General features: G+C 35.6%; 5 protein-coding genes across 6 annotated transcripts in view; 3 read left to right on the top strand and 2 right to left on the bottom strand.

The window, feature by feature from the left end:
• Window positions 1-5,808, bottom strand: part of LOC133300253 (uncharacterized) — a 9,181-nt gene extending 3,373 nt beyond the window's left edge. Inside the window, exons 1-8 of one of the 2 annotated variants that reach the window (XM_061499769.1) lie at window positions 5,723-5,808; window positions 4,233-5,574; window positions 3,892-4,081; window positions 3,137-3,240; window positions 2,909-3,011; window positions 2,513-2,808; window positions 1,700-1,763; window positions 1,458-1,504 (exon numbers count right to left, since the gene is read on the bottom strand). In XM_061499769.1, the coding sequence (XP_061355753.1) occupies window positions 1,458-1,504; window positions 1,700-1,763; window positions 2,513-2,808; window positions 2,909-3,011; window positions 3,137-3,240; window positions 3,892-4,081; window positions 4,233-5,468 (2,040 nt within the window). In that variant the 5' untranslated portion in view covers window positions 5,469-5,574; window positions 5,723-5,808. Of the gene's footprint in view, window positions 1-1,457; window positions 1,764-2,512; window positions 2,809-2,908; window positions 3,012-3,136; window positions 3,241-3,891; window positions 4,082-4,232; window positions 5,575-5,722 lie in introns of both variants that reach the window. The other variant, XM_061499768.1, reaches the window with a different exon arrangement.
• Window positions 5,809-18,370: 12,562 nt separating this feature from the next.
• On the top strand, window positions 18,371-19,255 carry LOC133300251 (uncharacterized). The gene has a single exon (XM_061499767.1). The coding sequence runs from the start codon at window positions 18,371-18,373 to the stop codon at window positions 19,253-19,255; it is 885 nt and encodes a 294-aa protein (XP_061355751.1).
• A 1,995-nt stretch (window positions 19,256-21,250) lies between these two features.
• On the top strand, window positions 21,251-23,929 carry LOC133300254 (pentatricopeptide repeat-containing protein At3g49710). The gene has a single exon (XM_061499770.1). The coding sequence runs from the start codon at window positions 21,314-21,316 to the stop codon at window positions 23,483-23,485; it is 2,172 nt and encodes a 723-aa protein (XP_061355754.1). The 5' UTR covers window positions 21,251-21,313; the 3' UTR covers window positions 23,486-23,929.
• Window positions 23,930-27,507: 3,578 nt separating this feature from the next.
• LOC133300255 (uncharacterized) lies at window positions 27,508-37,676 on the bottom strand. Its single transcript, XM_061499772.1, has 3 exons — window positions 37,432-37,676; window positions 35,297-35,334; window positions 27,508-27,905 (listed from the first exon to the last, which is right to left on the bottom strand). Exons 1-3 carry the CDS (start codon window positions 37,502-37,504, stop codon window positions 27,792-27,794), a joined length of 225 nt encoding a protein of 74 aa, XP_061355756.1. The 5' UTR covers window positions 37,505-37,676; the 3' UTR covers window positions 27,508-27,791.
• Window positions 37,677-52,177: 14,501 nt separating this feature from the next.
• Window positions 52,178-54,780, top strand: LOC133300250 (putative pentatricopeptide repeat-containing protein At5g65820). Its single transcript, XM_061499766.1, has 3 exons — window positions 52,178-54,293; window positions 54,383-54,419; window positions 54,512-54,780. The coding sequence occupies exon 1, from the start codon at window positions 52,178-52,180 to the stop codon at window positions 54,134-54,136; it is 1,959 nt and encodes a 652-aa protein (XP_061355750.1). The 3' UTR covers window positions 54,137-54,293; window positions 54,383-54,419; window positions 54,512-54,780.
• Window positions 54,781-72,089: the final 17,309 nt, after the last annotated feature.

Genomic DNA, 72,089 nt, shown 5'->3' with positions numbered 1-72,089 from the left:
CCTTTTTTAGTGCTTAAGCAGATTGGATCTGTAGCATTCAAACTCCAACTACCAAGCCAAGCTCGTAAACATCCTGTCTTTCATGTTTCTCAATTGAAAAGAGCCATTGGCTATCACACGGTGGAAGACAAGCTCCCTGCAAATTTGGAATATAATGTTCCCATTTTTATTCCGGAAAAGGTGATGGCTACTTGTACAATTCGTGAACAAGGAGTCCCAAAAACAGGTTCTAATTCAGTGGCAAGATCATCCAGTCGAAGAGGCATTTTGGGAGGATTTGGCAGGGATTCATCACCAATTTCCTGAATTCAACCTTGGGGACAAGGTTATTTTCCCCCGGGTGGTATTGATACCCATATGGGTGATTGAGGACCCAAACCCCTCAAAGTTTACTCTAGAAAAATTAATTAAGTAGTTAATGACAGTTTATGTGTTAGTTAATAACAGTTATGTCAGAATTTATGACGGTTTTGTGTTGGTTAATAACAGTTATATCAGAAATTATGATTAATTTATGTTTATGCAGTTAAGGGAGGAAGATATTAGGTAGTTATTCTGTATTATTAGGAAGTTATTCTGTATTTTTAACAGTTATGGCTTATGGTGTTGGAGGGAAAGAACTTACTTAGGATAAGAAGATGGGGAGGACTGAGAAAGGCACAGTAGAAGGAGGAAACTCCTTGTGAAGAGGAATACCCTCTTGTATTGTGTTATTACTAAAGTAATTGAAGTTTGTTCAGTGTGGATTATATTACTCTTTCTTTTTTATTTTCATGTTGGATTCTAAAAGTTAATTCAAGGTCGTAAAAGAAAAGGCAAGGCTGCGTACAAGGACTGCCCTCGCCCCTACCCTCCCTTGCCGGGTTTAATAAGGAGTTGTGGTTACAAGTGTCCTATGTCCCTGGCCCAATGCTTGATTAGTTTTCATGGTAAGCAAAGGAAGCTAAATTTTTTTACCAATATGCAACCTTTACTATGCTGTGGTACTTCTGGTTGGAGCAGAACTCTTGTATTTTTAAGGAGGTTTCTTTACCACCACACTTGAGTTGGGATCAGGTTGGAGTCTTCATGGTGTAAAGCATATGGCCTTTAGACATGGTTTCACCAATAGAAATGCTGAGTATTTGGGAAGCTTTGTTCCATTGAATTTTTATTTTTTTTGAGGATTCGTTGTCCTCCCTTGTCTTCATAATTTTGTTTTTCATCTTAATGAATTTCTTCTGTTAACCAAGAAATAAAATAAAATTACATAGCATATACATTACAAAAAACAAGAGCTTGGTTGGATGCACATAATTTCCTTTTCAGATACAAAATTCCTTCAACCACCTTTTAAGCAATAAAGGCCCAAAAAATCTTTCTTGAGTATTTTTCTAAACCGGTAATGCAAACTTGTTGAAATAATAAGACAAACACATGGAGAAAAAAATAGAATATTTGAGTTTGATTCTAAGTACCTGGAAGAGAATCTTAATAAATATACGTGAAGAAGAAGTTGTGTCCTCTTCAGTCAAGCGTATATATGATAAAACATGCCAAGGTAGAGCATCTGTGCCAAGTAAATGAGCAAAAAACTTTGCCACATTTCGCAGTTTATTGGTTTCAAGTCGATGAATCATTGAGTACTGCTGCACAAAGCACTTTTCAAAATTTTCTTGATGTACTTTGTTGATCATGCAGAAACGCTGCCCCAGAAGACCATAATATCGAAGGTAAGTTCTCTCTTGGCTGCAACATTCCAAAAGCATAATGCACAATTCCATCTGCCACCAATCAGAAAGAATTATAATTATTTTAAGAAATTAACTTGTTTGAAAATAGCATAAAATAAATGGAAAATGATATAGCAAATGCTGGAAATGACTGTTCAATCTGAATAACTACTATGGATGCAGCTTATGCTTATAACAATCGGACATGAACTCAAGCCCTAGTTCTTTAAAAAAGCATCAAAATCAGATAATGAAAACACAAGAACCAAATAATCTTGCATCCAGGTGATATCCAGTTAAAACCTAATATAAAAGATCAATAAGTGACAACACACAATTGTTTAAGCTTTTTAAGAGAAAAAGAAAAGCCATTTTTCTAATTAAAAAACAGGTCCAAAATTCATAATAATTAGATAAATTTTCAAGAAAAAGAAAAAAAAAGGCATAAACATTTTTAAAAAAAATTGTTTTAGTACTTTCTTAGAAGCTAAGTAGCTTCTGAAAAAAAGCTACATCGTAAAATCATCCTTTTAAAGCTTAAACAAAGAGGTCCTTACTCTATGAGGCACATCAACGATTAAATACAAGGGAGGGATAAAGAGAGCATTCAGCTTTTTCAATAATATCATGCCCAAAAAGTAAAAGTAGATATTACTTTTCCTTTCAAAGAATTCAAAATTCTTCCATATTATTTAAATATTAATTTAAAGCATCCAGAAAATATTTAGAATAAGAAAAACGCAAAAAGCAGATAGTTTTGACAACAAAACAGTAACTGCCACCAGAGATTCCATGCTCACCTCTTGACCAGGCTCTAACTTAATTTTCAGAAGCTTATGACCCGCTTCCTCAAAATCTACACTAGACATTATTGTTAAGTAAATTGTTCTTCGAAGATTGACAAGATTTGTCTCTGTTTCATCTTTTATTTCCATACTTTCTTCTTCCTCTTCATCAGATTCATTGTCTTCATCATCTTCATCTGACTCTGCATCAGAGCCTTCCTCATCCTCAGATTCCTCACCCAGTATTGTTTTCTTCAACTCTTCATAACGCTTCTCATTCTCCAGGAAATTGGGGTTTGGCTTGAATATATCTGAGAAAAAATAAAATGGTAAATAAAGAAATCACAATGACATAAGACCACAAATCGATCAAATTAGATACAGATACAAACTTAACAATACAAAATGTACCAAGGGAGATCTCTTGATCTATATCCTCATCCAAGGAGACTTCATGTGTTAACTGATCTTCCTGCTCCACAAGGTCCAGCTCAGGACGAACAGCTGGATGGCCCTGTAAACGTAATGCAACCATCATAAAGCATTTCAATTTTCAAACTATTCATTCAACAAAAGAGTTGACATGGGGTGTTATCGCATTAATGTGCTATTACTGTCCCAAACAATAAAAATAAGTACCTGAAACTTGGCTTTTCTAATTGCAAATAAGCCTTCAATCAGAAACTGAACACGTTTGTCAATTTCTCCTTCATGAAGAATTCCACGAAACCGCTCAAAAATACCTGTAAAATTATAAATCTAACTTAACAAAAAAAAACCAAGACTGTAATTGATCTTAAGCATTATTTGCACATATAAGTGTCTTGCATTGGCATATTTGTGCAAGCATGCAGGAACCTATACAAGTATAAACCAGCAGAAGACCCAAAGCAAGTGGATGCATTTGGGTAGAGCAATAATTAAATATATAATCATTTTTTGTTTTTATAAAAGAAGAAATATTAAGATAAAAGGAAAAGATAACAGAGAGATTGGAGGATAAGATATACTCCCTAAAATAAGAAAACACAAACAAAAGAGATTTGAAAAAAAAAAAAATTACATGCATCACACCCAGGTAATAAGGGACTCGGGTTCCTAATTTTGCCACTCACAATTCCCTCAAACTAACACAATTTCATGCACCTGGAATCTCAAAACCCTTGATTCCACTCTCCCCCTTTATTGAAGAGGATGAGGTAATTTTAACCCAAATATCATTTGCATAGCCTTACCATGATTTCATGAAGTAGTTAATACCATGAAGCAGAGAAAAGAGATAACATGAAGGGCTATAGTAACTAGGAAAAAAGACAAATGAGCGAAGTCATAATCATAATTATAAATAAAAAATCTAAGCAAACTATTGACATATAATTCAAGGGAATACCCACCATGAAGGCCTTTAGGAGAGAGATCCTGCAGTATTGAACCACATTCTGTGACAAAACCAACAGCTACTTCAACACTGTCATCGGTAGGCTTTTCAAGTAAAACTGTAAGTAACTCTAGAGCAATGATCTCGTGAGCCACTTGCTGATTCACCAGATGTGCTATAAATTTAACAGCAGCTAGTAATTGGGGCTATAAATGATTAAAGCCAAATGAAAATTACAATTAGAAGTAAAATAAAAGTTTAACTAAAAATGAAACAAAAGTAAATTGGAATAACAATAATGATCTTTGAAAAAGACCACACCATTAAATTAGTAGAGAAAGAGGAGTCACTACATACCTTGTCATTCCGTTTATAAGCTCTCTTTAGCTGCAAAACAATCCTTCTTAACAAAAGTTCCCCCACCTCAGGAAACTTGGTATTCACAACAGCAACCAACGCAGCAAAGACATCCGTAAAACCCGGAGATGCCATCTGGGACTTCATACATGACCGACAAAAGAGGCCTCTTCCCCTAACCAAGTTTTCAGCAAATAATTCCGGGATTATGTTTTTTATATTAGTAGCATTTACTTTGTTCACAAGTCCATTAATGCTCTTTCTTAGAGCATCCCACGTTAACCGTTGATACTCAGCACTACTTTTATCCTGAACTTCTTTCATCATCCGAGCCAACTTAAAAGGGGGAATGTAAACACCTCCACTCTTGCCCAAATTAGATGCATCACCATTCAGGTTACCTTCTGGGATCTTGACCTCTCGTTGAGTTCTTGCACTGTCAACCATTCTTCCATGTCCATCCTCTTTCTTCCTACTTTCTTCCTGTCGCTTGCTCACATCCTTCTCCCTACGATCCCTCTCATTGTCACCATCCCTTTCAGCTCTATGCCTCCTATCCCTATTCTTATCCCTGTTCCTCTCCCTATCCCTATCCCTATCCCTTTCTGATTTCCTGACCCTATCATATTCTTCCTCCGATTCATGACGCACCCTGCGATCTTTAATTCTACGTCTGTCCTCCTCAGCTCCACGCCATCCATCGCCATTTTCATGCTCATAGGTCCTCTCTCGCGATCTGTATCTATCTTTCTCTGCTCGCTTGCCATCCTCATCATACCTCCCACAGGACTCCCTAACACCAAGACCATCCTCACCTTCTTTCTTTCCACGACGCTGATCATAATGCATACGCGATCTCTCCCCTTCTTCTTCTTCTTCTTCCCTAACCGTTCCTTTTATCTGGCCCTCTTCCTCAGAACTCTCAGATTCTTCCTTTATTTCCCTATGTTTACTCTTCCGGCCCTCATCTTTATCCCTATCCTCCTCGCCATTACGCGTATTGTCATCCCTCTTAGCTCTGTTTCTTTCTTCCAAGTCACTATCATCACTCTTATCCCTGCGATAGTGACGACCATCAGATCTAGAAGGACGGTCGGATTTGGAACTCTTCTTGCTGCTACTACTACGATGACGATACCTATCTCTCTCGCCATCCTTCACATCATCTCCACTGGATTCACTACTGTTTTTTATCACATCATCTTTACTTGATTCACTGCTACGTTTTCTTGCCATGCCAACTTAAGAACCAACCCTAATCTAAACGAACGAAAAACAGAGAAACACCAAAATGCAGAGAATGACTGGAGCGCCTATTGTTATCAAGTTAACAACACAAGAACTGTAGTCACCGAAAGAAAATTCAATTCTTAGATAAAATCAAGAAGAATAACTAATTAGAGGGGGGAAACGAAAATTTGGCATAAAAATAACTATTCAAAATATTAGGGTTTCTAGAAACTTCTGCGACAAAACCAAAAGTCACTTACACTGCGAAGAAAACGAGGACCGCCGAGGGGAGGAACCGGCGGCGGAAAAGGCTGTGTCACTTCCTCGAAAGGCGGGTGCAGTGTTTGGAGAAGAAGAATAACGAAGTTTTGATTGGGACAGTGTTTGGATTCAATAGAAGAAGGATTGGGGCACAAGTGGGAATTTATTCGGGATATATGGGCTTTTTTATCAATATAGCTTTTTTTATAATTAATTAACAAATTGAATTTATTTATAAACTATTTTAAAAATTATCTGAAAAATTACTTGAATTATTTATCCGGATAGTGAGGGGTGTACCCGGATAAATCTCGACCAGAAATTCAAAATCGTTCGAATATTATCTCAACTATTTCAAATATTTATGGCATCTCAATGTGTTGTTATGCACCATAATAATTGAACCCCTTGCGCCTCAATAAATACGTTTCATCATTGCTTAATTTTTGGAAATTATTCTGAAGTTATTTATTTTTGAATTAGTATTTATTTTCTTCCTAATCTGTTACAATTTTGTTTTCCTTTTTTAATATTGATTTCTTTTCTAATTAGTGTGTAGCTGATTTATAGGGATTATACCTTTCATCTTAGCAAAAAGAAATATGAATTATTCAGAAAAATTATTGTTCCCTTTTTTACCAAAATTCTTTATAATGCATTCTTTACCAAACTTCATGTGCGCATATCCTTCAACAAAATGAGGTTGAGCACAAAAATCATCTTATTGAAACCACTCAGATTCTCTTACTCCATGGCAATGTTCCTTCCGGTTTTGGGACGATGCCATTTTCACTACTTGCTACCTATTTAATTGGATGTCTTTCTCTCCGGTTTTGGGATTTCTGGTCGAGATTTACCCGGGTACACCCCTCCTTATCCGGGTAAATAATTCAAGCAATTTTTCAGATGTCAAGAACTATACCCAGGTACACCCTTCCCTACCCGGGTAGGTAAAAAATTTCAAAATATACCCGGGTAGGGAGGGGTGTACCCGGGTAGGCTTGGTGGTCAACAGTCAAACAGGGGCAGATTGGTGTTTTGTTTTTTTGGGAGGTTAAATTTTCGAAATAGTTTATAATTAAGGTCAATTTCATAATTAATTATTAATAAAGGGTTATAAGGGTCAAAAAGCCGGATATATAGGATTAAGATTTTAAAAGCTTTTTTAAGATAAAATTTTTTATAAATTTTAAAAGATTTTTGAGAATTGAAAAGATGTTAAAGATTTTTTTAAATTATATTTTTTACAATTAAAATTTCATAAAAATAAATTTTAAAGGATTTAATAAGATTTGAAAGGATAATAGGGATTTATAAGATTTTAAAAAATCATATGAACTTTTAACAAATATAGAAAATTATATGAGTTAATAAAAAAATAACAAAAAATGCAACGATATTAATAAAAAAAATAAAACCTAATATAATTTTCTAAATTAGTAAAACATAATATAATTTTTAGCAAACATTCAAAATTACTAAGCAACAACTTTCCACATATCTAAAGCTATATTAGTCTTCCATACTTTAGCATTTTTCGTTCCTACTCTTGTATTTGACCAATGGGTTGAAAATTATCTTTTCGTTTGGTATCAGAGCTTTGCATATATGATTATAAGACTCAAAATTTTTATTTATTAAAATAATTCTAAATTTGCATATAGAACCTAAGGTTCGTGATAAAATTTCGTTTGGAATTTTTTACAATTGATCTTGAAAATATTGGGAGTTTTTTCTGTGTAATGAGAGTTTTTTAACCATATATCATATGCATGTTTTCATTGAGTATTCTAAGAAAATTACGCATCTGAATTTCTTGGTTTTATTACATGAAAGTTTAAAAAATTTCTCAAATTATCTTCAATCGATACATTGAAACCTTAAATTGTTTTTGGGTTTTTGAAAAGCAAGTTTTTAGTTATCTATTGACACAAAAATTGTTTGAAATTATTTTCTATAGCGAATGAATTTCGTTCATGAATATATTGATACGAGATACAGGGTTCATATTATGAAAGTTTTAATCTTTCTTTAAATTGATATTATTTCATTGATGTAAAATGAAAATTGGTTTGATAGTTTTAGTTCCCATGTTGTTTTCCCACTATTTTATGTTATTTTTAATACAAAAATCACACATTTTTGTGCCAAGAAAAATCGCGACTCAACTTGAAAAATTATTTTTTAAACTTCGAAAAGCTCTCAAAAATCGCTCAAAAATCTGGTGTTTTGAGATGAATTACATTAGAATCTTGTTGGTTTGTTGTTTCTCGGTTGTTTTGTGATGTAAATCGCTCAAAAATCTGCTGATTTGGAGCTTTGACGAAACTCCCATGGCGGAACCCTATTTCGAGCGGGTCAACCTGCCAAAGGAAGAAGAAAATACTGCAATAGAGAAATCTCAAGAAATCTTAGGGGGTTAGGGTGAGATTGTGAGAGGCGTCCTATTTATATTTCTCACTAAAAAGTCTCACGAAATTCACACCAACAGAAAAACCATTAAAATCGTCAGATTATTGGATTAGTTTTTTAAGATAAAAAGTCTTATAAATTTTAAAATACTATTTAGAATTGGACGGTTAAAGTCGTTTTTAAAAGACATTTTTTACAATCAAGATTTCATAGTATTGTATTTTAAAATATTTTAATAGAATTTATAAGATTTGAAAGGACAATATGGATTTACAAAATTTCAAAAAATCATATGAATTTTTAACTAACATTTAAAATTACAAGAGTCAATAAAAAAATAACAAAAAATGCAATGATATTAATATTAATAATAAAAAACTTAATATAATTCTCTCAATCAGTAAAACATAATATAATTTTTAACAAACATTCAAAATTACTTAGCAACAACACTCTGTATATCTAAAGTTATACTAATCCTCCATGCATTAGCATTTTCTCGTTCATGCTCTTGGGTTTGACCAATGAGTTAAAAATTATCTTCTTAATTTGGTATCAGAGCTATTTATATATGATTACAGAAGTAGGATATTGTAACAATCAATTAATCAATGGGATCTTAAATTGCAAAATAAAGGCTAAACAGTTTAAATTAAATAAATATATAATTTACTCTAAAAATCGAATTAAAATAAATTAAAGTTTAAGTGAACCATTTGTTGGTGGCAGACAACTCATTTGATGTCTTACTGCTTTCTACATTGAAATTTTCAAATTAATAATAACTCATTATTTTCTGAAATATTTATTTTAAATTTTGAATTTCATTTAAATTTCAATTTTGAATTTGAATTTTGAATTTTAAACTTTGTAGTGGTGGGAAAACATTTGGACAATTATTGGTGGCAGCTCATTTATTATACCATTACTTTCTAGATGGATTTACGCCTAAGGTTTGGATGAGAATCTGACATTTACACTATATAGCGATTGTGATATTTCTGTAATTCTTTAGAATGCACTTTTAAGTTTGCACTTTTACGTTTAATAATGAGTTGCCAATTCAATGAATAAAAATGAAAAATTGTTAATGCATATATGAATGGAATCCGGCTTTTTCACCCTTTTGCCCCTTATTAATTAATTAATAACCATTTTGCCCCTGATTCGAAACTATCTACCAATCTGCCCCTCTTTAATCGACTACCTTGCATTTTTAATCGACTAAACGGTTGTTGGGAGATTTAATCGACTAAATCTCTCTACTTAATCGATTAAAATCATACTGACTTATTTTTTTTTTGTAAAATATGAAGATTTAGTCGACTAAATAGGGAGATTTAGTCGACTAAATCTCCCAGCAGCCATTTTTTGTCTGTTTTGGCCATTTAGTCGATTAAAAATGCAAGGTAGTCGACTAAAGAGGGGCAGATTGATAAATAGTTTCGAATCAGGGGCAAAATAGTTATTAATTAATTAATAAGGGGTAAAAGGGTGAAAAAGCCAATGGAATCCTCATAAATATAGGAGTTGCCAATGCTCATAATGATAAGATGGAAAATGAGAAATAGTTATACGAGATATAGAAGTTTAAAACAGATGAATGAAAAACAATCATACGATATAGAATTTTAAAACAGAAGAATGAAAAATAATTTATTTAATTCAAAATTCTAAAATAGATATTTAATTCTTTTTTAAAATATTTAAACTAAATAGTTAATGCGAAAAGAGTTCAGCATTAAATAGTGGCAGACAGGTGCATTAATATCCCATTTCTTTTTTAAAATTCGAAATTTGAAGTTGATATAGGTGAGAAAAGAATTTAACATCTTTAGTGGGAGACAACTGTATTAAATTCCCACTATTTTCTACATGGGAATTGTTAACCCTCATTTTGAAAAACATTGAATTTTTTTTTCCATATTTATCGAAAAACCAAAAGACCCAAAGAAAAGAGTTCAGCAATAGTTAGTGGCAGATAGGTGCATTAATATCCCACTCCTTTTTTAAATTTCGAAATTTGAAATTGATATTGGTGGAAAAAGAATTTAACATTTTTTAATGGGAGACAACTTAAATCTGATTTTAATTTTTGTACATACAAATTTGTAAAATTTCAAATACAAACGACGCAAATCCTTGCAAAAAATAATTATTTACATAAAATGCTGATAGTTAAAGGTTGCAAACTGGACTTGGCCCAGAGGGCCTGCCCGCTCCGCCTGCCAACACATTTTTATAATTAAATTAAAATTTCACTATTCTTCTTTTATAATTAAATCCCTAACAAGGTTACCAAAAAAAAATTCCTAATTCATATTTCAATGAGGATGTAAATACAAATTTATAAAATTTCAAATATTAACGACACAAATCCTTACAAAAAATGACTATTTAATATTTATTGTGAATAAGAGCCTTTTTTTGTGAATAAATATAAAAACCTATTACATGCTAATAGTTATATGTGGCAAACTGGGTTCGGCCCGGAGGGCCGACCTACCAAACATTTTTATAATTAAATTAAAATTTCATTTTTCTTTTTTATAATTAAATTATTAAATCTGATTTTAATTTTTGTAAATACAAATTTGTAAAGTTTCAAATACAAACGACGCAAATCCTTGCAAAAAATATTTATTTACATAAAATGCTGATGGTTAAAGGTTGCAAACTGGACTTGGCCCAAAGGGCCTGCCCGCCTTGCCTGCCAACACATTTTTATAATTAAATTAAAATTTCACTATTCTTCTTTTATAATTAAATTCTTAATTCATATTTCAATTTTTGTAAATACAAATTTATAAAATTCCAAATATTAACGACACAAATTCTTACAAAAAAATAACTATTTATTATTTTTTGTGAATAAGAGCCTTTTTAGTAATAAATATAAAAACCTATTATATGCTAATAGTTTAGGTGGCAAACTGGGCTCGACCCGGAGGGCCGGCCTACCAAACATTTTCATAATTAAATTTAAATTGTATCTTTCTTCTTTTATAATTAAATTCTTAAATGTGATTTTAATTTTTGTAAATATAAATTTGTAAAATTTCAAATACAAACGGCGCAAATCCTTGCAAAAAATAATTATTTATTATTTTTTTTAAAATCTGATTGTAATAAATGAAAGTCCTTCTCTGAAATAAAATATAAAAACTTAGATGCAAATATAAGAACTTTTACGTGTGGATAATATAAAAATTTATTATATGCTGGTATATAATGCTGACAATTAGAGGTTGCAAAGTGGAGTCGGTCTGGAGGACTGACCCGGCTATATTTTTTTGTAATTAAATTAAAATTTTGCTCTTCTTATTTTATATTAAACATAATAACTCAAAAATTTGCCAACTCTATATGTACAAAAAGTTGGAGTTAGGTAGCTAACAATATTGATTTAAATAAAATGCAGAGATATATTTTTATGATTTACATTAACTTTTACGAGACAGACAAACAAATTTCTTTTTTCCCGTGCATCGCACGAGTTATACTTAATTTTAAAGGAGTTTTTTTATGTATGGTTCTGATTTGGAACATTATCCAGGAAAACTCAACGTTCTTAATGAAAATTCCATGTTATTTAAGGTCAACGTAAAAAAAATATTTTGGAGTCATATAATGAGCCAAGATATTAAGATTCAAGTGTTTGAAGCAGCGAAGCTATTGTCACCTCATTCTTTAAGTCTTTGGTGGATCCAAATGTATGTTATTGTTTTTTAAAAATTTATCATTGTGGGTTCTTTATATTGTTACAAGTTTTTAGCATGTGTATTGATTTGATGCTATTTAGACACATTGGTTCCAATGTAAGCAAAAAATATGACTCATACATGATTATTTGGTTAATTTGCTTTCAAATCCCTTTCAGACAACGTTTTTTGGGTTCTAAAAAAAATAACTCATTTTTTTCCTGAGATTATTACTTCTAGGTGTTAACATATTAGCGTAATTTATTTAATAAGTATTTGCACTTTGTATCGTAGGCATAAATATGATGGTAGAAGAGGATGTCTCTAGTAATGCATAAACATAGAAAATCACATGTTTGATATGTGTTGAACTCATTCCTCCAATGATTGCTACAGAATGACACTGAATTAATAGTGTTTTCTTATTATAGGTACAAACTGATCTTTTAATTCCATATTTGCTTGGTCTGTTTGTTACCTTGATTTTATTAGTGCTGTTATAGTTAGCAATAAGTTGTATGCATTTTTCTTTTTTTACCCATCCTCATTTTAACATAGTCTACTGTGGCGTATTTATTTTTTACATAACTCATTGAGTAGATAACTGTATTTGATTTGCATAATATTGATCACTTTCAATAGCAGAATTTTGTTTATGATTGATATTTGCAAAGTTCTGTGGCAATGCTGTAATTTTTTCCACCTGAAATATAGAATAAGATAATAACACAGGTTTTTGTAAGTATAAGGTTTGCAGTGCGATTAACCAACCACGGCGGACAATAAATATTTTGTTCTTTTTCCCCTCGGCATCGCACGGGTAATTCACTAGTATAAATATAAAGGAGAGTTCACTGCTGGAAAGTTTTGCCAAGTGTCACTCCCTAGTTAATTCTACAATTTGGTTATATAAAAACTTTCTTTATTGGGTAAATTAGAAAAAAAAAACTCTTTTAAAAATTGAATTTTAAATTTTAAATCGAATAATAGTTGCAGACAAGATATTGAATGTCCCACTGCCCATCACATTGGTATCCAAAAAAAATCAGCTGTTTTAATTGCTTTTTATGTTGGAATTGGTCATCTCATCTGAAATTCGAAATTTTAAATGGTTAATCAATTAAATTTCGAAATTATGTATTTATTTTGCACAATCTGAAATTCGAAATTTTAAATTCAATAAAAAGAAAACTCTTTTCACGGACATGCATTCACGATCTTTATTCATGGAGATCAATAGAAACAAAAACAAATTTCACAATTGTTGAAGACTTGATCGTCATTCAATTCACAATTTCGTTATGGTTATTTTTAAAAAAAAAATATATACAATAATGATATAACAAAGACATTATCTTTGTTATATAGACATTATCTTTGTTATATATTTGATTGAAATATCATAACAATCAAGAATCAAGAGAGCTGACAGACAAAATAAATTAAATCCCAAAACCAAAACTATCATATCAGATAAACTATCATACCAATATTCTTTTAAAAATTAAATTTTCGAAATTTTAAATGGTTTATCAATTAAATTCAATAAAAAGAAAACTCTATCAGATAAACTATCATACCAATATTCTTTTAAAAATTGAATTTTCGAAATTTTTAAATGGTTTATCAATTAAATTTCGAAATTATGTATTTATTTTGCACAATCTGAAATTCGAAATTTTAAATTGAATAAAAATAAAACTCTTTTCACGGACATGCATTCACGATCTCTATTCATGGAGATCAATAGAAACAAAAATAAATTTCACAATTGTTGAAGACCTGATCGTCATGCAATTCACAATTTCGTTATGGTTATTTTTAAAAAAATATATACACAATAATGATATAACAAAGACATTATCTTTGTTATATAGACATTATTTTAATTATATATTTGATTCAAATATCATAACAATCAAGAGAACTGACAGACAAAATAAATTAAATCCCAAAACCAAAACTATCGTATCAGATAAACTATCATACCAATATTCTTTTAAAAATTGAATTTTCGAAATTTTAAATGGTTTATCAATTAAATTCAATAAAAAGAAAACTCTATCAGATAAACTATCATACCAATATTACTGTTGGTTTGCGGTCCATGTTTTTAAAATGTACTAATCTATGCATGTGTTTTGTAGGGTGGAAGGGTCCACGCTGCTATCAAGGGTTCTTTAAATATCCGTAACAAAATTCACGAAGGAGAAGTTTATTTCATAAAAAAATTTGGAGTTGGTTTGAATAGTGGAAGTTTCAGGCCAACTAAGCATGATTATCGTTTGTCCTTCAATTTGAGGACTGATGTAAAATCCACTATTGATTCTGCTATTCCCACCAATGGATTTGATTTTGTAGATTTTGACGTTATAGAGAAAGAGTCTTCTGATTCCCCTTATTTAGTAGGTTTGTAGATTTTGAACTGTCCACTAAGTCATGCTTTTGTTGTTTGTGTAACAATATCATCTGTCTAACCATCCTTAATGTGTAGATGTCATCGGTTTAGTTTCTGGAATAGGGGAATTTCGTGAGCATATTATCTCCGGTAGGAAGACAAAAATGGTTGTCGTGGAGCTTGATAACCTCAAGTATCTATTGGTTATTTGTTATGTGTTATGTTAATTTGATGTAAAATTCTATTTTGTGATTTGTTGCAAAAACTGTGCAAGTAGGGGTCACAAGATCGAGTGCACTCTCTGGGAGGACTACGTGGATCAGGTGCAACAAATTTTGGGGAGTAATCAATCTCCTCCAAACGTGATGATAGTTCAGCTTGCTAGAATAAAGGGTTTCAGGGGTGAGTTCACATAAATATTTGATTATGATTTCATAATGGAATGTTTTAGTTTATTTCCCTCCTTATGGTTTTGAAATTAATAATAAATTTTAAAGGAAAAATTGGAATAACAAATACAAAGTATACGACGAGGATAATTATCGGTCCCAGTGTACCAGAGATTGTCGACTTCAAAAAAAGGTGCGAGCTGTTGTTATTCCATTATTCTGCTCTTTTCTTTATTATTTAACGCTGATTATTTGTAATGTTGTTTTTTAGGCTTTCGTCTGATGTCATTGATAGCGGTTACACGTTGTCTCAGTTATCAAGTCAGTCCTCATATTCTTTTGAGAATGATTTCCTGAAAGAGACGAAAAGGAAGTGTATCAGTGATGTTAAGAATTGCAGTGAGGTTACTACTTGCATTACTTATGGAACCATAAAATCGATTGAGAGCAAATATAAATGGTGGTACAAGTCCTGTAATAAATGTCCATATTCTGTTTATGAAGATTTCGAGAGATGGTATTGTAAAAATTGCCAAAAACATTTTGATGATTATTATCCAAAGTAAGATTTTATATCTATTTTTGTTGTTGTTATTATTAGATCGTTCATTTTATTTATAAATAACACAATCGGTGATCATGTGTTGCAAATTTTGTGTGCAGTTGAGAGTTGTGGATCACACTGATTCTGCATCTTTCATTCTGTTTGATAGAGATTGTGTTGCTTTGTTGGGCATGAGTGCTGCGGATTTACGTGAGCAGCATTTCAAAAGGGTTTGTGTTCTTATTCCACTCATTTTTTTATTCATTTAAAGTTCTTATTAAAATTTCATTAATATTTTTTTTGCAGGGTGATGATTTCGAGCACTATCCTAAGGAACTTAATGTTCTTATTGATAAATCCATGTTGTTTAAAGTGAATGTGAAAAAAAATAATTTGGACTCATACAGTGAGCCTAGGTATCAGATTTCTAAAGTATGTATAAGCGAACCTGTAATCACATCCTTCCTTAAGATTGTTGTGGATACGGATGTGAGTTATTTTTTTATTAACATTATTATTTCTATTTAGGTTTTGCTGTTCTCATTCTGCGTTTCAATGGATTTGATTTTTTTCAAAATATTTGTTTTAAATGCAGGATGAAGGATTATTTGACAAGGCTTGCGACATTGTCGTTGCATCAGCAGAACCGGAAAGAGCTACGGTATCTCGAAATTATTGCTTATGAAATAATCAAAAAAATGTTGCATGCAGTTTTATTGCAAAACATAAGTTAATTTCAAACAATATTTGTTTCTGACAAGGATGTGGAAAGTCAAACGTGTGATAGTGCAGACGTTGGTGATATTTCGCTATCAATGCTGACGCCATTAATGAATCCTAATGATCCCCTTCAAGACGATTTTAATTCATCAGTTGTCCGTCCTCCTAAGAAGATTAAGCTAGAGAAAGAGTTGAGTACTTACCCCTTTTTTTTTCTTTGTGTAGCTTTTTTTTATTTATAATCGTGAGTGTGATGTGTCTGTTAATACGTCGTTATTTTTTTTGTTTCTGTTTAGATTTGATGTTGTTCTAAAAGACGCGTAGCTGGAACAATGTCACTTGGAAGCTGGAACAACGTCACTTGAAAGTTTTTTGTTTTTTGTTTTGGAGATTGTTTGGGATTGAACAATATAATTGTAGTTTTTTATTACTGTGTTTTGGTAATCACTTCCTCCGTGTTTAACTTCAAATATGAGCGTTCCTGTAGACAAATTAATGTTTATGCATATTCTGGAATACAAGTTTATCTGTTTGTCATTAGTTATTTTCCACAATATTTTCAATTGTGTTATTGGAATGATAAATATGTGGTTAATCCGGTAATTGGATAATCAGCTGTTTAATAAGTTTCAAAATTCGAAATTTTAATTGTATAATCAGCTGATTTAATTACTTTTTATGTTGGAATGCGTCATCTGATCTAAAATTCGAAATTTGAAATGGTTTAAAATTTTGAATTTAAATATGGATGGTGGAAAAAAAATTCTTTTAAAAATCGAATTTTTATTTTTTAAATCGAATAATTTAATGACCATTTGTGGTGGCAGACAAGGCATTGAATGTCCCACTGTCCATCACATTGGTATTCAAAAAGAAATCAACTGTTTTAATTGCTTTTTATGTTGAAATTGGTCATCTGATCTAAAATTTGAAATTTGAAATGTTTTAAAATTTTGAATTTAAATATGGATGGTTAGAAAAGAATTTCTTTTAAAAATCAAATTTTAATTTTTAAATCGAATAATTAAATGACCATTTGTGGTGGCAGACATAAAAGAATATGGTTTTGAAATTCGAAATTTTAATTGGATAATCAGGTGTTTTAATTACTTTTTATGTTGGAATTGGTGGTCTCATCTAAAATTCAAAATTTGAAATGGTTTAAAAATTTTAATTTAAATATGGATGGTGGGAAAATAATATCTTTTAAAAATCGAATAATTTAATGACCATTTGTGGTGGCAGTCAAGGCATTTAATGTCCCACTGCCCATCACATTGGTATCCAAAAAGAAAACAGCTGTTTTAATTGTTTTTTATGTTGGAATTGGTCATCTCATCTGAAATTCGAAATTTTAAATGGTTTATCAATTAAATTTCAAAATTATGTATTTATTTTGCACAATCTGAAATTTAAAATTTTAAATTCAATAAAAAGAAAACTATTTTCACGGACATGCATTCACGATCTCTATTCATGGAGATCAATAGAAACAAAAACAAATTTCACAATTGTTGAAGACCTGATTGTCATTCAATTCACAATTTCGTTATGGTTATTTTTTAAATAATATATACACAATAATGATATAACAAAGACATTATCTTTGTTATATATTTGATTCAAATATCATAACAATCAAGAATCAAGAGAGCTGACAGAAAAAATAAATTAGATAATCAGGTGTTTTAATTGCTTTTTATGTTGGAATTGGTTGTCAGATCCGAAATTCGAAATTTGAAATGGTTTAAAATTTTGAATTTAAATATGGATGGTGGGAAAAGAATTTCTTTTAAAAATCGAATTTAAATTTTTAAATTGAATAATTAAATGACCGTTTGTGGTGACAAATATAAAAGAATAATTAATTAATAAATATGACAGTTTCTTTTTGAAAGAAGAGCATGACAGACTACTGAATTCACTCACTGATGAGCAGAGGGTTGTTTATGACAAAATAATTTCAGCTGTCTCGGCAGGTAAAGGAGGAATTTTTTTTCCTGTACGGCTTTGGTGGGACTGGAAAAACATTTATTTGGAACACCCTATTAGCATTTGTTCGATCTCGAGCTGAAATAGTGTTTAATGTTGCTTCTAGCGGAATTGCTTCACTTCTTCCTGGAGGACGTACGACACATTCTAGATTTCGTATTCCTATACAAATCACCGAAGATTCAACATGTAATATAAAACAAAATTCTACTTTGGCAGAGTTGTTGTCAAAAACAAAGTTAATCATTTGGGATGGAGCACCGATGGTACACAAATTACACAAATTTTGCATTGAGGCTCTTGATAGAACACTTAGAGATGTTCTTAGCTGTGTTGATATGCCCTTTGGTGGAAAAGTTGTCGTTCTAGGAGGTGACTTTCGGTAAATATTACCTGTCATTTCAAATGGCAGTAGAGAAGATATAGTTCATGCAACCATCAATTCTTCTTATCTATAGTCCCATTGTCATCTGTTATCTTTGACCAAGAACATGCGTCTCAATTCTGGAAGTAGCACTAATAATTTGTTGGAAATAAAAGAATTTTCTGAGTGGCTGCTTAAAATAGGAGATGGTGATCTTGGGGATGATGTTGATGGAGAATCTATTATAACAATTCCAGATGAATTGTTGATCAAAGGTTCAGAAGACCCACTTTCAGATATTGTTGATTTTGTTTACCCGAATCTGATGGATAATATATTAGATCCTACTTTCTTTAAAGAACGTGCTCTTCTGACTCCTAAATTGTCCGATGTTGCCATGTTAAACGAGCACCTAATGGCTGTGATTCCGAGTAAAGAAAGGACATTATTGAGTTCAGATAAGGTTTTGAAACAAGACGGTAATTCATCTCTTGAGGGTGACGAAATCTCCCCTGATATCTTAAATACATTCTCATGTTCGGGAATTCCTGATCATATATTAACTTTGAAGGTTAAAGTACCAGTGATGCTATTGAGAAATATTGATCAATCAAGAGGTTTATGCAACGGTACGAGATTACTTATTACAAAGTTGGGGAATCATGTTGTTGAGGCAGTTGTTCTTACAGGAAACAATATAGGAGATACTGTGTTAATCCCTAGAATGACGATCAGCCCATCGGGTCATACATTTCCAGTAAACTTCCAAAGAAGACAATTCCCATTGGTAGTTTCGTTTGCGATGACTATCAACAAAAGTCAAGGACAATCGCTGTCTCATGTTGGCATTTATCTTCCTAGGTCTGTCTTCACTCATGGGCAATTATATGTGGCACTATCTAGAGTAAAGAGCAGACATGGATTGAAGATGCTGATACTTGATGAAAATGGTTGCGTTACAAATACTACCTTTAACATCGTCTACAAGGAAGTATTTCAAAGATTAGTGTAGTATACTTGGTTATTTCTACAAAGAGATAACATTGTTGTTTGGTATCAGGTAAGATCTCAATTTTTTATCAGAAAATATTTTTTAATCTTCTTTGTTGATTTCTTTTAGTTGTTATGCCTATTTTTCTGCTAATTTTTTATTGTTATGCAGATTCAGTATTCGAGGCACAATCAGTATATTATTCCCTTGTCATTTTTCAGAGTCAAAGATTTTTCATTGTAATTCTGAATTATTCATCTGCCTAAACTATATAATTCCCTTCAATAATTTTTTCTTTTCCAAATATTGTTTATGATTCATTTCGAACAGCAGCAAATACCAATAGTGCATGGCGGACGATTTTACAACTGTTGTGAGTATCGGTTGCGCATATTTCTTATTATATTGCTGTCAACATGACATTTATATTTTTTTAATGGAGATTTTGTTGTCAACCATGGAATTTACCGTGTTTAAACTATTATATTCTATTTTTTGTTCCTACCTTAAAAGTTACATGTTTATGTCATACGAACAAACCGATTTTTTTATTAATTCGTTTACGGACAAACAAACCATTTTTTTTTCATGCGTCGCACGGGTAATCAACTAGTTTCCATATATAATTATAAGTTTTAGAAATAACAACGGAGCAACGAAGGAGTCCGCTCCGGTTTGGAGCAACAAAATACACGTGCAATTCGCTTATGCTCATAAAGGTATTGGAACTCTTTCTTCACCCATTCCAAATGAAAAATGGAGTATTAAGCAAACAAGAAAAATCAAATTCCAGATAAATCAAGATGCAGAGTTAAGTAAAAAAACAATGAAATTCCTGAGAAATCGAGATGCAGCGCTGAAATCAAAACCCCTTAGGAAGATTGTTCATAGGGAGGATCGGAGCCTTGTGAATGTCGGCGGGAAGGCGGAGGGGCTTGAGGCTGAGAAACTGGCGGCATAACTCCGACGGAGTGAAATCAGAAAACTTGGTGCCATAGGCGTCAGAGGGAACGACTTTCTTGTGCAACTGTGCAGAGGTCTAACTTGGTGCCGTATGTGTCAGAGGGAACGACTTTCTTGTGCAAATGTGCAGAAGTCTATCAGATAATTAGAGTCTCGTGCTGAAATCGTGTTGTAAAATAAATATACATAATTTGAAGAAAAATATGGAGAAGGGAGAGACAAAGGGAATATATTCTTATTGTGTTATGGTACCATTTGATGCTTTGTACATGCCTCTATTTATTAGCTCCCAATTACTTCTTGAGTAGTCACAGAACATTCAACGACAACCAACAGTCATATAATTTATAACAATATTCACAATATTTTTTTCTTTATAATTTGTTATACTTATTTTCAATGTTATATTAAAATCAAATTAGCAGTGGTAAAATTTTGAATTTAATTTTTATTTAATCGTAATAAAATAAGGGGAGGTTATAGTTACTACATTTTCTTACTATCTCTTACTACTAAGTCTTAACCGTTGATTTTCGTCAATCTAACGATTGTAATGTATTGGGTCATTACTATCAAATCTTAACCGTTGATTTTCGCCAGTCTAATGGTTATAATTATTGAAAATTAATAATTAATTAATAAGTATGACCCAATAAATTACAACCATTAGATTGATGGAAATCAACGATTAAGATTTAATAGTAAGATATAGTAAAAAAAAGAGGTAATAAGTATAACCTCTCTCGTAAAATAATTATAAAATGAAGTAAATACATTGTAATTAAATTACCTTCATAAAATTAGAGAAATTTTTTTATCATCGTTTCAAATTTACTACTCTTATCATTTGCCTCTTTAGTTATTATTAGACGAATTTGGAATCAATAGTTTACAGATTGAAAAAATTAACCATTGGAAATTACCTGTTTGGTTACCTTTTAAAATGTTGAAGTTTGGAAAAAAGAAAGGAAAAAAAAAAAACTGAGGCACAACAGTACTCGGGTTTGATTGATCTCATAGTGTTGCAATGGTTGTGATTTGAAAGTTGGTGACTCACAGTTGTTGGTGATTGATTCTCATGATTGGCATTCAGTTCAACTCGTAGCTTTTCCTTAGATGACCCAATTCTCATGTTCATTTCCACTTCAACTTCAAACATTTCGCAACCTTCTCAAACTCTGCATATCCCAAAGAGACCTCTTAACTGGGAAATCCCTTCACGCCCTCTACATCAAGTCCATTCCTTCCTCAACTTACATTTCCAACCACTTCACCCTCCTTTACTCCAAATGTGGCACCCTCCGCCATGCCCATTCCGCATTCTACATCACCAAATACCCCAATGTGTTCTCTTACAACACCATCATCAACGCCTATGTGAAAAACTCCCTCACCAATGTTGCCCGCCAACTGTTCGATCAAATTCCCCAACCGGACCTTGTGTCCTATAACACCCTCATTGCTGCTTATGCTGACCGCGTTGAGTGTGAGCAGGCTTTGAGGTTGTTTGAGGAAGTGAGAGAGATTGGTTTGGGCCTTGATGGGTTCACACTGTCCGGTGTGATCACGGCCTGCTGCAATGACATTGGCTTGATCAGGCAGCTGCATTGTTTTGCTGTGTTTGGTGGGTTTGATTCTTATGCTTCCGTGAATAATGCGGTCCTCACGTGTTATAGTAAGAAGGGTTTTTTGGGTGAGGCTAGGAGGGTGTTTTGTGAAATGGGGGTTGATGGAAGGGATGAGGTTTCGTGGAACTCGATGATCGTGGCGTGCGGGCAGCACCGGGAGGGATTGGAGGCGCTGGAATTGTTTCAGGAGATGGTTAGGATGGGATTGAAGGTTGACATGTTCACTATGGCTAGTGTTTTGACTGCTTTTACTTGTCTCAAGGATTTGGCAGGGGGAATGCAGTTTCATGCTAAAATGATTAAGTGTGGATTCCATAGGAACTCCCATGTTGGAAGTGGGTTGATTGACTTGTACTCCAAGTGTGCTGGTGGCATGTTGGAATGCAGGAAAGTGTTTGAGGAGATTCCTGTGCCGGATTTGGTTCTTTGGAACACAATGATTTCTGGGTTTTCCCTGAATGAGGACTTGTCTGAAGATGCTCTTTGTTGTTTCCGGGAGATGCAGCATGTTGGTTTTTGTCCGGATGATTGTAGTTTCGTGTGTGTAACTAGTGCATGTTCCAATTTGTCATCCCCCTCTGTGGGGAAACAGGTTCATGCATTAATAATCAAATCTGACATCCCTTATAATCGTGTTTCGGTGAATAATGCTCTTGTCGCAATGTATTCTAAATGTGGGAATCTTCAAGATGCAAGAAGGCTATTTGATAGGATGCCAGAACATAATACAGTATCACTGAATTCAATGATTGCAGGCTATGCACAACATGGTGTTGAGGTTGAATCACTCTGCCTCTTTGAACTGATGCTGCAAAAGGATATTGCACCTAACAGTATAACCTTCATATCTGTTCTTTCTGCATGTGCACACACTGGAAAAGTTGAGGAGGGTCAGAAATATTTCAATATGATGACAGAAAAGTTTGGGATTGAACCAGAAGCAGAACATTATTCATGCATGATAGATCTTTTGGGCCGGGCAGGCAAACTTAAGGAAGCTGAGAGGATTATTGAGACCATGCCATTTAATCCTGGTTCTATTGAATGGGCTGCTTTACTTGGTGCATGTAGGAAGCATGGAAATGTGGAGCTAGCGGTGAAAGCAGCCAATGAGTTCCTCAAGCTGGAACCTGATAGTGCTGCTCCATACGTAATGCTTTCAAATATGTATGCCAGTGCTGGCAGATGGGAAGAGTCTGCAACAGTTAAAAGGCTGATGCGGGAAAGAGGAGTGAAGAAGAAACCAGGTTGTAGTTGGATTGAGATAGATAAGAAGGTGCATGTCTTTGTGGCTGAAGACACTTCACATCCAATGATAAAAGAGATTCGTGAATACATGGGGGAGATGTTAAGTAAAATGAAGCAAGCAGGGTATGTGCCAGATATAAGATGGGCACTGGTGAAAGATGAAGAAGCAGCAGCAGAAGAGAAAGAAAGAAGGTTATTGCTTCACAGTGAGAAGCTGGCAGTTGCATTTGGTCTGATCTCCACCAAAGAAGGGGTGCCAATACTGGTTGTGAAGAACCTAAGAATTTGTGGTGATTGCCACAACGCCATCAAATTTATTTCAGCCATTGCCGGTAGGGAAATCACTGTTAGGGATGCTCACAGGTTTCATTGCTTTAAGGAAGGGCAATGTTCATGCAGGGATTATTGGTGATAATATAATCAAAGGTGCTATTTCGGTGGGAACATGAGTTAGACAGGTAAAGCAATTTTTTTTTTTTTTTGGGGGGAGGATATTATCGATTAATAAGGTTGAGTTAGGCGGGATCAGAGGGGCGGCAAAACTTTCCCTTAAAACTCAAATAGGCAGCTAAAGTTAATCTAATAACAGAAGAAATGACCGATATAGATTTTGTTTATCCACAGAATTTTATCAATACCAATTCTAAAAACCATAGCTGCATAATTTGCTGCTAAGTTTAACTGCGTGCTTGGAGAGCTTATTTGCAGAAGCCTACCAACAATTTTAGTTTGAGGTTGCTTCTCTTTTCAATTTAGAGTTATGTACTTCTCTATATAGTTGAAAGCCTGAAGTCAAGTTGATTTTCACTTGTTTGCATGTTGGGAGTCAATCTATCAAGGCCTCGTGCAATGGTACAGGGAAGCGATGCATTGGAAGACTTAACACAGCATGAAACATGAAACATTTAAGCGATAAACTTTTTCTTGGTCTTGGTTTATTTCAGGCTGTGGTTGAAATGAACCTTTGGAGTATGAACTCTACTTTGTCCTAAGTATAACCGCTCTCAAGTTTAAAATCTCAATCTCCAGAAAACTCTTGCCGTGTATGTTTTATCTTTAAGTGAATAGTTAAGACATTGCTTATCATCCCCTCGTCCCTTAGTCTTCTAGTATGAAAAACCTTAATGTGGGACTAGGATTGCCAAAGCAACATACTTCTGGGTGTCCATTCCTCCACTTTCTCTCTTCTTTTTCTTTTTCTTTTTCTTATCGAATAATCATTAACTATAAAATTTGAGGAAGAACCTTAGCATAAGTGGCATTGTTCCGGGATGAGTTACTGGATTGAGACCCCACGATCTTTTTGTTACCTCTTATGATGCACGGACACGGGACACGACACGACACGCCGACACGTTAATTTCAAAAAATGTCATATTTCGACACGTTAGGACATGTTTTGATATTAAATAAATTTTTTAATATATATAATATAATTTATATTTAATACATATAAGAGTTCATAATAAGTCATATAACCAATCAAATATTTAAATTTCATAACATAAATATAAATATAAATAATTTTTCCTACTTTGTTAATTTTTCATATCAAATTTCATAACAAAAAAAAATTAATTTATAAATTATTTCTTTTATATTTAGTTAACAAAATAAAATAAAATTTTTTTAAATAAAAAAAAAAAACGTGTCTGAACGTTGACCGAGTGTTAGAAAAAGTTGACCGCGTGTCGGAACGTGTCAGAGAGTATCCCCAAATATTGACCGCGTGTCTGAGCGTGTCCGTGTCGGACACGTGTCCAACACGCAAATATTTCTTCAACGAACGTGTGTCCCTGCTTTGAAGACCTCCACTACACCCACGATTACTATATCCCAGATTGTTGCCTTTCAATTGCCACCAGACCTCAACAAAAGGCTGGAAGAGTGTTAGGAGAAAACACAGTTATCCATTGAGCCCTCTATTATCATTAATCAGAGCATTCATTGATCCAAGGTGTTCACACACACACACTCTTAATTTTTCTCATCGGACTAGAGGTTAGAAGTACAGAACTTCCCTTGCGAGTCATCGCTTTCTCATTGCTCCATAGATAAAAAAAAACTAACATCCCTTGCTCGACATAGCTTGTTCAACATCCTGAACAGGCCATCAAGTCCCTTTTGCGATTACTTGATTTGGGGTTCAAATATCTGTTTTTCTGTCCTTTGGGTCTCCATTCCTCTGTACGTATTACCTGTTGTAATGCTCATCTAGTTGATGGGGACATGTTTTATAATCACGGACCTCGGGGATTCTGAAATAAGACATTGATTATGTATTTATTTGATAGCTTTATTTTGAATCATGATTTCGACATGTTAAAATAATAATAATTATGAGCCTCTGTTTCAACAGAACAAATTGCACATGCGTTATCATTTTTTTACTATCATATTATAGCAACGCAATGGATTTCATTTTCTATTAGAATTTTCATAGTTTGATACTTGAATTATAATTAAACCTTATTTGTAAGACTGTAATGTATAATATATTAAAATGAGTTGAATTATTCATGGCATCGTTAAATTTACATTATGTTTATTTTTTTTATTTCTTCTACAAAAATTATTCAATTATTTAATACCAAATGCAATACGTACATAATCATTTGTTAAAACAAAACATTTTGTCAGACTAACTTTCTGTTTTATTTTTTAAACATCATTCTCACCTTACACCGATGTCAACACTGACACGGACACGATATGCGGACATATTAATTTTAAAAAATGTCATATTTCGACACGTTGAGACACATTTTGATATTAAATAATATTTTTAACATATATAATATAATTTATATTTAATAATTATAACAGTCCATAACAAGTCATATAACCAATTAAAAATTTAAATTTCATAACATAAATATAAACAAAAATAATTTTTCGTATTTTGTTAGTTTTTTTATATCAAATTTCATAACAGAAAAAAATTAATTTATAATTTTTTTTTTATGTTTAGTTAATAAAATAAAATAAAGATTAAAAAAAAAAAGTGTCAATGCGTATTGGAGAGTTGACTGCGTGTCAAAAAAACGTGTCGAAGAGTTAACCATGTGTCCCAAAATATTGACCGCATATTGAACGTGTGTCAGAGAATATGTCGGTATCCCAACACACATCTTTTACAAAAAATAGTTTGTCCGGCAGAGATTCTCACAGTACATTATCCAAAATCCAAATGCAATTTTTTTTAAGTTGTTAAAACTATTCTAAGCGCAAATTACCAAAACATGTTTTTAATAGTTTTCAATTGTCGTAACTCTTACCACCTGGTAAGTTTGCTCGTAGCTCAGTTCATTAAAGCTTAATGAGTTAAATTTTTAACTCCTTCACATTACACTTTCACAGATTCAACTTATTAATAATAATAATAGCAATGATAAATATACTTAATTTAATATATATTAACATTTTTTTTAATTTTTGGTTTGATTAAATTATTTTTAATTGTATATGTAGAAAAACATAAATTTTATTAAATTACAAATTTGATCTTAACTCATTAAATTCAATTGCCTACCAAAAAAATTAATATAAGACTCACTATTAATTCATTACAAATCAGAGTTGTTGATATTTTTTGATATAATGGTTATCAGATGAGGTGTCAAATTTTAAAAATTTGACACTGGTGTCAAAAAATCTTACCTCTCATATATATATATATATATATATATATATATATATATATATATATATATATATATATATATAATATAAAGGTTATATTTATAAACTCAATTGTTTACAAACTTTTATAACAAAATTTTAAGTGTTGATTTCAATCAATCTAACGATTATAATTTTATTAAAAAATAATAATTAATTAATAAACATAACTCAATTAATAAACATGATTCAATCAAAGGATCCTACACATACTCTTTTCCTTCTTGAGGACAAAGTGACTTTTTTTCTCTTTATATTATCCATCAATTTATCGATTACTCGAGACCATTGATTAAGTTGAAACAACCACTTACCAGTTGATCAGTGATCAAAGTGACTTCATAAAACCAAGTGATTGAGTGGAAGAGCAGTTTTTATGTGCTTCTATGTGGCTCAATTTTGTGGCTACCACGATATAATGAAAGGTAGAAAGAAATAAAAAATAATTGAGTTTCACAAACTAGATTTAATGAATTCAATTTCTTTCTTATCCCGCATTCATTAATCCAAATCCCATCCTGATTGAATTTGAAGAAACCTTCACAAGTTCACTCTTACATCTAGTACATGTGCAAAGTGGAGCAGGTTAATTACAAATAATTTTGTTATCCCACAATGAAGTTACTACTTTCTAGGCAGAAAAAGAGATGATTACTTTAATTACCGGGTCTAGGTCTGGGTTTGAGTGAGTATTTTGATGGAAGAAATGGAGTGTTGAAAGACAGTAAGAAACATAAACCCAACACTGTCAAGACAAACACTTGTGCATTCATTTCATTGCAAGAGCAATTCACTGTCTCAGCATGAAAGAAAGTGAGAAATCAAAAGTAAAAGGAAAGCCCTTGTAAAGAATTTTCAACAGTACTATCCACAGGGAGAAATAAATGAGTACTTTCATACTACAGGAGCAGTGCCATTGAACCTTTTCCAAGACCCAGAACATAAAAAAATAAAATGTAAATCCCTGATCTACTCATACTTTACAAGGGCAGCAAGCAAACCTCTGCAAGTAGGGAGAAAGACAAGTCTTTAAGAGCTCAGTATGATTTCCCACAATGTATCAAGCTTCCAGCACCCAAGAAAAGACCAAAAACAGCAGCACTTCCAAGTGTAGTTTGTCCAATATGCCTAATTTTCAAAAGTCCAGGTACCTGCATCTCAATGAATTAATAGATTGAAATGCTGCTCTGTATGACCTCCGAAAGAAGTAACTCATTTTCACATCCACAATAATGTGTATCAATATGTTACAATGTAATTAATCAGAATGTGATATGTAACAAAGAACCTCTGTATATTAGTATTTCTCACTGTTAAAAGACAAACAGATTTGTATTACATGGTTCTCCATAGTACTGCTATGGATCAGTGTTTACAATACTAAAAATAAGAAAGCAATACAGAAAATAAAAGCAACAATCAGGAACATTCGAGACGTCCTGTAAATCTCCCAATATGCTCCGATTAACAATGACCTCCGTGGTAGTGTTTTTCATCCCTTCCCTCGCGTACAAGAGCTATTCCAACTAACTCGTAATGCGTTGTTCCTCATCCTCCGCTAACAGACTTGCTGAGTCATCCGTAACAGGCTGAATGGGAGCAATCCAGTGTTGCCTTCCTTTGTCCCTCACATATACCTGCTTCAGTTGGGCCTTACGCAATTGGGCCCTATCAATACTCCCCCCACGACAAGAACCTTGTCCTCAAGGTTAAGATGAGGAAACTGAGTTTCAAGAGAAATAAAATCCTCCCATGAATTTTCAAAATCAGGTAAATTGCACCACTTAACCAAAACCTGAACCTTACCTTGAGCATCCCTTTTCCAATCCAAAATGTTTTCTGGTGTGACTTGCAATTCCCACCCTTCTGTCAGCATAGGTGGTAATGGTTGGGAACCCTTCACTAAAGGACTAGCCTTCTTTAACAGCGAAACATGAAAAACCAGGTGAATCTTACAGCTCTCCGGTAATGCTAAACGATAAGCCGTCACCCCAATCCTCTCAACAACCAGAAAAGGTCCATAAAAACGAGGACTGAGCTTCTCATTGATCCTAGTAGCCAATGTCCTCAACCGGTATGGCTGAATCCTTAAATAAACCGAATCCCCCACATCAAACTGAATATCCCTTCGGTGTTGGTCCGCTTGTGCCTTCATACGGTTCTGTGCTTTCACCAAATTATATTTCAATTCCCCCAAAATAGCCTCCCTTTCAGCCAACAAAGAAGAGAAAGCATCCACCTTCACAAAACTATTACCACTCTCAACAACTGAGGAGGATCAATGCCATATAAAGCTTTAAAAGGGGACATACCCGTGGACTCCTTAAATGTTGTATTGTACCAAAATTCAGCCCAATGCAACCATTTAGGCCAGCTCTTTGGGTGGGGGCTGCAAAAGCATCTCAAATAGGTCTCCAACCCCCTATTCACTACCTCCGTTTGACCATTCGATTGAGGATGGTATGCTGTCGAATAATGCAATTTTGTTCCAGTGGCTTTGAACAAAGTAGACCAGAACTTGCTAAGGAACACCTTATCCCTATCCGAAACCACCACCAATGGAAACCGATGTAAACGAACCACCTCACGGACAAATAGTTTAGCCACTTCCTTGGCAGAATAAGGATGTGATAATGCCTGGGCATATTTTGTGAGCCGATCCACAACCACAAAGATGGTGTCAACCCCACAAGCCTTAGGTAACCCCCCAATGAAATCCATTGAAATTTCAGTCCATACCTGACTTGGAACCGGCAATGGCTGCAGCAGCCCTGCAGGAGACAAGTTCTGAATTTTGTTTTGTTGACAAATAATGCAAGCTGCAACATATTGCTGAATGGTCTTGCGCATTCCTTCCCGATAAACCACCCCCAAATTCTTTTGGAAGTCCTCGAACATCCTGAATGTCCACCAACAGTTGAATCATGGAACTCAAGTAAGATGACAGGTATAAATTTAGAAGTCTTAGATAAGACCAACTTATCTTTATAAAACAGCCTGCCCCCAACCAATTTGAAACCGTCGTGTACAGTGGGATTCAAGAGTAAATCTTGTGTAATCTGATGCAGTTTGGGATCCTCTTGCACCTCTTTTTCAACTTCATCCAGTTGTGGTAATTGTACCTGCGAGATCATCATACAATGCATGTTTCTAGATAAGGCATCTGCTACTACATTCTCCCTTCCGGGTTGGTATTGAATTTCAAAGTCAAAACCCAATAATTTGGACACCCATCGCTGCTGATCCTCTCCCAATACTTGTTCCAACAGAAACCGCAAGCTCCTTTGATCCGTTTTGACAACAAAGTGCCTACCCATTAGATATGAACGCCACTTCTGTACCGCGAAGACAATAGCCATCAATTCTTTCTCATAAACTGATTTGTTCAATGCTCTTTTGGAAAACCCCTTACTGATGTAGGCCAATGGACGGTTATCCTGCATAAGGACAGCCCCAATTCCCTTGCCCAATGCGTCTGTCACTACGGTGAAAGTCTTCTCAAAATCCGGTAATGCCAGAGTAGTAATATTGACCATAGCTTGCTTTAACAATTGAAACGTCACCTCGGCTGTTTGATCCCACTGGAAAGCCTCTTTTTTAAGCAAATTGGTCAAAGGTTGAGCTACCTTACCATAATCCCTTACAAATTTCCGGTAGTAGCCCATGAGCCCAAGGAAACCCCTCAGCTCCTTCACATTCGTAGGGCTCGGCCAATTCACCATGGCCTTAACCTTCTCAGGATCTGCACTAACCCCATCTGCTGTGATAAAGTGGCCCAAGTATTCGATGCGATTCTGCCCAAATCTACATTTTTTTTGTTAGCAAACAATGCATGCTGTCTGAGAACAGCAAACACTTGTGTCAGATGCGCAAGGTGCTCCTCGGGACTCTTGCTATACACTAGGATATCATCAAAAAACACCAAAGTGAATTTCCTTAAGAACGGTTTCAACACCTCATTTATGAGTGCGTTGAATGTAGAAGGGGCATTCGTCAGCCCAAACGGCATGACCAAATATTCATAATGGCCTTCCTGGGTCCTGAACGCCGTCTTCGGGATATCTTCTTCCTTCATCCTAATCTGATGATACCCGGATTTAAGATCAAGTTTGCTGAACACCTTGGATCCTCCTACTTCGTCTAACAATTCTTCCACCACTGGTATAGGGAACCTGTCAGGGACAGTAATTTTGTTCAAAGCCTGGTAGTCCACACAAACTCGCCAGCTACCATCTTTCTTCTTTACCAAAATGACGGGGCTGGAATACGGACTAATACTCGAACGAATCATTCCATCACGCAGTAATTCAGCAACCAATTCCTCTACTTCCGTCTTCTGATAGTAAGGGTATCGGTAAGGACGAATGTTAGGTACCTGACTCCCTGTTTTCAGAGTGATTGTATGATCCCTGGTGCGTTGTGGTGGCACCCAGTGTACTTTTCTGAAAACATCTGCAAAATCCTCCACCAAGTCCTCCAGCTCCTTCCAGCCTGTAGGGAAAAATGCATTCTCCCCCATAATCTCTTCGCTGAGCCCTTCCTTTTCAATATAATACCCCTGACCCGTTTGTAATAAAGCCTTGGACATGGATTTAAACGAAGAAATGGTGCGGGAGAGAGAAGGATCACCTTTAATCATGGCCTCCTCGCCCTGCGTCTCATACCTGAGGGTCATCTCTCGGAAGTTAGCTCTAATCTCTCCCAATTCTATCAACCAATCCATACCCAACACGATGTCAGCCCCCCCCCCCCCCAGCTCAAACATGTACAAATCTTGTGTAATTTTCTGGTCCTGAATCCCTATCTCCACCTTCCTACAAACCCCACTGCAATCCACCTTGTGTCCGTCCCCTACCTCAACTCGGTATAGGGGCGTCTTCTCCACTTCCCATTTCAAACGATGAACCACCTCAGCCTTTACAAAGTTGCTGGAGGCACCACAATCGATGAGCACCACCAACTTCTCATTACCCACCGTACCCCAGACCTTCATAGACTGATTTGAGGTGAACCCAAGCATGCTCTGTAGGGTTAATTGCAGAGCCAGGTCCTCATCACTGCGAACTTGCTCCAAAACGGCTTCGGCGGCCACCTCCACTGCGTCACCGTCGGCATCCCCTCCATCATCGAGGATTAGAAGATGGAATTGCTTCCCTGTGCACTTGTGTCCAGGGTGCCATTTATCCTCACAACGAAAACATAACCCCTTGCTTCTACGGTCAGATGCCTCTTCGTCAGAAATCTGCTTGAAGCTACTACCCTGGCTCTCCTCGCGTCGATTTGCGGCTGAGTTTCCAGACGCCATAGTCACTCCTTCACGAGTTAGGGCATTAGAGCTATTGTTGGCTATGACAATACCCTTGCCCCATTCAGTGTTATGTTTTAATGGGTTAGCTGAATTGGATTTCCCCAATCCAGGCTTAAAATAATGCCCACTATTTTTGTAAGGCCCATTGGCTTGTTTCGGCCCAAAATACCCCACTCCTTCCTCAGTCCAGGCCAAATTTCGTTGATCAATTTTTTGGCCCAATTTCATCATTGCCGCTAACCTCAGCCCAGGAGTCATCAAAACTTCTTCCCTGATACTAGGCTTAAGACCACTCAGCCACTCGCCCTTCAGCACTTCCTCATCTGCATACCTCATGGTGCCCACCACCGCTTCAAACTCCGCGCGAAAATCTGCCACCGTGCCTTTTTGTTTCAACGAATAAAGTGGACCATATGGGTTGTCTAGCATCTCCGGTTGGAATCGACATAGTATTTCCCTTCGAAATTGGGTCCACGTTGCCGATGGATTGTCCAACTCCCACCACTGATACCAACTCAGAGCTTCACCATCGAGGACCAACATCACGGCTGGTACCTTCTCTTCATCTTCCATTTCATTCACCTGAAAATAGTGTTCCACCTTCCCCAACCACGCGTACGCATTTGGCCCAGAAAACATAGGAATTTCTAGTTTACGTCCTCGTGGGTCCCCATAATGCGTTCCACGGTGACTCCCATGGGATCCTTCAGACCCATGCCTTCTTCCTTCTCGATTCTCATTGTTTCTGGCCGTTCGAAATTCTGCCGATCTGAGCTGATGCAATCCAGCCCCCAGTTCTCTTAACTGTCGTATGATTTCCGCTTGATTCGCATCGTTAGCCTCCATACGACGTATTAATTCTTCTTGGCCTTGTTCACTACGAGCTAACCTTTTCTCAATTCCTTCCATGCTTCTCGTCCAGACCATAACCCAGCGCCCAGAACGAGCTTTGATACCAAATTGTTACAATGTAATTAATCAGAATGTGATATGTAACAAAGAACCTCATATTAGTATTCTCACTGTTAAAAGACAAACAGATTTGTATTACTTGGTTCTCCATAGTACTGCTATGGATCAGTGTTTACAATACTAAAAATAAGAAAGCAATACAGAAAATAAAAGCAACAATCAGGAACATTCGAGACGTCCTGTAAATCTCCCAATATGCTCCGATTAACAATGACCTTCGTGGTAGTGTTTTTCCTCCCTTCCCTCGCGTATAAGAGCTATTCCAACTAACTCGTAATGCGTTGTTCCTCATCCTCCGCTAACAGACTTGCTGAGTCATCCGTAACAGGCTGAATGGGAGCAATAAAGTGTTGCCTTCCTTTGTCCCTCACATATACCTGCTTCAGTTGGGCCTTACGCAATTGGGGCCTATCACAATATCAGTACAAAAGATTTAAGATGCATGCTTTGACAACCGAAAGTAATCTTTTCTTTTCTTCTTTTTTTTTTAGGCCGAGCTGGAATCAGGATCCTCTAAACTGCTGGATATGCAAGTGGTAACTAAGAACTGAGAAAATCAAGTGACTTCTCACAAATCCATAAATTTTTATTTAGATGCTTGTTTATAACAGCACAATCGGTTGGCTGATTGATAGCTTTTCAACATAAAATTATTATTATGAGCATATCCATCAGATAGGCACAAAAACCCAGGTAATTGAACTCAACGTCTATGGAAGGATAGCCAGAATGGAGTGCCCTATGAATAGGATATTGTCAAGTTTTGAATTGCTAAATCCATTATACATCCATAAAAAACAAAAGACTTCCTATGAATAAAAAGAGAATTAACAAGAACCAGATAGTATATATTTGTTATACAAAATAATGATAGACTTTAATAGTCCCACCTTACTACATTCCTTGTTTGCTTCCAATGCACAAAATTCAGCATGTTCAAGAATCTGCTTGCATGTTATTTTAAGGCTCTAAGAGCAAATGTACACTGATCAAACAAGCAAACCAAATACATGAACAAACCAGTAAACTGTGTCACCTGCAACAGAGTGAACTCAACCACAACCATCTCACTTAGAAGACAAATCTGCGCTAGGTTCATTAATTAAGAAGCACATCTTCAGCTCCATAAAGGCTCAGCTTAGCAAGTGGCAATGCAAGTAGATTCTTGCACTTTCTCGATCTTTAACAAACCAGTTTAAGAGAAATATAAACAAACATGAAATACATTGTCGTTCCTTGTATCTTAGATGATTTCTTAGAAATAGTTTCCATATTTCCTTGTATTTCATTATTAGTTACCTAATTTTAGGAGTCCCCTATTTAGTATAAATAGGGCTTATTACATTGTCTTTTGTATCACATCATTATAGAATACTCTTCAATCATTTCTTTTTCTCAATCTATACCTAAATCCCTACAATTTCAACAGTGTCTTAAATGATTTCTTAAAATTGAAAATTTTCTCATATTTTATCATTTATTCCTTATTTAATTAGGTTCAAGAATCTATTATTACTAATAGATAGTGGTCAGTGCTTGTCTTTTGTATCACATCTTAATATATCACATCTTAATAATCCCTACACAGAAGAATATTGTTCAAAGTCTCTATTCTCTCATTTCCTCCTTCCCTATGTAAACCCCTATCATTTCAACATGGTATTAGAGCCATGGCATCCACCTTGATAATGGTTTCTCCATCTCATTGTGTTGAGTTCATAGAACTCAATTACCATCAAACCCATATTTTGCAATTTTGCTTGCTTCCAACTCTCCTTTGTAAGTTTTGCCGTATTGAGTTTTTAGTCTCAATCTCTTGTTTCATTGTGCATCATTGCTGTTGTTCAAACTTATTTCCGCATACTGGCGTTTTTCTAGCCCATCTTTATTCAAATTGGCTTTTCTACAAATATGCTCTGTCCCTTCTATTCTCTCATCTCCTCCTTCCTACCTATATCCCTATTATTTCAATATATACTAAAATTTTTAAAATAAGGGCAAACCATGGTACACAAGGCTCTCCGACTTGGCAATGGTAGGGTGAGGGTCGATTATCTGCAACCTTACCCTTATATTTTTGTAAAGAGACTACTTCTCAGACTCGAAACCTTGATCTTGCAATCACACAAAAGCAACCTTATAGGTGCTCTAAGGCATGAGTATGAAAATTTTATATGGGGAAAATCCCATCAATAAGGAGAGCCAAACAGGAGTTCTACATAATATCACTATTGAAATAGAGAACAAGATCAGATGACATACCTTATACCTAATAGCCTCATATGTTCCATACACGGCACCTGGAAAGAAGCCAAGAGGTAAGGTAAAGTTGTTTTGAAATTTTTAACTGCAAGTGAATTAGATCCAATAAAAAAAATTAAAAAACCAAGATGAATGTATATAGATGCATCTGACTATAACATTTCAGCAGTTGATAGTTAATACACGATTTAACACAACCAGCTGGCTGAAAAGTCCTCTATTTTTTAAGCAAGATACCAGATAATTCAAACTTCATAAAATTTCACAGATGGAGACATAAACATTATAGACTTATGATTAAGTGTCAAGCTCAACTGACTTAAACAGCTGAAGAACCAAATGTACAGGAGAATATAAGTATATCTAACATCTAGCATTAAGTACAAAATAAAATGCAAATCATTGTGGGAGAAAGCACTCAGTCCCATTTCCTTTTTACTAAGCACAAATTTCAAGATTTTATTAAATAGATCCAAGGCTTATCATACAAATATTTCATATGTGTAGAATTGAGAGACTTCCATAGGAGTGACCTCTTGTAACAACCTTGTTGAAGAATACATAATCAATGTCTTATTTCAGAATCACCAAGGGCCAGGATTATAAAATACCTCCAGATCAACTAAATGAACATTACAACTGGTAATAACAAATTACAGAGGAATGGAGACCCAAAGACAGAAAACTAAGCATGAATATTCACCATTAAATTTATTTATTTGGTCACAAAGGAGGTCTAGGTGTGGAGAGGGAGAAGGTAGGCTAAAGTTGGCACAAACTGACAAAGTAGGCCTTGGTGGAATTGAACCCTGTACCAAGTAGTTTCCAAAGATACCACTGGTGCTAAGGCTCTTGGGCCAAACATCAAATTTTTTTAGCTAAGAATAATTAGGTACAAAAAATAAGGAGGAATGGACACTCAAAAATCTGTTGCTTTGGCAAGTCTAGCCACACATTAAAGTTTTTATACTAAGAAGACAAAGGGAAAAGCATAAAATAAGTAATGTCTTAACTATTCACTATTGATTGACCTGAAGATAAATATACAAAGCAAGATTTTTCTACAGACTGACATCTCAATCTTGTCTCGGTTATATTTTGGACAAACTGACAAAGTAGAGTTAATAGTACAAAGGTCCATTGAAACCAGAGCCTGAAATAAACTAATACCCACAAAAGCCCATCACCAAAATGTTTCATGTTTCGTGTGTGTAAAGTCTTCTAATGTGTCAGGACTCAGGGAGGCTGCACTGGTGCTAGATTGACTCACAATATGAAACCATGTCACGAACTGAATAGCTCTAAATGGAAAAAAGAAGTTCAAGTTACTCGCTTCAAACTAAAACTTTTAGCAGGCTTCTGCTAAAGATTCACTAGAACAATCATTAAGGATTAAGAAATGGCAAGTTAAGTTGAATTGTGGGATGTGGACAATCCCAATAACACAAACTCTCTTGATTCCACTTCAACAAGAGCATCATCAGCAAATGAGAGAGACAACACATGAAGAATTTAAACTATTGTCTAAGGCTAAACATGTCCATCCCAATTAGACAAACGGATAGAAGAATGTGATTCTCTAATAGAATCAGTGTAATTGAACTTCAAAGTTCAAAGCAAAACCAAAACAAATGCCTAAAGCATTGAAATTACAGGATCAAAGTGACACTATGTAATGCTAGAATAATATATCAGCCCAAACGAATTTATTAAAAATTATTAGCTTGTATAATGTACATAAAATCACATATTATGTTATAGGGTTTATCATCTATCATTTAACATGACCACAAAAATTTTCCTACACACAACATTTTGTGGGGCCCGCAGCAAAAAAAAAAAAAACTTCGGCACGCAAAACGAATCTCTATAACATAACACAATCACTTTTCCTACAACATAACTCTTATAAAACCCTATGTTATATGCGTGAATGATAGCCCAAATTAAAAGAAAAGAAAACGTTAACCAAAAAAAGAAAAGAAAAGAAAACAAATAAAAGTGGCAAGAGATTATAATGAAATACACCCACTAGAACATAGACCCTAAAAAGAGAGTTGAAGTTGCACTAGAAATAAAATAGATATAAACTAAAAGGTAACATAGAAGGTGAATAACAGATATGTATGACTGACCAACGGCGCCGCCAACAGCGCCGCCGACGGCAACGCCGATGGTGACACGAGCGAGACAACTGTCCTTCGCCATTAGAAATCGATTTTTTCGTGTGTTGTGGTCTGCGACACTATGACTTGTCGTTGGAGAAAACTCTGAAACCAAACCAAAGTATGCTCCTTCCTTTTATCCCTAGCATCGGCGCCTGCGGTTACCGCTAAGGCCACTCTTTGTTTTTTTTTTTTTTCATATTTTTTTTTTTAAGTTTCGTGCCTAGTAAGATATTTGTCAGTGTGTGATTTCAATTTTCACGTGAATGCGAAAGGTTAATAATTGATACAGAAATCAACCGCAAAAAAAATTAAAATATTATTAATTTAATAAATAATTACGAATACTGTTTCAAAATTATATATAGATCTATTGCACTCATTCATGCTCAAATTAGGCGTGACACCCAAGACATTCACGCTTAATTTAGGCGTGAATCATCTGGTGTTGACACGTGGCAAAAAGAGTCAACTTAAGAACCATAAAGCTTTGGAAAGTCATAACTTTTGACTCAGTATTCGAATAAGGTAATTCTTTTTTTGATTCCACATAACTTTTCGAGATCTACGCAATGACATCTAATTTGATATATTTTATCTCTCACAAATATAATTCAAATTTGCAATAATTGTATTATATAGTGTATTACTAAAAAAATTAAAAAAAAAATATTAATAAGAAAAACAAAATAAAGATTTAATTTGTGATTTAAACTCAAAAATCAATTTGAAAAATCTGTATTAATAAAGAAAATAATTAAATAAATATTCTAAACACTTGGTAGAATATTATATAAATTTGTATATATTTTAATAATTAGATAAATAACCTTGTACACTATTTTTTTCAAACACTTGGTAGAAATATATATTTTAATATGACATTAAGTATCCTTATTTATAGAAGAGTTAATCTACTTTGGAGCCATCTTTATAGTATCATTGTTGCAAATTTGAATTGTGTTTATGAGAGATAAAATATATCAAATGAGATATCATTGCGTAGATCTCGAAAAGTTATGTGGAATCAAAAAAATTTTACCTCATTCGAATACCCGAGTCAAAAGTTATGGCTTTATAAAATTTTACGGTTAAACTATTAATTTTTTGTGCCATGTGTCAACACCAGACGAGTCACGCCTAATTTAGGCGTGAATGCCTTAAGAGTCACGCCTAACTTAGGCGTGAATAGTCACGCCTAATTTGGGTGTAAATGAGTGCAATAGATTCGTATATAGGTTCAAAACAGCAACTTATTGGTAATTATTTATTAAAATAGTAATATTTTAATTTTTTTACCCGGAAATCAACGGTAATTAAATGGATTGTAAAAGTGGTAAATTTTTTGGTGATAAATATATTCTGCCCCTTAAAAATAAGATTAAATATACTTTTATTTATGGGACCGACTATACTTATTCTATGTGACAAAACGAGTCACGATAGTGCAGATACAACATTAAAAAAAAAAAAAAAAGTGTCGTGTTTAGGGTAGTTATCAAAAAAAAAAAAAAAATTCAATTTAAATTTGTGATTTTTATAATTTTACGATTTTTTTTAATCAAAATGATTTCATCAAAAGCCTAAACGCTTTTACGATTTTTTACGATTATTTTTACATTAGAATTTTACGTTTTACGATTTTTTATCCTTCTTCCGATTTTAGGTAAAATCACGATTTTTTTTCTCATGAATTAAAATGAATTGTGTCCGAGTTTGGAAAAGTTATACGAATTATTATTGTAATGTGTCACAGGCTGACCTGGTTACCCAATATGCCAACCCAAATTGTCTAAAACAAAAAAGATAAAAAATTTGGTGGTTTTTACACAACCGGTTGTGGGTCATGTGTCAATCCGTCTATAATTTATTCGATTTTTTTTCTCAATTTTAAATTTTTTAAAAAATAAATTTTATTTTTGTGTGTCAACCCGTGTGACCCGCGACTAGTGGTGGGTCGTGTACGGTTTGAATTTTTGGCCCGTAAATGAATACATGTTGTACTTGAGTTGAATGGTTTCAACCGTTGATTAGACCATAACACGACATGAACTCGGCCCGTCAACAACCTTTGCCACCGCTACTTTTTACAACCTCTTCTAGAATTGTAAGATCAATTTTAGCTCAAGAAATCTTGATTTTTTTATCTCTTTCTTCAGTCTCATCTTTTTTCTATTCCCTTTCTTTCTAGGTTTGAGAAAAACACCTTCATCCTTTCGTTCATCTCTCCGTAACTCTTTCCCTCTTTAGTTTTAATAAAAAAAAAATCTAAACCTCTTCCATTTACAAAGGTATTCGAAAATGTGAGGAAGTGAAGGCGACTTTACATGTGAATTAAAATCATGAGTTTTCATCAATATCATTTCAACCCATTTTACATGTTTTCTATTTAGATGATTTGTGTAATGGAGGGGGTGAGATGAAATGTCACGCAAATATTGCTATGATTGTATTTGAACAGTCTAATGTTCATAGATGTATCCCATGGAGGATATAGTATGTTGATATACGGGTGCTTTTAGTAAACAAGGTAGGAACCATGGCTCCATAGGAGCTTCCCAGGTGCTATATGTAGAATAAGGGGTCGTGTCCATGGCTATGGTAGTAGCAACTCATAAGATGAATAATGAGAAGATAAGATCTCCCTTTTCAACAGGGGAATAGGGTATATATAGAGGAGAGTTGTTCCCTATGAAACAAGTCTTGTCGCTGGACAAGACAATGCTGCCAGTGTAGGGGTATGGGGTGCCCTTCTAGAATATTCTAGAAGTGGACTATCTTATTGGGCTTGACCTGTTGAGCCTATGTAGGAGCCAACCAAAATAAAAGCCCCCCAACTTGGTAGCCTGCGAAGTCAGGGTGCCAAGGTGTAAGGGAATTTAAGGCGGCCTATCCATAGTGCGTAGTGTTGAAAGTAGGATACAATGACTCATCTAAACGGTAATAAGCCTTTATGCTGGCTTTCAAGATTTTATTTACTTTACTATCTTCAAGTATAGTTTTCTAACCATCAAATACTGAGTGCTTCAAGAGAATCTTCTATTTGTAATTGTATTGATATTTTGACCAATTGGCATTTGAGTAAGCTTGTTGGAGGGAAAGCCCTTCTAAATCTTGAATGATCTAACCGATCGGTAATACATCGGCCTGCATATCTTGTTTATTTTGCAGCCTTCAAGTATAGTTTTCATATCAACAAAACTTTCTCCAAGAGAATCTTCTATTTTTGACTTGCAACTATGTCAATGTTCTAGTCGGTCAGCGCTTGAATAAGCTTGTATTGGAGAGATGATTCTTTTGAATATTGCTTTTAGGTGGGGCCAAGCATTTAGTATTAATTTATCAAAGCATCATGAAGAAGTTCTTTTTTGCTTTGTGACATTTTGTCTTATATAGTAGGGTTGCCCACGTAAGATAGAAAAATAATAAGGAATACTTCTGAATGATTCAAACCAGGATTGAAGATATAAGCTTCTAGAGCAAATAATGGCCCAACAGGAAATATATTGACCGGAATAGAAGTCATGATCATCAGATGATATGCTGATTAGAATGAAATGATATCCTGATCTTTAAATAGTAAGAAAAATGGTGATTGAAATAAAAGTCATGTCTGGATCTTCATATAGTAAATGATATGCCGACCATGAAAAAATGATGTCCTGATAAAGTCGCTAATAATGTGCTCCAAGAGAGGAAAGATAGAGATTTTGGTAATAAATATGTATTCCCTTCTTCAGCAATAAATATTGTTGGTGGCGTAGACCGGAAAGAAGCGATATCTGACGGGAATAAAGTCATGATCAGATAATTATTTGTAGATCATTAAACTGTCATAACTAATATAATAGCATTTAAAAATAATAAATACATGCCTAGATAGGACGTTGGCCACCAAAATCTTTGTAGTCGACCGAAATTAACCTTTGCCATTCGAGAAATCTTCATAGGTGATCAAAATGGACCTTTGCTATTCGAGAAATCTTCATAGGAGACTGAAATGGACCTTTACATTCGGGAAAAATTTTATAGGGGACCGAAATGGACTTTTGCCATTCGGGAAATCTTCAAAGATGACCGAAATGGACCTTTGCCATTCTAGAAATCTTTATAGGCGACCAAAATGGACCTTTGCTATTTGAGAAAAATTTTATAGGTGACTGAAATAGACTTTTGCCATTCGAGAAAATTTTAAATGAAGGAGAAGATATAAAATATTCAAGGAGAAGATATAAAATTTCAAGACAAAAATCACTTGATTTGGTGCTTGGATAACTAAGTTAGGAGAGAAAGAAAACTTGAAGTGTTTTGGCCATGGAGGGGGTGAGGGCTCGGTTTTTAGAGAGAGAAAGGGAGGGGAAGATGAACATGAATAGTGGTTTGCCATGTGGCTTAAGTGATTTAAGTGGGGTGGGTCCCACCACCACCTCACGCGATTTCAAACTAATTCGAATTTCCCTCCGATTCCACTAAACGTCCATAAATTCATAACCTATTTAGAAACTCTAATTTTTAACATTAACCATTGTCCTTTAATTACCCTTGATCAGATGAATCCTGAGTTTTCCGGTCGTTCGAAAAAATGCAGTTTTAAGCTGTTACGTGCGCCATAGGCACGCTTCCCCAAACTTACTAATTTCCGTCAATTTTTATCCGAAATCATATTTCCTAGTCCTATACACCATCTATAACTTGTATTCAAAACCTAGAGCTCAAAATCCAATCGGCACGTTTTACGGTGCAACTGTACCGCAGTATTTTTACCCCGGTAAAACACTATTCACTGAATTTTCTGAAACTTGCCTATCCACACAATTTTTCGTTCTGAATCCAATTCTAGGGTTATTTTTATCATTTGAGACTTTCTACTCAATTTTACCTTTCTAGTGTTGTGTGTTTGGCTAATTACCATTTTACCCTTCCTTTGCATTTTGACCTAATTTTCAGGATTTTCACTCATCTTTCCCTTTAATCCATGTTTAATACATTAATATATAATTTAGAAATGCGAGGTGTTATATTCACCCTTCCTTTTTGAAATTTTGTTCGCAAAATTAAATCATACATGTCCGCTAACTCATGATACAGCCGGAGAATCTCATCCTCCCGTTCCCAAGTAGCCTCTTCAGGTGTACGTCATTCCCATTGAATCTTTAGCATGGAATAATTTTACTTCTCAGCCTCTTTTCGCTGCAATCGAGGACCTCAATAGCGCCTATAGGAGTCTTTAAATTCTCCCGAATCTCAATATCATCCGGAATCACCACATGTGATTCATCCGGAATATAACGCCGTAGCTGCGATACATGGAAAACATCGTGCAAATTCGACAATTGTGGGGGCAAGGCAAGCTGATAGGCCACTAATCCTACTCTTTTCATTATCTGATACGGCCCAATGAAACGAGGACTCAGCTTCCTCACACCCAATGCACGGCCAACACCCGTAACTGGAGATAACCGTACAAATACATGATCACCTTCTTCAAATTCCAACGGTCTATGTCTATTATCATAATAACTTTTCTGCCGATTCTGTGCCTGTTTAAGTTTTTCTCTGATCATTTCAATCTGTGCTGTAGTTTCTTGCACAAAATCCGGCCCAAATTTCTCTTTATCACCTACCTCAGTCCAACAAGTAGGAGTACAACATCTCCGTCCATACAATGCCTCATACGGTGTCATGCCCAGACTGGAATGAAAACTGTTATTATAAGAAAATTCCACCAATGACAAGTACCTATCCCAAGCAGTGCCCTGCTCCAATATGCAAGCTTTTAGCATATCCTCAAGTGTCTGTATGGTCCTCTCAGTCTGACCATCAATCTGCGGATGATACGCAGTGCTCAGCCTGAGCTGAGTGCCAAAAGCCTGCTGCAAGGCTCCCCAAAAACGAGAAGTAAATTTCGGGTTCCGATCACTAACAATGCTAACCGATATCCCGTGGAGCCTTACAATCTCCTTCACATGTAACTTTGTTAATTTCTCCGTAGAGAAATCCACTCGCACTGGCAGAAAATGTGCAGACTTTGTAAGCCTGTCCACTATAACCCAAATTGAATCGTGACCAGCCTGAGTCCGAGGCAAACCAACAACGAAATCCATAGAGATGCTCTCCTATTTCCACTCTGGTATATCCAATGGCTGCAGTAAACCAGCAGGTTTCTGATGTCCTATTTTTACTTTCTGACAAATTAAGCACCTTGATACATATTCAGCAACATCCTTCTTCATCCCAGGCCACCGGAACTTAGTTTTCAGATCTTGATACATTTTTGTGGCACCTGGGTGGACAGCATAGTGACCCTTATGGGCCTCAACCATTACCTCTCCTGCTAAATCCTTGGGCACAACAATCCTGCCCTGATACATTAATAACCCCTGCTCATTCAAAGATATCCCACTCTGCCCTTTCAAATACTTGATATTGTTGTTCCGTATCTGCGTTTCTTTAATTTTCTCATGTAATTCATTTTCAACCCGTAAACACTCGAATTCATCCATCCTGCCTACAAAGACATCCGTCGATTTCAAATCACAGAATTGTTCAATCACTTCATTGTCCCACAACATCAGCTGGGACACACTAACAGACTTCCTACTCAAGGCATCAGCCACCACATTAGCTTTACCCGGATGGTATTTCAACTCAAAATCATAATCCTTTAAGAATTCCACCTATCTCCGTTGTCTCATATTCAACTCTTTCTGATCAAACAAATATTTCAAACTTTTGTGATCACTGAACACAGCAAATTTCATCCCATACAGAAAATGCCTCCAGATTTTTAAGGCAAACACAATAGCAGCAAGCTCCAAGTCATGCGTCGAATAATTTTCCTCATAAGGCTTCAACTGCCTAGAAGTATAAGCAACCACTCTCCTCTCTTGCATTAACACACACCCCAAACCTTTCTTGGAAGCATCACAATATAATTCAAACTCACCTTCCGGATCGGGGAGGGTCAACAAAGGAGACATAGTTAATTTCTCTTTAAGAGCCAGAAAACATTTCTCACATTCCTGGGTCCACAAAAAAGGAGTATCCTTTCGTGTCAATCGGGTCAACAAGAGAACCTTTGTGGAAAACCCCTCTATAAATCCACGATAATACCCAACAAGACCAAGAAAGCTCCGGATCTCAATCACCGTCTTCGGTCGTTCCCAGTCAATTACAGCATCAATTTTGTTTGGATCCACCGCAACAACCCTAGCAGAAATAACATGACCCAGAAATTGCACCTCACATAACCAAAATTCACACGTAGACGGCTTCTGTAACACCCCGTATATATCTGGTTTGTTATCATATGACGTCATTATCATTGGCCAAGTTGAATACTTAATTCATTTCATAAAACATCGTCTGCATGTAAATTGCAAAAGAAAGCTAACTGAAATACCTCATAACATAGATGTGAGTGTCTAAGTCACGGATCTACAACACGTAGTCCGGACAATATCCTGATACATTATTAAATACAACTAGAAATAACTAAGCATAAAATCAAGTGAAAGTGGCATGGACAATCCTCATGCTCACCAAATAAGGCACAAGCCCCACAGCAGTCTCAACAATAACGTCATGAAACTAAAAGCATAAAAGGCAACAGTAAATATCCAGCATCAAACATAAGCAGCATAACAACAAATAATCAGCTAACCTCCGGCCTCCTGCCGCTGGAGGTCTCAACCCCCGTATTACCTGAACCTGAAATATGTGCCCCAAACGTGGGGTGAGATATCTAAAAAGAAATCTCAGTAAGACAAGGGGTCCTCAAGGATCTTCCACCCGAAGCTCACTTACACGTGCAATATAAGTTCAAAAGCATTTAACAGTATAAGTTCCAAAACTATGCAGTGCAGCAGATATTCATGCCATGTGTGTTTTAACTATTCTACTGGCCAGAGAAATGCAGGACGTACGTCTACAATTCCACAATAAGTACAAGGAACACTGCTTGCACCTCACCCACAGCCTCACCATCTTGTATGTCTCCACATACTCAGGCTTACCGTATAGGTGGAACACCACATGCATATCATAAAGGCACTCGCATATAATAGCTCAATAGCATTTATCAAAACAATACATGAAAACAAAATCATGCATATAAACCATCCCCCCATGGGACATGGTGGAACCAACAATGGCTAAACCGAGGACACGAAAGCTTACCTTGCAAGCTAACAATCCAAGCCAAGAGTCCAACCAATCTCAAAACCCAAACACAGCAGAATCACAATCTGTTTGGGACCAACAATCATATCAAAATCATACTCAACAAGTATAAGACACAAGGACAACGTCTTTTATTTACATTTCATGTCTTTAAGGCTTCTCACAAAGCCACAAGCCCTTAATCACTTAGATTCTGACTTAACTAATCAATACAGAAGCTCAACTTAACCAGTCTAGGGTCCAAAAACCTCAAACATCATTCTGTATGAACAGTGCAGCTACTGTTCTTCGAAAACCCAGAATATCCGGATATTTGTCGGGGGCATATCCGGATATCAATTTCCGGATATCTCTCTGCCAATATCCGGATATGATATCCGGATATCCATATCCGGATATTTCGCGACAGAATGCAGTTCTGCATTTCGCGAGATATGCTTCCCAAAGGTCCAACTTTTACCGTTTACAAAAGCTTAAACATGCATTTCTAGGTGTGTTTAGCATTACCCAACCTTAAGTTATCAACTTTAACTCATTACATGCATCTAGGTTACATTTTTAAGCCTTAAAACTCATGATCAAGGTTGCCAATACTTACCCAAGCTCAAAATAGAGCAAGAAGGTGCTTTTGGAGCTCACCAACAGCTTCTCAAGTCTGACTTCCCAAGGTGCACAAAAATGGCACACAAAGATGGGTCCTTTGTACCAAAGATCACTCCTTGGAGCTCCCACAACCAAGGAAATGGCTCCCAACACTCAAACAAAGAAAACTCAGACCCTCCACACCGCACAAAACAGAACCTAAAGTCAGAACACTAGCCTCTCCCCCCACACAAGTCTCAACCACACCCAACCATGGTGCTTTAATGAAGAAATGATGGAGAAAGGTGGTCACTTTGGAGGTTTCTTAGAGAAGATGAAGGTGACAAAGATGGGAGGCTGATCAGCAGCCAAAGTGCCTCACGTAGCCTTAGTATTATGGCCCATGGTTTTGTGCAATAGTATATATAGGTCCATTAAGCTTTAATCGCACTGTATTAGCGTTAATTGCTACGCTTAGGATTTTAATCTCAAACTTAGGATTTTGAACCTACTCATTTTTCTAAGATTTTTCATATTTTTATTTTATTTTTCGCAGTACCTTTCCGGTACGTGCTTTTCCATAGCCAGTATCAGTTCTGGCACCAGTTCTCATTATTTTGACTTGAAACTTGTTTTACAAGTCCTATATATTATTCTAGTGACATATACACACTTTTTATAATTTTCCGGGATACTACATCGGTACTCAATTATACCGAGTAACAGAACCGGTATCTGCGCTTTTCGTCCGAAAAGCGACTTTTAGCATTATTACTCACTTACTATAATTATCTAAGCCTCATAATAATTATTAGGGTCAATTATGGAATTATTTCCTAATTTCACATAATTTAATTAATTATTTTCCTTAATTAACGGTGCGGGTTCTTACATTCACCCTACCTTTTTTTAAGGATTTTGTCCTCAAAATCAGAAACATACCTGTCTCGGAAGTCAGGATACTGCCGGAGAAGCTCGTCATCTCGCTCCCAAGTGCACTCCTCAGGAGTTCTTCCGGTCCACTGCACTTTGACATCAGAATGATCTTGCTCCTCAGCTGCTTCTCGCCTCGGTCGAGAATCTTGAGTGGTCCGACAGGAGTCTTTAGGTTCTCTCGAACCTCCACATCATCCGGTTGCACCACGAGCGAAGGATCCGCTACATACTTGCGAAGCTGAGACACGTGAAACACGTCGTGGATGTTGGCCAAGTTCCGAGGCAAGGCAAGCCGGTGGGAAAACAGGTCCTACTCTACCAAGTATCTCATATGGCCCAATGAACCGCGGGCTCAGCTTCCTCACTCCAAGTGCCCGACCAACACCGGTGACAGGTGAAAGTCTCACAAACACGTGCTCACCCTCACTGAACTCCAGTGGGCGATGCCGCACATCGTAGTAACTGTTCTGGCGATTCTGCGCCTGCTTTAATTTTTCCCTGATCAACTTTATCTGCAGGGTGGTATCTTGGACAAAGTCCAAACCAAAAAACTCCTTATCTCCAACCTCAGACCAGCAGGTAGGAGTCCGACACCTCCTACCATACAACGCCTTGTAGGGTGCCATGCCCAGGCTAGCATGGAAACTGTTGTTGTATGAAAATTCAACCAATGGCAGGTACCTATCCCATGCTGAACCCTGCTCCAAAGTGCAAGCCCTCAGCATGTCCTCCAATGTCTGGATGGTCCGCTCAGTCTGTCCGTCAGTCTGAGGGTGATAAGATGTACTCAGTCTCAACTGCGTACCAAAAGCCTCCTGCAGCGCCTCCCAGAACCGAGATGTGAACTTTGGGTCCCTATCACTAATGATACTCTCAGGCACCCCGTGAAGTCTCACAATCTCGCGAACATATAGTCTGGCCAATTGCTCAGTAGTGAAGCTCACCTTCACCGGAAGAAAGTGGGCAGACTTGGTCAATCTGTCCACAATGACCCAGATAGAGTCATAACCAGCTTGAGTCTTCGGCAATCCCACCACGAAGTCCATGGAAATGCTATCCCATTTCCATTTCGGAATCTCAAGAGGTTGAAGCTTACCAGACAGCTTCTGGTGTTCTATCTTCACCTTCTGGCAAATCAAGCACTTGGACACAAAAACAGCAATGTCCTTCTTCATGCCTGGCCACCAATAGTTCCTTTTCAAGTCCTGATACATCTTTGTAGCACCAGGGTGGACAGTAAACTGGCCCTTATGAGCCTCTGTCATCACCTCAACAGTCAACGGACGTCGAGGAACCACAATCCTCTTCTGAAAGGTCAACATTCCATCCTCATTCCAAGACACTCCGTCCTGGTTCTTCACATAATCTAGGCACTCTCTCTGCACTTGCGCCTCTTTGATCTTTTCCATGAGCTCGTTCTCCATTGTACGGTTTCCATTTCGAGAAGTGCACCCCCAAACAAGGAAGTCACCATCAGATCTCGAAACTGCTCAATGATGTCAAAATCACCCATGGTCAAACTGGATAGACTCACAGATTTCCGACTCAAAGCATCAGCTACCACATTGGCCTTGCCAGGATGGTACTTTAACTCAAAGTCGTAGTCCTTCAGATACTCCATCCATCTTCTCTGTCTCATGTTCAACTCTTTCTGATCAAACAAGTACTTCAAGCTTTTGTGATCACTGAACACAACAAACTTCATGCCATAAAGATGATGCCTCCAAATCTTGAAAGCAAACACAATAGCAGCCAACTCCAAATCATGAGTCGGGTAGTTCTCCTCATGAGGCTTCTACTGCCTCGAAGCATAGGCAATCACTTTGCCCAACTGCATCAACACACATCCGAGCCCCTTTCCGGAGGCGTCGGTGTAAAGCTCGACTTCCTCAGCAGGATCAGGAAGAACCAACACAGGTGCGGTAGTCAGTCTCTTCTTTAAGTCCTGAAAACATTCCTCACACTCGTGAGTCCACACAAATGGAGTCTCCTTCCGGGTAAGGCGAGTCATTGGCAGAACCAACATGGAGAATCCCTGGATGAACCTCCGGTAGTAACTTGCCAAACCCAGAAAACTCCTCACTTCAGTTACCATCTTGGGCCTCTCCCAATCAAGAACGGACTCAATCTTGTTCGGATCCACTGCAACTCCTTCTGCAGAAATGAGATACCCAAGAAACTTCACGGACTTGAGCCAAAACTCACATTTGGAAGGCTTATCATGAAGCCTTTTCTCCTTCAGTACTTGCAACACAATCTTCAAGTGCTCATCATGATCTTCCTCCGTCTTGGAGTAAATCAATATGTCGTCAATGAAGACGATCACAAACTGGTCCAGGTACAGCTGGAAAATCCTGTTCATGTAATCCATGAACACTGCGGGTGCATTTGTGAGTCCAAAAAGAATCACCAAATACTCATAGTGACCGTATCTCGAACGAAACGCGGTCTTCGGGACATCCTCCGGCTTCACCCGAATCTGATGGTATCCGGACCGAAGATCTATCTTTGAATATACACAAGCATCATTCAGTTGATCTAATAGATCAAATACGCGGAAGGGGATACTTGTAATAACCCTAAATTATGTAGCCACATTTATTAATGAGTCTTGTGTGGACCAAATGAATTAATGATAGTCATATGTAAATAGCCCAAGTTAAGCATGATTAAATAATCTAAAGGCCCAAAACTTAATGGGTTGAACCACTCCAAGTAATGGCCTTAATGGCCCAAACTCATAACCCTTGAAGTTGTATGACCTTAGACTAAACCCACATCAATGATAAACATAAGTAGCCAACCTTTTTATTTGCTAGGGACTAAAGCGGATATCGTGAAATTTGCTGAGGACCAAAAATAGTATTTACTCAAAATTGTAAAAACTATGAAGTTATAAACGAAGTGAATTATTTTAGAGAATAGATGTGCAATAATTATAACTTTAAACTGTAGTTGTAATTATGCTAAGATTATTAAATATACAAGAAAATAAAGTTAATGTAGTTATAATTACGTTGCAGCCAAAATTTAAAACCCAATAGCAATATAAAATATAATAAGTTAAGTAATTTCCTAAACTACTACGAATATATAATTATCACAGGACATCAGAATTTATATAATTATTTCATACAAAATAGTGATATTACTATTAATATTTTTAATTATAAATAAAGGAAAAAAATTTATTTTTATAAATGATATAATTTTGTGTCATGTTAAATTCTAACCGTTGATTTCTGTCATTCAACAGTTATAATTTATTACGAATTACTAATTAATTAATAAGTTTGAGCCAATAAATTATAACCGTTGATTAACGAAAATCAATGATTAGAATATAAAATAACACAAAATTTATATACTCTAAAATTACCAACTTTTTTTTTCCATAAATATAATTGTTGATTTCTGGTAAAAAAATTAAAATATTACTATTTTAATAAATAATTACCAATAAGTTGTTGTTTTGAACCTATATACGAATCTATTGCATTCATTCACGCTCAAATTAGGCGTGACTATTCACGCCTAAGTTAGGCGTGACTCCCAGGGCATTCACGCCTAAATTAGGCGTGACTTGTCTGGTGTTGACACGTGGCACAAAAAATTAATAGTTTAACCGTAAAACTTTATAAGGCCATAATTTTTGAGTCGGGTATCCGAATGAGGTAATTTTTTTTTTGATTTCACATAACTTTTTGAGATCTCTCACAAACACAATTCAAATTTGCAATAATGACACTATAAATATGACACCAAAGTAGATTAACTCATCTATAAATAAGGATACTTAATGTCATATTAAAATATATATTTCTACCAAGTGTTTGAAAAAAAATAGTGTACAAGGTTATTTATCTAATTATTAAAATATATACAAATTTATATAATATTCTACCAAGTGTTTAGAATATTTATTTAATTATATAATTTTTCTTATTAATAATAATTTTTTAAATTTTTTTGGTAATACACTATATAATAGCAAAAAAATTAAAATATTACTATTTTAATAAATAATTACGAATACATAGCTGTTTAAATTATTGCAATTACTATTTTGGTAATACATAGCTGTTTAATAAAATATAATACAATTATTGCAAATTTAAATTGTGTTTGTGAGAGATAAAATATATTAAACTAGATGTCATTGGGTAGATCTCGAAAAGTTATGTGGAATCAAATAAAGAATTACCTTATTCGGATACCCGAGTCAAAAGTTATGGCTTTTCAAAGCTTTACGGTTCGTAAGTTGACTCTTTTTGCCATGTGTTAACACCAGATGATTCACGCCTAATTTGGGCATGAATAATCACACCTAATTTGGACGTGAATGAGTGCAATAGATCCGTATATAATTTCGAAACAACTATGTATTCGTAATTATTTATTAAAATAGTAATATTTTAATTTTTTTTGCTTGATTTCCGTCAATCTAACGGTTATAATTTATTGAAAAATTAATAATATTTATTGGGTCATATTTATCAATTAATTATTAATTCTCAATAAATTATAATCGTTAGATTGACGAATGATTAAACTAGTTGTAAGAGAAGTAAACTTTTTTGGTAGTAAGTGGATCCGTTCCCTATTCTTAAATCGCTAGATAAAATTTAAATGACGCAATTATAATCCAGGAGTAAAACCCTAAAATTAAAACATTGAAATTTGGTAATTGGTTCTCATCCGTTCTTGGCAGCAGCGTCGTCCTCCGTTCTCATTAGACTTTCTCGATTTATCCCTCTTCCCTAGCTTGAGTTTTATCTTATATACTCTCGCCGTTTTCGTTCATACCCAGGTTCTTCATTTCTCCCATCTCGCATCCAAAATCAAGATCCCCCCAACTATCCTTATTTGATAAAGAAGGTCAGCTTCAACTTACTGTTCCTGGGGTTGCAGGAAAATGCAGTAAAATAAAGGGTTTTACTGATAGCAGATTTTGAATTTGAGCATACAGAAAAGACAGAAACTTCAAAACAACATGCAGAGATTTTTGGCAAAAACAATGCTGTTCTCAAAAGCAAGGATTTTGAGAAAACCATTGGTAATTATTGGACACGAAAATATTGTATCTCAGCTCTTCTCTACTAGCTTTGAGGTAAGTTCTTCTGAAACCTCTTTACCTTCTCCAACAAACGAAAAATCCTCTAAATTTGATAGTAGCACCATAAAAAGTGGCTTAACAAGCCAGTTTGGTCTCATTCGCCTTGAATCTAGTCCAGTTAAACACATAAACGACCAAAGCTATGATGAGTTTACTTCTGATGTGGAAAAGATTTATAGAATATTGAGAAAATTCCATTCAAGGGTTCCTAAATTAGAGCTTGCTTTGAAAGAATCTGGGGTTGTTATGAGGCCTGGATTAACTGAGCGTGTGTTAAATCGTTGTGGTGATGCTGGGAATTTGGCATATAGATTCTTTGCTTGGGCTTCTAAGCAATCGAATTATCGGCATAGTCAGGAAGTGTACAAAGCTATAATTAAGGTTTTGGGGAAAATGCGGCAATTCGGTGCTGTTTGGGCACTCATTGAAGAAATGAGGCAAGAGAATCCTCAGTTAATTTCACCACAAGTGTTTGTTATTTTGATGAGGAGGTTTGCTTCTGCAAGGATGGTTCAGAAGGCTATTGAAGTGTTGGATGAAATGCCTAAGTATGGGTGCGAGCCAGATGAATATGTTTTTGGGTGTTTGTTGGATGCATTGTGCAAGAATGGTAGCATTAAGGAAGCAGCTTCACTTTTTGAGGACATGAGATTTCGGTTTCCACCGACTGTCAAGCATTTTACTTCGCTGTTGTATGGTTGGTGTAGAGAAGGGAAGCTTATGGAAGCGAAACACGTGTTGGTTCAGATGAAGGATGTAGGCATTGAACCAGATATTGTGGTTTATAACAATTTACTTAGTGGGTATGCTCTAGCTGGGAAAATGGGGGATGCTTATGACCTTTTGAAAGAGATGAGAAGGATAGGTTGTGAACCAAATGCAACCTCGTACACAATCTTGATCCAGTCACTTTGTAAACATGAAAAAATGGAGGAGGCAATGCGGATATTTGTTGAGATGGAGAGAAATGGTTGTGAGGTGGATACTGTAACTTATACCACTTTGATAAGTGGGTTTTGCAAGTGGGGAAAAATAAAAAAGGGTTATGAGCTTTTGGATCAGATGATACAGCAAGGCCATTCCCCAAATCAGCTGACTTATCAGTATATCATGATGGCCCATGAAAAGAAGGAAGAACTGGAAGAGTGTATGGAACTAGTGAATGAGATGCAGAAGGTTGGTTGCACTCCCAATCTTAACATCTATAATACAGTCATTAGGTTGGCTTGCAAGTTGGGAGAGGTTAAGGAAGGTGTTCGGCTTTGGAATGAAATGGAAGCAAGTGGACTTAATCCAGACATTGACACCTTTGTCATCATGATTAATGGGTTTCTTGAGCAAGGTTGTCTAGTTGAAGCTTGTGAGCATTTCAAACAGATGGTTGGGAGGGGGCTTTTTGCCACTCCTCAATATGGCACCTTGAAGGAGTTGATGAATTCTCTTTTAAGAGCTGAGAAGCTTGAAATGGCCAAAGATACTTGGAATTGTATCACAACTTCTAAAGGTTGTGAGCTGAATGTGAGTGCGTGGACAATCTGGATTCATGCACTCTTTTCAAAAGGACATGTGAAGGAGGCTTGTTCATTCTGTATAGACATGATGGATAATGATTTAATGCCACAGCCAGATACTTTTGCAAAGCTTATGCGTGGTTTGAGGAAATTGTATAACAGGGAATTTGCAGCAGAGATCACAGAGAAGGTAAGGAAAATGGCTGCTGATAGGAAGATCACTTTCAAGATGTATAAACGGAGAGGGGAAAGGGACTTGAAAGAAAAGGCTATGGAGAAAAAGGATGGGAGGAAAAGGAGGGCCAGACAACACCGTTGGGGTGGAGGCCGGAAATCCAATACATTATAATTTGCATCAGTGAAACTTGACATACAATCTCTAGATTTCCTGGAGGAGTCTGGTTTCTGGCCAGAATTTGGTCAAGCAATTTAATTGGATGGTAATTAATTTTTGACTCAAGGAGACATAATTGGAAGACATTAGAGAAGCTGCTTCTTTCTTTGAGGTATCAACTTAACTGAGCAAAATAGTTCTTACTTTGGTAGTTTCTAATCATTTTAGGTTAGAATTCAAAAATATGTTTTTCTATTTCAGATTGAAGCCCTCTTTGAAACTAATCCAAGGGACTCAGGTAATGGAATTAGTTTATTATTGTTAGCACGAATTTTTCATTTTTCTAAGGATGAAAAGGTTAGGTCTTCAGGACTATAATTTCATTTGCAGTTTCGTGCATATCTACTGAAGAATGACAAAATTTTGTGCAAGAATGCTCCTCTGTAATCTGCAGCTATGAGATATGCCTGGCTACCTATTGGATGAGACAACTACATATTAGACTAAACAATGAAAAGCAAGGTAAATTGTCAAGCTTGACAGGGATCCAAGACATAGTCAAGCTTGTTCTCTGCTGTGGTATAACTACTACTTTTCACCATTGATTTTATTTACCACCTACTCCAAGTTTATGTCCGAGAGAGAGAGAGAGAGAGAGATCAAAGGAAAATTGGAAATTTACAAAAGTCTTGATTAAAATATAAGCAAGAAAGAATTAAATGTTGTGATTCTTTGTAGATTTCCTTCATGATAAATATTTTGTCAACAGATCTTTTTGTTATTTTCTTATTAAAAAATTTGTACCTTGGCTGTCTAATAAAGGTTTATTTTAAAATTTGTTAACAGTTTTGAATAAATTAATAAATTTTCGTCCGAGGTATCACAATGGTCACAAAGGTGTTACGAAGACTGTTTCAAGCCATTGCATCAGCAGTGATATAATTATTTCCTTATTGGATTAACTCATTTTGTTTTCCGAAAAACTTATAATGAAAAGTTAAGAGAAATTTTGGCCAGATGTTATGAGTGATATAGAAATTTTTTTGGGACATACAAACTGAAAATGATAGAGAATTGATTGATTTTAACTTATTCCTACAAAAGCCTTGTTATCAATGGTACCTCCTCAATTTTATAGCATCTTCGGTTCCAAATGTTGTACATGGAAACATGATTGCAATTGTTGCTTAAATATGGCATCAAGATAGTACTTGCCCTTTATGGTTGAATTTGGATTTCGGGGTCGTGAACATGTGGGCAAGGTAATTGTCATATATTGGCATCACAACAAACGTGTGAATCATCTAAACTTATGTCCTCATATTATTCCTTCCTATCAATTTGCATCAATGTTGTTACAAATCATTTCAGATAATGACTAGGTGAGACTTTCTGTTTGGTTCAATCAGTTTAATTATTTAGTCTGACTAATTTAATTGAACGATGTAAAATAATTTATATTAAATACTATGAAATATATAAAAATGTTTATGAAATATAACTTGATAAATAGGTTGGTTTAATTAAGTTTTTACTAATTTTAACCACCGAAGCACGGACACACGATTTGTTTTAAAAAATGCGTGTCGGACACAGACACACGGTCAATGTTTTGACACATTTTTTCGAAACGTAGTCAATTTTTTTCGACACTCTCCGATATGTTTTTTTTTTTAGATCTTAATTTTATTTTATTAACTAAATATAAAAAAATTATAAATCAATTTTTTTCTGTTATGAAATTTGACATGAAAAATTAGCAAGGTATAAAAAATTATTTTTGTTTAAATTTATGTTATAAAATTTGAATATTTGATTGATTATATGATTTATTATGGGCTATTATATGTATTAAATATATATTATATTATATATATTAAAAATATTATTTAATATCAAAACGTGTCTCAACGTGTCGAAATATGACATTTTTTAAAATTAGCGTGTTGCGTGTCGTGTCCCGTGTCAGTGTCGGTGCATCATAAATTTTATCTGATCAAAAATAATTTGATCATCAATTTAGCTATATAATTAAATTATCATTGTTTGAGTGCTGGATTTATGGTTAAATAAGTTGAAAAGTCTATAATTGTCCTATTTTAACAACACTTATTTGCACTCATTGCTTAGTATTAGCACTAAGCAAATATGGTTGGGGTTGGGCGAATATGACTTGAAAATAGCTATTTTCACTTTAGAATCACTTTCGTAAAACATTTGTCATATTAAAATTTACACACAATTTCTGTTAGGGGTGTGCAAAATAACCAAAAAATTGGACCAAACCATAAACCGAACCGAACCGCCCCTTAAAATAATCGATTTTTTAAAATCAGCATGAACGTAACCGGTTTTTAAAGAACCAGTTCATGAACCGAACCAATTTTTAGAAGCGGTTTTTAGAACCGGTTTAAGAACCGAACTGTTTCCGAACCGAGCCGAACAATTTTCAAACCAAACCAAATTAACTTTTATAACTTTATTTTTTAAATTTTAAATTTTTCTTCTTTTCAAAAAAGGGTCGACCCGAACCGGTTCCAAACCGAACCAAACCACTTCCGAATCGAACCAATTTTGAATCGAACCGAACCACTTTCGAACCGAACCATTTAGACCAATTCGGTTTGGTTTTTCAAAAAATCCGATTCGGTTCGACCTATGCACATCCCTAATTTTTGCGTCCATATCGCTTCTATAAAAAGCAGCGTCCTATTAAAATTTACACACAATTTTCAATAAATAGCAAAACATGCATCTAATATTACAAAATTTGTTTAATAATTAAGCAGTTTTCTCTAATTATTCCTTTCATTTTTAAACTAGTAACCCAATACTACGACAACCAAATCATGAAGCATTGTTATTAAAATTGGAGCGGTTCAAGCAATGGATCTGATATTGCATTGACCCAGTATCAACCCGGTGAATGGAAAAATATTTCACATATCAACATTTGGGAGTTGAACCATTATCATGAGAATGACAAATATAGCACTTACCTATATTTAGATGTTGGTTAAAATGCACCATTTAATATATTTATTATATAATTTAATAGAATTATTTCACATGTAACAACTAGTGGGGTTTGAACCAATGTTGAAAAAATCGGATCGGTTTGGCCGAGTCAACTCGAAAATTGGTAAACCGATCATATGATCGGTTCAGTTTTCATGTTGGATTGACCAAGCAACAGAACAGGTACGACTAGTCCGATTTTTGAAAAAATCGGTGACCCGATCAGTTCAACCGGTGACCTGACCTAATTCATAAAAAAAATTGTTTCAAAAAAATAAAAATTCATAAAGGATATCATTTTTTTTAAATTCACAAATGACTTGTTTTCTTTTAAAATATAAGTGATTTGTTGCTTATTGACTTATATATGTTATATACCTAAAACATTAATATTATCTTGGTTATGCACTATGCAAGGAATTTTGATTTAATTTATAACTAGAGATGTCGTCTATTGAACCTCAAGAAGAACCAGTATCACAATAATTATAGGTTTGTTTGATTCTTTATTGGGTAATAATGTGTGATTTATTATTTTTCATATTAAAATATTTGAAATTAGTATTTTTTTATAGGTATTTGAGTATGTTTATAGTTTTTTTAATATAAATTATAGATTTGCATATACTTACTGGGTCATGCAATTGAATTAGTGATCCACTAATTGAACCAATGAACCAGTACCTCGACCGCGTCAATGGTCGGCTATAACACCTCACATATTTGAAATCCAATATTAAAGGTTTAATTGTTGGTTAGAGAGTTTATTTAGTAAAAATCTTAAAATCTGAGTAAAAATACACACGAAGGGTAAAATGGTAAATACGTAATCCTAACCTGTGAGATGATAAAATTAGATTTGATTTGATGAAACTATTTATAGAAATGGATTCAGAATGAAATTTGGAGTGGATAGACACTGTTTGGAAAAATTGATGAATAATGGTCGTTCCCGGAGTGGGAACGCCATTCAGCAGGACGTTCCCGTGGTGGGAATGGTATTCAGTAAGTTGTTCCCAAAGGGGGAACGACGTTCCCATGGTGGGAGAAATATTCAGTAGGTTGTTTCCAAAAAGGAGAACAGAGTTCTCATAGTGGGAACAACGTTCCTAGGTTAGGAACGTCATGTAGTTATTTTTGGAAGAAAAATGTAGTTTGGAAAAAGTTGTTGGAAACCCAAAAATAATGTTGGGGGTAGTTATTAAATCACTTTGCTGAATGTTAGAATGATGATTAGGACATGAATTAATTGGATGATTCGAGAGTTAATTGAAGATTAGTGGTGATTAAGTGATTTTAAGTGAGGTGACACTTGTGGGGCTTACCTCATTTAAGTGGGATATTAGGGCACAGGTCCAATTGTGAGAGTGCATCATCTTCCTCCTTTTCCCTTTCAAAAACCCGCAGCCCCCTTCCACCACTGAAGAAAAGAGTTAAAACATGAGAAATTCATAATTCAAGCTACACTCAACGAAATTCGAACGATTCCAAAGCCAAACTTGTGTAAAATTTCGAGAGGAACACATTGCTACCCTTATTTTCAAGTGGGGAACACTGTGTGAAGAGATTCCCCCTTAAGAAAGTGACGATTTTGAAGTTTTGGTGGGCCATTGGAGGTGGCTTGACTTGCTTTGATGCCTGAAAACACATCCTAGGAGTCCTTGGAGATCATTTGTGATAAGTATCCCAACTCTTGACTTAATTTGATGATGGATTGAAAATAGGTATAATTTTTGAATGTGTGAGTTGATTGAGGTAGTTGGAGGCATGTAATAGTAGTGTTCATTTGGAAGTTTATGCTCACAATGATGAATGATGATGATTGAACCAATAAAAATTATTAGTATAAAGTTTGGTAACTTAGACAAATTTTGATGGATGAACTAGGATTTATTATAAAAATAAGTTGTTGAGGAATGGTGTAAATGAGTTATGGATGCCTTGAATAATTAATAATAAGGTATAATAAGTGTGTAATGCATATGACTTGAGTGGAAAACCTTATCCCCCTTGATATGTATTTCGGCATAGAGGGAATGATTAGGGGAACATGGTGCTAAGTGATAATGTAAGGTAAATGAGGATTGTATTGGTGTTGAGAAAGGTTGTGTAACCATAGAGTTGATTGGGTGTAATTAAAACACATTGAGTAACATTTTTGGCCTTGTGGGCGAACTTATAGTGTGATGGAGCGATTGCATTATGTTATTTGTTTGTGCTTATTGGACAAGTTAGTTGATGATCATGCGTATGTGATCGTTGTAGGTGGCCTCCCTCGGACATGATTGTAGAGGACTAACTCTTGAAGCTACCTAGCTTGGGAGCTTCTAACAGGTAAACCCTTGGTACTGGGGTTAATCCCCGTGTGTGCTCCACCATGCCCATTGGGGTAGTGGTTGGAAGTTGTTGGTTGTAATGATATGTGCTATAATATGATCATGCATTGTGACATGTTATTTGGTATATGTGTGATTATACCTGTATCTCTGGCCAGTAGATTATTGCTATATTGCTGTGTTATCGTATTGCCGTATTGATGTATGCTCTATTATATTTGTATTATTACTGTTGCACATTTGAGTGAGCCATTGGGTGGAGTGATCCTCCAGGACCCTTGGTTTACTGAGATATATTCATATATCTCACCCCGCTTATGGGGTATCATTTCAGGTACATATAGTGGTGTTGCATGAGTGTTGGGCAAGAGCCTACATGGTGATGTGGAGTGGAATATTTTGGAGTGCACTATGTATATAAGACTTGATGCATTTTGGAATTTCATGTTGTATATTAGACTTAGTGCATGAACATGTAGCATAACATGATTGATATGTACCATGCATAGGATTTGTTCATGTATCATTTTGGGACTAAGTCTAATGGTCATGTATTATTGTTATTTTGGCAAATGTGTAATAGTTATATTTACTAGTGGATGTAAATGTAAATTGATATATTGAGGACATTGGTATGTAATATTGATGAATATGATGGAGGGCTTTAAGCCTATTATAGACCAATGTGGTATAATGATTTTGGATGCATGAAAGTGGACCAAGTGTATGAAATGGATAATAACTTGTAAAATAAGTAAATTACTGATGACAAATTGAGGCTTAATTAAGGAATTAAATTGATGTACATTGTGGGTTGTAAGGGCACCAAGGTATATTAAGCTTTTATGTGCCACCCTTGCCTATTAGGTTCCATTTGAGGCTTTAAAACACACTTTTGATAAAGTGGGATAGGTTAAATAAACAAAGGAAGTGCCATCAAAATTTATAATAAATGGCAGTTTCTAGGTTGACTTTGGGAGAGCATATCTCCCTCCACAGAGGTCCAATAGGGATGTTCCATACATAATTTTGAAGCTTGAGATGTTAGATATGTTGTGTCAAAATTTGGTATCATTCGGAGTAGTAGACCTTGCCCAGTTTTCAAAAAAGTTCACATCTTCCTTATTTCTTACTCAAATTAGGCTTATGATATGTCAAATTAAAGCTCCAGGAATCTAGTTTCTTGTATTCAAAATTTGGAATTTTTTGGGTAGTGGAACACTCCCAGTTTGGATTAGAACTAATGCTGTTGAACCTTAAAATGTTAAAATGGAAGTGATGTTCCGATAGCAGGGACGAGAACGACTGTTGTTTAGGGGACGATAATGCCTTATGTTCAGATGGTGAAAACGACCCAGAAGGGGAACGACTCGTGATAACGACCCTAGGGAACGACTTATATGTATAGGGAACGTCCCATGTATGGGGAAACGCCCCGTGTATAGGGGAACGTCCCTGCTCATACATGATTTAGTAAAATAGATATAACTTGAGCTATAGGGCTCCAAATCGAATGAGGTTTAGAACTATGTGAAGCTAACACATATGAATATAACCTGGTAAAGTTTTAGGACCAATGAGTATATGGATCATTTCCAGTTTAATGTATAAGCTTCTGCCCTATTTTGTTTATACTCTGTTTATAGTTTTGAGGGATCAACTTATGGTGAGCTTATCCGGAGTTATAGAACTCCAAGTGAGGTGCGTGATACCTTGTTGGAAAGGTAATTGAATCTATTTTAACATACTAAAATATGGTAAATTAATAATGTGTGAATCACTCCTAATAGTAAAAAGACAAATTTTTTTAGGAAAAATGGAAAAGTGAGATTTATGCTAAGTTGGTTTATGGGAATCTCTTAGCAACTTAAAATAAACATTTATGATAGTTAAGCATGTGTAATATTAATTCCGCATATAGATTTCAATTATGATCACAGTTTATATCATTACGTTTTATATTGTTTTCAAATGTTTACGTAATGAAAAGAAAAAAGTTTACTCGCATTTTTAAATGAACTGTTTTGATTGTAACTGCGTTTAATATCATATTCAATATTAACAACACCGGTATGTAACGGGCTGTTACATCGGCCGAGTTTAATAACATTGGTTTAAACCCTTGTAATGAGAATATACATAGTAGTACTTATCACTAGGCTATATTGTATTGTTGGTTAAATTGCACCGTTTAATATATAATTTAATATAAATTAAATTTAATCAGTTGAACCAGCGACCCAACGATTGAACTAATGGCCCATTAACCCAGTACCTCGACCGAGTCAATTACCAGTTCGAGTTTAATAGCATTATTTGAAACTATATAAGTTGTGTTTGGCCTAGGTAGACCATGAGTATTTACTGTATAGGTATGCGCTCAGAGATATCTTTGACTCAAGGCCAATTTACCAATCATTGTGTACAAACAATAGGCGTATAGCCAAGTTATAGGTATGTGTGCTCAATGTTGGCAACAAAGTAATAGGTTAAAAGTGTGTACATGAGAGACTTTAACCCTTTATTTATAGAAAGGGTTACCTGTAGGTTTAGTCTCCTAGTTGGAGTGTGAATACTCGATCCTTTGATATCTAGGATCTTATTTGGATATATTTGGATAAGCCTTATCCTTTATTGGATAAGTTATTGAGATATGAATCCGGTCCATAATAGTTGCCTCCAGCCCAGCAGTTCGAGACCTTGGACTGCCGGGGTGCAACATCCTTGTGATAATCACAATCGTTCTAGAGCCTGGACGAAATATTTGATGATGTTGCCGAGTTCTGTGGCCGAGATTATTCTTATACCACGTTTGGCCGTGGTTGAACCTTTACTCAATAGGTTTTTGTGTTAAATCTCAAATTAATTTTATGTTGTCATTGGTTATCTGCGGTCGAGCTTTAATTTATTCCGGCTTTAATTATGACTTTTGCGTGATTGTTGCTTTTGAGAGAAAGAGGTCGGATAAATGCTTGGTATAAAAACTCACAGTTCTAAAACATATATTAATATATTAAATGTGGATTAAAGGAAAAGATTAGTGAAAATCCTGAAAATTAGGTCAAAATACAAAGGAAGGGTAAAATGGTAATTAGCCAAACACGTAATCCTAGGAAGGTAAAATTGAGAAGGAGGTCTCAAATGATAAAAATAACCCTGGAAATGAATTCAGAACGAAAAATTGAGTGGTTAGGCAAGTTTCTAAAAATTCGGTGAATAGTGTTTTTACCGGGTAAAAATACCGCGATACAGTTGCACCGTAAAGCGTGCCGATTGAATTTGAGCTCTAGGTTTGGATATAAGTTATAAATGGTATATAGGACTAGGAAATATGATTTCTGGTGAAAATTGATGGAAATTAGTAAGTTTGGGGAAGCGTGCCCACGACACGCATAACAACTTAAAACTGCAATTTCTCCGAACGACCGGAAAACTCAGGATTCATCTGATTAAGAGTAAATAAAGGACAATGGTTAATGTTAAAAACTAGAGTTTCTAAATAGGTTATAAAATTATGGACGTTTAGTGGATTAGGCGGGAGATTTGAATTAGTTCTAAATCGCGTGAGGTGGCGGTGGAGCCCACCTCACTTAAGTGACTTAGTTCACATGGACCAAGTCCACTATTCATCATCATCTTTCCCCTCTCTCTCTCTTCAAGGCTGAACCTCCCCTCCTCCATGGAAAAATTGTTTCAACCTTTCTCTTCCTCATAACTCCTTTAATACTACTCCGAATCAAGAAAAGTTTGTGAGCAAAGTTGTTGGAAATCATCACCCGAACACATCCCACCGATTAGTTTTCCTTGAAACCCTCTCATTTGTGAGAAAAAGGACAAAGTCAGCCACGAATTTGGGGAGAATTTTGGGATTTTTGGAGTTTTTTGCTCAAGCCATTGCTTGGGGATCACTTGGAGGAGTCTTGTGACTTGATTGTGGGTAAGTTTCAATACCTTTTATTGGTTAAATTGGTGGATTGAATTTCATGAACCCTAGGGCTTGCATGCTTGATTGATGTAGTTAGAGAGCTCAAATTTAAAATGTGTATTAGATAAAAGTGATTTAGAATGATGTTTTAGAGTGATAGAAACCATAAAATTTATTGAGGAAATATATGCATAACTTAGGAAATTTTGATTTGGAAATCCAATACTTTGTGATTTAACTTGGTTGTAGGATTGTGTAATTGAGTTGTTGGATGTTTGTAAGTGTTAATAGTAGGATTGTATGATATGTGGAGTAGTTGAATTAAATTGAATAACCCTTGGAGGGTGGCCATGTACATTTTGGCCATAGTGAGGAAATTGGGGATTTGATGTTATGAAATTATGTGGTTAATGTGTTGTAGTGTTAAATGGTATTTTGAGGTGTTCTGATGTGAGTGGATGCATGGAAAATCAAAGGAAAAGTACTTGGATTGTGTGGAGTTTGCAATTGGACCTAGAGTGGAATAAATGGAAAAATGGTATTGTGATGGTGTAGAACGGAAAGTGGCACCTAAAATGGTGTTGTGGTAGCATTAGGATGCTAAAGAAAAATAAAAAGAAAATTTAGGAAAATATTTTGGAATTTAACACTTATACGGCCGAACCTTGCCTTTGTGGGGAGGGAAATTTGATGTTTTGTGATCTTGGTGAATTCACCTTGTATTGATGATCCTAGTGTGATCATTGTAGGTTGCCTCCCGCAGAATTGAACCCTGAACCGTGAGCTTGGTGGATTGCCTTTGGTCCCAAACCAAAAGGATTGTGGTAAGTGCTCTTGAACCTATGTAAGTATACGTTATAAACTTGCATATTTATTGGTTGGTTGATATTGAGATGGAAATGGCCTATGTGTAGACATTTCTGGTGGAACCAAGGTTGTTGATATTGTTGTTGGGAGCGATCAAGCGAAGGAGATTATTAAGGTAATCTCTTGGTACTGGGGTTTGATCCCCGTGTGTGCTCCATCATGCCCGTTGAGGGTAATGGTAGGAAATGTATGTGAATAATGTAGTATAACATGTTCATGCATATTGTATGTATAGTGATACATAGGATGTACCGAGTCTCTGGCCAGTAGACTGTTGCCTTCGGGCGTTACAGACTTCCACTGGATAGGTCTCCATGAGGGAGTTCCAGTTGACCTGGGGTCGTAGTGTATGATCCGTAGAGGAGCACACTAGGAAGTCTCGGGTGTATATGGATGGAGGGTGCCTTGGTTGATGTTCTGGGAACACTCCTTGGTTTGAAACCCGTAGGCTATATGCCGAGGCCAATAGGCTGGACGTTGTGTGACTTTGGCATTGACCATTACAGCTTCGTCGTATTTTGATTCCCTATGCTTCCCTACTTCACTAAATTCCTTGCTTTATCCTGTTTTAAATGTTATATTATGTTGTTGATATGCATCAAAGTGAGCCATTGGGCAGAGTATTCTCCAGAACCTCTGGGTTACTGAGATATATCCGTATATCTCACCCCGCTTTGAGGACTTTATTTCAGGTAGTGCCAGTGGTGTCGGAGCGGCGGGAAAGAGACCAGTAGGATGAGCTCGTGGATTTATGTTGGATTATGCATTTTGGGGCCATTGGGCCTAGGCTAGAGTTAGGACATGAACATCGCATTGAGTTAGAATTATGCATTGTATCATTGATGTTCATGCCATGTTTTGTCTAAGTTTAGCTTATGTTTACCGTATTTTATTTTGGAGGATTTATGTTGTAATAATTGTAATTAAAGTTGTAATTTGTAATGTCCATTGGAGATGATGTAATTTGTATTATGGAGACTTGATGGAACATGGAAGTATATGTATATGATGAAAGGGCAATAGGCCTATTCTAGGGTTGATTTATGTTTTATGTTTCAAGAAGTATGCAAATGAATATTGTGATTGAAATTAGTTAACTATGAGAAAGTAAGCATGGATTATGAATATTGATTAAATTGGATATAGATTGTGAAGGATTGTAAGAGCACCAAGGCATTGCTGGTCCTTGAGTGCCACCCATGATTATTAGGTACAAAATTGAGGTTAGATAACACACCTTCAAAGGTGGGATTTATTGGAAAAACAAAGAAAACTCTGGCGAATTTTCTAAGAATTGACAGAATTTAGGTGAATTTTGAGAGATCATATCTCCCTCCATAGAAGTCCAATGGGGACTTTCCATATGCCGTTTTAAATTTCGAGATGTCCTCTACCTTTTGTTAAAATTTGAGAATTTTCTAGGTTGGACGCATCCCTGTAGAGGCCAGAGAAACCGGACTGTACAGAACGCCCTTGTACGGGGGGCTGTTTCTAGTTTTTTTTGGGAATTTTATTCTTGCTTCGTTTCTTGGTCAAATTCGGTACATGATATGTCAATTTGAAGCTTGAGGTGTCTAGTTTACTGTATAAATATATGATAGAAATTGGTTGAGTGTATTGTCCAGAATCACTGAGAGAGTAAGGACTGTTCGGAGCCCTATTTGGGGTTGGCTGGCACATTTGCTTGTCCAACTTCAAACGGTGATATCCGGAGCAAACGAGAACTTTATAACTCATGTGATAGCTTGTTAGAAAGGTAATTACGTCTAGAATAATATACTAAAAGATGAGAGGTTCGCGGCATGTGGTTCATCCACAGAAATTAAAATACCGATCCATGTTCGAATAGGTAAAAAACGTAAAAGTGAGATTTAGGCTAAGTGGGTTTATGGGAACTCCTTAGTGACTTAAGAGAGGTAATATATGATATGTAAGTAGTTTAAATAATTATTCCACAAAGGGTTTACAGTTACGGTCACACCTTTTATTTATTATGCTTTATTATTGTTTTAAATACTCGCGTAATAAAACGAAAAAAGTTTACTCGCATTTTTATAAATGAATTGCTGTGATTGTAACCACGCTTAATATCATAATCAATGTTAACAATACCGGTACGTAACGGGCTGTTACACTTGGACCTGAAACGGTGTCATATCAGCGTGACTCTCTGTCTTGGCTAGTTACATGACAGTTACGCATACCGCCCTGGCTTTCTGCAGGCTATGATTGCATTTATTAAATGTGCACTCTGTGAAATTACTTTTCTACCTTAGTGCTTTCAGCTTTGCGCGTAGAGTTATTTGATTTTGTACCCATATATTCGATCCTTATTTTGGATATTTAGTGTTATTTCCTCCTCCCATAAATCTCACTAACGTCTGAGTCTTCCTCGTCTGATTTTCTTCGTGCTCACCTGAGGATTTCTCTTCATTCATTGCCATTTCCCTTTTCAAACATGTATTTCTTCATCTTTGTTGTTGTTGGGTGGTTTGCTGATAGAGGAAAAATATAAGTTCTGATAGGGGACGTTCCTATGTTCTTATAGAACACAGATTCGTTCCCTCACTTCCAACCCAAGTGCGCAAGTGCACACATCAAGTAATATTGGGTGTATTAATGCCCAGATTATCGTTCCCACTAGGATAGAAATCTGAATATTGTCTTACACTGTTTTATAAAGAATGAAGATGAGAAGAAAAATTAGTAAATGAACTGTCTGGTCAAACGTTCCCGACTGTCTTGACAACGTTCCTCAGGAACAGTAGGTTCAATCTGATGGTAAACAATTACTCGCTGCGTTATGTATGTGGTCCTTCCTGTTTAGAAGAAGGTGAGATAATAATCATTGGAGTTTGATAGATACAAGATTAAATAAAGTAAAACTACTAAACAGAAATAACTATAATCAAGAGACAACATGGTGACGATTTTAAAACAGTTTAACAGAAGGAACAATTTCACTGCTCCACTCTTAAATAGTTATTTTCTCTGCTCATGACCTAACACTTTTTGGCTTTGTCCCAGTTTCTTATCTGCCAACTCTGATTCCTCAGCTCAAGGACTAGATGACTCACAAGTTTCCATATTCCTATGGCTCCCTTGACTCCAACAGGTACTCAGTACAGAACCTTAAAATGGACGAAGTGGCCCCTTATTCCTAAGGTGACCAATAGTGTTTTTGCCATAACACTACCTTCCCCCAATGGCTAAGCTGTCTGAAATCCCTTCCTTATGGAAGTTCCTCTCTCAGTATGTGTTCAATTTCCATTGATACCCAACTCCAAAGGATTTACAAGATTGCCACTCCTCTTCTTCCTATTCTCTCTAACACACCATTCTGATGTGGCGTGTAAGGAGCCGTCAACTGTGAGAGAATTCCATTCTCTGTTAGATAATCCTGAAACTCTTGACTCAGATATTTGCCACCCCGATCAGATCGAAGTGTCTTAATCATCTCGCCAAGTTGTTACTCTACTTCATTCCTAAACTCTTTGAACTTTTCAAAGGCCTCGGATTTGTGTCTCATAAGATACACATATCCGTATCTGGACTTATCATCAGTAAAGGTAATGAAATAAGAGTATCCTCCTCTAGCCTGAGTAGATAAGGGCCCACAAACATCAGGATGAATGAGTTCTAGTAACTCATTGGCTCTATGACTCGCAAGTTTCTCAACCTTGGTCTTCGTCATTTTACCAGCCAAACAAGACTCACAAGGTCTATAGGATTCAAAATCCATGGAATCCAGATAACCATCCTGATGGAGTCTAGACAGTCTTATCTCATTAATGTGTCCCAATCTACAATGCCAAAGATAGGATCGATTACCTAATCTAGGCTCACAAGGAATGATGGGCAGTTCCTCTTCCAATGTCCTTCCTTCTGACAATGGAAGCATACAGTTTTAGCATTGTCCTTGGATTTCTCCTTTCCTTTCCCTTTGCCCTTGCCCTTCTTCTTCTTGGGCTGACCTCTGGGCTTGAACTTGTCTGATTCTACAGACTTGCCTTTACCCTTGGCCTTTTTAGGCCCGCCAATCAGAAGAGCTTGGGTTCTGGTCTTTTTAACAGCACCCTCAGCAGTGGTCAAGAGATTCAACAACTCTGGGAGTGTTGTCTCCACCTTATTCAAATGATAGTTGACCACAAAGCCATTAAATGATAGTGGCAAGGACTGCAAGACTAAGTCAACACTTAACTCATGGTCCATGATAAAATTCAGAGAAGCAAGCTTCTCTATCAGCCCAATCATCTTGAGGATGTGCGGTCCAACCGCCATACCCTCAGCTAGCTTACAGCCAAACAACTCCTTGGAGGTTTCAAAACGCTCAGCCCTCCCTTGCTTATCGTAAAGCTCTTGCAGATGCAAGATTATGGAGGGAGCATCCATATGCTTATGCTGACGCTGAAGCTCCGCAGACATAGACGCAAGCAATATATATACTGCCTGCTCATTGTCTGCCAAATGCTGTCTATGAGCTTCCCAGTCATACTGGTCATACCCATCTTGCCCTTTAGCAGGGGCAACAGGAACAGGAGAATCCATAACATATGCTTTCTTTTCAGAACGTAAAACTATTTATACATTCCTATACCAATCCGTGAAGTTTGGTCCAGTTAACTTGTTAGTATCCAGAATAGAGCGTAAATTCAAATTTCCGGCCATAACTCAATTTCTGAAAATAAAGATAAACTTACATAAGTATTTCATGATAATAACAAAATACGGAGACTTTTGAACGTATATGGTCCTCCCACTATTTTATCTAAAATCAATGACCCTCGGTGATTGATTTAGGGTTATCCTTCACAAGGACATCCTTAGTGGGCTAAGAGAACGACTAGGTCCATTAGTCTCCGGCTGAGCCTGCAAAACTAACTTATCTAGTGGGTTGATCTTATCAACAATATCTCCATATTTTCTCTTAGATCATCAAGTTGACAACTCCTTGTCACTTAGTGTTACATCACTTTGTAACAACCTGGCCCATTGCCCTAGATGCATAGACCCGGCTGAGCCTGGAATTTATGTATCTAGTTTAGCACAAACCATCATCCTAAGTGTCGTACACTTCAAATGGAACCTTTACCCGACTAAATGATAGGTCTTAGCTGAGCTAGAGAACACTATTATGTAGAAGGGATTTGAATGTCATCGATGATGGGAGGCAATCATAAAATGCTAGATAATTCATTTTAGTCTCATCATTAGTTATTCTTTTTCTTTATCTTGCATGCATATTATAATAACTATCATATAGTTCTTCCTTTTAAACGGCTTGTTTAAACATGCATACTAGTTGAGGAATGATCGCGTTTACTATAAGCATACATACTAGTCGTAAATTCAAAAATTCAAAATTTTAAAATTCAAATTTTAAAATTCAAATTTCAAATTTCAAATTTTAATTTCCAAAATAAACGGAATTCATAATTCCGAATAACAATTTTAAACCTTTGAAATTAAAAATTTAAATTTTAAGTTATTTTGAAAATTCGAATTTCTATAATATACATCCACGCATGCATAATTTCAAAAATCATAAATTTGAAATTTAAATGCAAGTGGATGATCATGGTGCCTTCTGTTTTTCAATCCAAAGTATCTTCAATCCTCGGATCATCTTCTTTGGCCGAAACATCTTTGTGCTCCATGGACTTACATCCCTTTTCGATTTAAAATTTACATCCAAAATTATATAAAATTTAAAAATGCAGAATTTTAAATCGGGACAGAACAATCCCATTTAACCAAAAGAATTAAAAAATATAAAATCAAACATTCAAAGCACCATGACCATCCAATTATCAAAGTACCTACAAGAAGGTTAGAGGTATACAAAACAATTGCAAAACATTATCGAATTCATCTTCAAAACACGATCAAGATTCATAAAATCAAAAATTGTGATGCGGCTGCCCACCATGTAGGCCGCGGCTATGATGGTGTCATCACCATCATGGTTTTTGACAATTCTAGTCCAACTAGATTTAAAACCCATCCTTAGCCCCAAGACTCTCTTGGCCGCCACTTTGTCTCCATAAAATGATGTCTCTTTCACATAATCACAAAAAATTAGTTCTTTCATAAAGAATAAATTTTTTAAGAATCTTGTTCGAAATTTGAAGATTTCAAAAACATTTTTTGAAAATCCGATATCAGATTTCTAACCCCATTCGTTTTCAGCAACGAACCAGGCTCTGATACCACTTGAAGGTTCGAAAGACTGCACCATAGTCATACTATGGTGCACATACATGGGTGGAAAACAAAAAATTTTCGCAGCGGAAGCATAGACCATCTATACACCCCATGTACGAATGCTTTACGTTGAAACAAAATAGGGTTTCAGAATTACCTTTTCACTTGTAGGCGCAAAGGATGACGCCTTCCAATGGTGATCCACACGATTATCTCCTTCTTGCTAGAGAACTCTTTCTCCTTGATCCCTCTTTATCCTCGGTGGCTGGCTAGGCGCATGCAAGGAAGAGGCTACCAAGTGTTTGGATTATTTTTCTCAAGACTATAATGGTGTCTTGAGGTTAGGTGATGGTGCAACAAGAGAGAGAGAAAGAAAGGTTGGAGCTTTTTCTTTTTCGAATTCTACACACTCATAGGAGATATGATGCATCAGGTTTTTATAAAAACTGATCAACCACATAAGCCTCTCCTATGATTAGGCGCACAAGTTAAAGTGATGAGAGAGACTTTCCTTGATTCTCTCCCTTGATTAGCCGCCCCTTTAATACCTTTCCTTTTCTCAGAAATTTTGTTGCAACGGTATTCATTTAAATTCCGAATTCAAATGAAAGAGTAGTTGAGAGAATCTTCATCCAATCTCTATTGGATTATTCCTTTAAATAATTTTAAATTATTCTCAACAACCTAACCTCATAGAATTTAAAATTCAAATTCAAATTTCAAATTCCAATTTGAAATTTAAACTCAAATATAAATTCAATTTTATCCAAGTTCGTAATTCGAATTCAAAATTCAAATTTCAAATTTCAAATTTCAAAATTCAAAAATTCAAATTTTAAAATTCAAATTTCAAATTTGCCCAAACCTTATTTTGGTCAAGTCAACTCTTTGACTTACTAGGATTCATGCCCCAAGGCCTCTTTGGCCTATCATCATATTTGGTCCCATTAGTGGAGAAAACTCTTTCACCACTAATGCCCCAAAAGGGCGCATGGTTCAAGTGGGCTTGGAGTCCCTACTCCAACCCAACTTAACTCATAGTCTTGACAAAGCCCAATAACTCACTATTGGTCCAAACTTGCTATAACTTGCAATAAAGAATAACCTTTGTGTGTGACCCATTAGGCCCAATTAGTTACTGACATAAATAAACTTGAACCAGTTAAACTCCTTTAAAAGGCCCAATTCATTTAATGACTACAAGATACACTAGCAATGCTTTGTAGCCCCAGAACTAATTGAGTTGATCAAGTGATCTACCTTTCTGATTTGGATACCGTGCTAGCATTATCCCTCACATTGTCATTCACATTTAGTCGAGAGCAAGGATAGAGTATCATCTCTCTTTATTGACTAAATATAATATTTCACAGGAACTAGGAATCTTCTTCTATTGACTCTAAGACAGATCATGACTCTTTATGATCTCTTACTATGCATAGATTCCCGAGTCAACTAGAAGTCATCTCAGCCCTACCGGTCTTTGTGAACGACTAATCCCTTATAGGGGATTGTGAGTCCTTTCGGCATGTCCATCTATACTCATGTATTCGAGTTATACCCAAGAGTACATTGTTCTCCCCATTTTTCAGGCGGATAGAGTTGTACAGTCAAAGTA

This window comes from Gastrolobium bilobum, unplaced genomic scaffold (assembly GCF_033153095.1).
Source record: "Gastrolobium bilobum isolate Gb01-03AN ecotype WA unplaced genomic scaffold, APGP_CSIRO_Gbil_v1 utg2191, whole genome shotgun sequence".
Lineage (NCBI taxonomy): Eukaryota > Viridiplantae > Streptophyta > Magnoliopsida > Fabales > Fabaceae > Gastrolobium > Gastrolobium bilobum.
The sequence above is the reverse complement of the archived record's forward strand: the minus strand, read 5'-3'. Positions and strand labels throughout refer to the sequence as shown.

Bases quoted from the DNA above. Each gene is read 5' to 3' on its own strand.
- LOC133300251 (XM_061499767.1), top strand. From the start codon at position 18,371: ATGCGTCTCAATTCTGGAAGTAGCACTAATAATTTGTTGGAAATAAAA.
- LOC133300254 (XM_061499770.1), top strand. From the start codon at position 21,314: ATGACCCAATTCTCATGTTCATTTCCACTTCAACTTCAAACATTTCGC.
- LOC133300255 (XM_061499772.1), bottom strand. From the start codon at position 37,504: ATGGCGAAGGACAGTTGTCTCGCTCGTGTCACCATCGGCGTTGCCGTC. The intron at 35,335-37,431 runs GTCAGTCATACA...GCTTCTTTCCAG, and splicing joins CGCTGTTGGCGGCGCCGTTG to GTGCCGTGTATGGAACATAT. The intron at 27,906-35,296 runs GTATGTCATCTG...ATTGAGATGCAG, and splicing joins ATGAGGCTATTAGGTATAAG to GTACCTGGACTTTTGAAAAT.
- LOC133300250 (XM_061499766.1), top strand. From the start codon at position 52,178: ATGCTGTTCTCAAAAGCAAGGATTTTGAGAAAACCATTGGTAATTATT.